The sequence below is a fragment of the Oryctolagus cuniculus genome, chromosome 8 (assembly GCF_964237555.1).
Source record: "Oryctolagus cuniculus chromosome 8, mOryCun1.1, whole genome shotgun sequence".
NCBI lineage: Eukaryota > Metazoa > Chordata > Mammalia > Lagomorpha > Leporidae > Oryctolagus > Oryctolagus cuniculus.
This window is the reverse complement of record NC_091439.1, coordinates 308,000-378,342: the sequence shown is the minus strand read 5'-3', so window position 1 is coordinate 378,342 and position 70,343 is coordinate 308,000. Positions and strand designations below refer to the sequence as shown.

At 52.9% G+C, this 70,343-nt stretch overlaps 1 protein-coding gene across 2 annotated transcripts; it reads left to right on the top strand.

Moving 5' to 3' along the window:
• The first annotated feature begins 22,616 nt into the window (after nucleotides 1-22,616).
• RHOBTB2 (Rho related BTB domain containing 2) lies at nucleotides 22,617-45,595 on the top strand. 2 transcript variants are annotated; one of them, XM_008251744.4, is made up of 10 exons: nucleotides 22,617-22,687; nucleotides 30,848-31,049; nucleotides 31,514-31,617; nucleotides 32,025-32,210; nucleotides 32,975-33,993; nucleotides 34,230-34,348; nucleotides 36,960-37,110; nucleotides 41,944-42,032; nucleotides 42,752-42,857; nucleotides 44,509-45,595. In XM_008251744.4, the coding sequence occupies exons 1-10, from the start codon at nucleotides 22,632-22,634 to the stop codon at nucleotides 44,724-44,726; spliced, it is 2,250 nt and encodes a 749-aa protein (XP_008249966.1). In that variant the 5' UTR covers nucleotides 22,617-22,631; the 3' UTR covers nucleotides 44,727-45,595. The 2 variants fall into 2 exon arrangements, with proteins under 2 accessions (XP_008249966.1, XP_051692716.1); XM_051836756.2 differs by lacking the exon at nucleotides 22,617-22,687 and adding an exon at nucleotides 26,963-27,332.
• Nucleotides 45,596-70,343: the final 24,748 nt, after the last annotated feature.

Genomic DNA, 70,343 nt, shown 5'->3' with positions numbered 1-70,343 from the left:
TGCAAATCTGGATAACACCATCCCTCTACCTGTCACTCAAAGCACCTCCTTTCCCAGTGTGCACCTGTTTTATCCAGAACCAGGAAGTAGGGGGTGGGGGATATTGCCATGAAAATATGGATGTTGGGCTCCATGTAGCATTTATGGCGGTATCATGAAATTCCTGGCTGGTAGTTATCACGCATGTAGAAGCACCACCCCTACCTCATCAAAGAGGCCAACAATGGCGGGGTGGGAGGGTGTCTCTCTCTCTCTCCCTCTCTCTCTCTCTCTCTTTGCCACAGGCCACGGCGACAGGTGCTGCCCAGAGGTTCTTGCTCTCCTCCCCCGTTCACGCTCTGCCCCACTCGTAACAGGTACTTCTCTGTGTGGCAGCCCACACTCACGCGGGAATGTGTTCTCTCTCTGTTAGATACATTCCATTCCTATCTGTCTGCCTGTGTAAATGTGTGCACTTAGCATTCTTTTCTTGCCTTTTTGTGTGTGTGGGACAAGGACCTGGGGCAAGAGCAGACTACACCTGTGCCCCCCACAGAACCTGGTACTGTGCCCCACCCCATCTGTTCCCTGGCTGTCGGGAGCTCCCACAACCCCTTCCCCCTGCCCCTCTCCAAACCATTTCTACCCCCTGCAACCAGAGAGAGCTTTCTAAGCTGCTCAGGTCCTTCCCACGCATGCATCAGAGTCTCTTACTGGGGACGGTGGGCGGAGGGGGTGGCTCAGATGTTAGCGCGCATCCACCTCCCGCAGAGAGTCTAGGGAAAACACTGGTGGACCCCGCCCCGAGCTTCTGGCTCTGTAGCTCGGCTGCAGGGCCCAACAGCTGCTCTCCTACCCCGCTCCCCGCTGGCTGTGCTCTGAGAGCCCCCTGAGTCCACAGTCTCCAGTCCTGTCAGGAGGAAGCCCCCTTTGCCACCTGCACCAGGCGGCACCCAATTACCCATCAGCCTCACGCCTCGCCCTGCCTTTCTCAGTCTGCCACCTGGCCCTTGCGCCGCAGTCGCTGTTTCTTACAGAGGCCTGCCTGCTCTCCGTCTGGCCACTGGGCCTTTGCGCGAGACTGCTCCTCTGTCTGGACTGTCGGCAGCCCTCACTCTCTTTCCCGGACCTGGCTGCTCCTTTTTAGCCTTCACGTCAGTCCTCAGAAGTTGCTTCTTTAGAAAAGCCACGTTGATCCTCCTCCGGGCCCCAACGTAGTGCTCCCGGCGGGGGGGCTCATCTCTCTCGCCGCCCCCCGCCCCCGCCCCAGCCCCTGCTTCCTCGGCTCCTCCCCTTTCCTAAACTCTGAGACCCTGGGGTGGGGAGGGGCCAGCAAGCTCCAGCTCCCCTTCCCGGCTGTCTCTGCAGGATCAGTGCCAGGCCCCGCCCTTGATTGGCAGCTCTGATGAAATGAACGAGGGTGGGTGGGGAAGCAGATGGTTATCTTCGATTATGGAAATCCCCCTCCTGGCTGAGGCCGAATTAAAAAACAAAAAGCCAGAGGAAGAGGCCACTGAGGGGAATGCCGGCCACCGGGGCCCTTCTGGTGATGTGGGGGGACAGGAAGGACACGGAGCTCAGGACTGCCAACACTCCAGCCACGTGCGGTGCCCCACCCTGCCACCTCCCACGCCGATTCAGCATGGGTGAAGACCTGGCACACCCGATCCGTGTCGCGCAGCTGCACCTCACTCTCCATCATGCTCCATGCCCTGACACCTTCCTGGAGACCACTGTGCACACCCACCTCCACCCCGCTAAAACCAGGTCCTGCCCTGAGCATCCTTACAACCTATGAGAGGAGCACCCCAGGTTGGGTGGGGGCACCGCTCTCTGTTGAGGTTGCCCGCACTAACACTCACATCTTTCTTTCTGTCATTCAGTAAATCCTGCTTGGGGCCCGCGCTGTGGCGCAGCGGGCAAAGATGCCACTTGCGACACCAGCGTCCCATATGGATGCTGGTTCCCACTGCTCTGGCTGCTCCACTTCTGATCCAGCTCCTTGCTGATGGCCTGGGAAAGCAGTGGAAGATGGCCCAAGTGCTTGGGCCTCTGCACCCATGTGGGAGACCTGGATGAAGCTCCTGGCTCCTGCTTTTGGCTTGGCCCAGCCCTGACTGTTGTGGCCATTTGGGGAGAGAACCAGCGGATGGCAGACCTCTCTCTCTCTCTCTCCCCACCCCCTGTAACTTTTTCAAATAAATACAAATTTTTTTAAAAAATACATAAATCCTGCTCTTCTGTTTGCCAGGTTGTTTTCTTCACACGTGGGAAGACAGCAGACTGGACTAAGCCTAGCTGTGGGTCTTTCTCCCAGCCCAGCCAGCGCTGTCAGTCTCCACCAGGTAATCTGGGGATCCCCATCCCCATCACACTGGGAGAACAGTGGAGGGGGAGGGGCAGTGGCAGCTCTTCCTGCCTCTGGTGCTCCCTCAGGCTCTGCTGTGCAGCAGCCGCCTCCCCTGCTCGGCCCTGCCCCCACCCCTCCTGGGAGTCAGTCACCCGACCCTAGGGGCTCCCAGCCAGCGCTGGTGGGGGTCACGTGACCACTTAGTCACGCATGACAAGCTCCCCGGAGTGATGCTCTCAGGGGTGACCTTGCTGTCCCCGAATGGAGCCAGCGCCTTCCTTCTGAACTTGATGGCGGGTGCTGGGCTGATTCCTGGCTCTCAGGCAGGAAAAGGCCAGTGGCCGGGCCAGCGACTTGGCCCGGATTGGCGTGCCAGCGTTATGTAACACCTGAGAACTCGGCTCCTCTGTCACCCACACTTCTTCCCTCTCCGCGGAGCGTTTCACAACCGCAGCTGCTTCTCAGAGAAGCTCTATTTTGGGAGCTGTTTTCGTTTGACCTATATTAAGCAGTCACAAGGCAGAGGCAAGGTGCGGGGTGCAGGGTGGCCTGCTGGCTCCACGTGCCTTTTTGCGTGTCACGGGTGAAAACAACAGACAGGCTGGGTGGGGCCCACGGCCTCAAGTGACCCTCAGCTCTCACAGGCAGTCAGACTGTGGAAATTTAACTAGCGCAGGCCCAGGCCTCTGTCCCACAGTTGCATAGTTCTAAGCCCTCCCCACCCCACCCCCCACAGCCCTGATAAAAAATGACGTTCTTGTCACTCAGTTAGGGACAGATGTGAATTCCCTTAAGGCCCAGGAGCTGCAAGCGCCAGGCCAGGGCCTGAGAAATGCATGTAGCAAAGTTTGAACCGGACATCCAGCTCTTCCGCTGGGGATTTTGTCTCCCGAGTTCTTCATTAAGTCCGTGCCCAGCAGGTGGGGAGAAGGGGCTGCTGGGAGTCAGTGGGCCCAGGGACGGTGCTCACAGGGTGACCGAGGCTAAAGGCCTGTGGATTAGACAAGGGAAACCAGCGCTGCCATGTGTGCTCCTCCTCATGTGGGCTGTCTCCGGGGTCACCATTTTGTTCCGTGAGCCTTTCTGTCTCTCTTTTAAAAATGTATTTATTTGGAAGGCAGGAAGAGAGAGAAAGAGAGAGAGAGAGAATCTTCCATCTGCTGGTTCACTCCCCAAATGACCACAATGGGTAGGGCTGGGTCAGGCCAAAGCCAGGAGCCTGGAACCCCATCGGGGTCTCCCATGTGGGTGGCAGGGGCCCAAGCACCTGGGCCATCTTCCTCTGCTTTCCCAGGTGCACTAGCTGGGAACTGGATTGGAAGAGGAGCAGCCGGGATTTGAACCAGCACCCATATACAATGCTGGCATTGCAGGTGTTGGCTTAACCCGCTGTTCCACAACGCCAGCCCCCCCCCCCCAAAGCCTCTTTCTGTTGTCTCCCTGGAGGTAGACACTCCTTTCCAGCATCTGAATGTCTGCACCTGTGCTGCTGACCCCAAAACCTACATCCTAGTGCCTCCTCTCCCCTGAGAGTCATGCCCAGGTCTCCAAGCAGTTGTCCCACTGAGGCATCGAAGCAGAACGTTCCAAAGCTGCCCGCATGCCTCCTCCGTGCCCAGATGTGCCCCTCCCCCAGGGTGCTGCTGCTAGCCCCACCAGCCTTGGGTGGGCAGGACGGGTACTTCTCCAGCCAGCTCGGGCGGGGGGGGGGGGGACCCTGAAGTTGCATTCCCTTAGAACTGCCAGAAGAGACTGCAGGTCCTGGGGCAGGCTGGCGGGAGGCTCACCTTGGCTCCGGGAGTTTGTCATGCATACCAAATGAGTCACATGACTCCTACCAGGGCTGGCTGGAAGCACCAGAGGACATGGGGATGGCTCTTCTGGGACACACGTACTGGTGGCTGAGGGGTCTGGGGAGGGGACACTAGGGTCTGAGCTAAATGCAGGATGGAGAGGAGATAAACCTGAACTTGATCTTGACAGCGGCAAAATCGAATTTGGGGGCGAGGATGGGCGGAGCCTTCTCAGCATGCACACAGCCCCGAGATGGGATGAGGCAAACGCATTACCAAGGGCACATGGACTGCTGGGAGACCACAGCAGGCCTCCCCCCGACCCCCGCCCCAGCCATAGCATCACGTCCTGAAGTGTCAGAGACCCACAGTCAACCATGCCAGCCACAGCCTGAAGTGTTACACGGAAAATTCCAGAAGCAAACAACCCATAAATTTTCAATGGTGTGCTGTGAGCAGTGTGACAAGCCCTCTCTCCCCACAGCATGGGACGAGGGTCATCCCTCTGTCCTGCCCCTCCCTGCTGGCCCTACCTGCCCCGGTCTCACTCACTAGCCACTTTGGTCATCAGGCTCAATGAGGTGGTGTGCAAGTGACCCTTACTTTCCTTAAGAATGTCCCGAAAGTGCACACTTGAATACAGCATGTTGGCGTCATTGTTCTAGTTCCAGATATTGTAATTAACCTCCTCATGCGCCTCATTTACAAGTTACATTTTGTTCTAGGCACATATGCACAGGAAAAACATAGGCTATGGGGGGGGGGGGGTCGGGCTACCACTGTCCTTGCTTCCAGGCATCCTCTGAGGGTCCTGGAACGAATCCTCCACAGATAAAGGGGCCTCCTTTACAGGAGCAAAAGGTGGGTTAGGAGAGGCTCCAGGGGGCTTGAGTTCAAACTGTCACCCCCCAACCAAAGACTCTCGGGGTGGAGGCCGGAAGACCCTTTACTTGGGCTGAGACCGTGAGACCACTTCTGGCAGAGGGCTGAGGTCACCCCGGCCAGGGTCTCCCAGCCCGGGAGCTGCAGCCTGAAAAACCTAAATCCCTCTGCAGGAACACTGGAAGACTGAGGTGAAGTGCATTTGTCCTCCGCAATCGTAGAAGGCATTTTTGTTTTTAAACTCACTTTTCCTGTTACATTTTCTTATGTTCGAGAAGCATGTTAAAAAGTTATTTACAGGGTCAGCGCTGTGGCTCACTTGGCTAATCCTCCACCTGCGGCACTGGCACCCCAGGTTCTAGTCTGGTTGAAGCGCCGGTTTCTAGTCCCAGTTGCTCCTCTTCCAGTCCAGCTCTCTGCTATGGCCGGGGAAAGCAGTGGAGGATGGCCCAAGTGCTTGAGCCCTGCACCTGCATGGGAGACCTGGAAGAAGCTCCTGGTTCCTGGCTTCAGATTGGCACAGCTCCAGCTGTTGCAGCCAATTGGGGAGTGGACCATCAGATGGAAGATATCTCTCTCTCTCTGCCTCTCCTCTCTCTCTGTGTAATTCTGACTTTCAAATAAATAAATAAATCTTAAAAAAAAATCCACCATTTTTTTTCACATTTTACAAGTGAAAGAAAAGGCCTGGCAAAACCTTTTTCTTTTTTCCTTCCTTACAAAATAATTAATTTATTATTTAGAAAACTAATGGCTTTGTTCTTTTCCTCCCCCTCCTCATCCAAAGGTATTACACTCTTTGTAAAAAGTCTGGACAATATTAAAACAACACAGAAAGAAGGGGCCGGTGCTGTGGTGCAGTGGGTTAAGCCACCATCTGCAGTGCCAGCATCCCATATGGGTGCTGGTTCCAGTCCCAGCTGTTCCCTGCTAATGTACCTGGAAAAGCAGCAGGATGCACCCACAGAGGAGGCCTGGATGGAGCTCCTGGCTCCTGGCTTTGGCCGGGCCTAGCCCTGGACCCTGGTGGTCATTTGGGGAGTGAACCAGCAGGTGGATGATCTCTGTCTCTCCTCTCTCTCTGTAACTCTGCCTTTCAAATAAATAAATAAATTTAAAAAAAATACAGAAAGAAGAAGAATTGAAGGCCCATTATTTCACTATCTAGAAACAGTCATTGTTTACATTTTTTAAAGATTTATTTATTTGACAGGCAGAGTTACAGACAGTGAGAGAGAGGAGAGAGAGAGAGAGAAAGGTCTTCCTTCCATTGGTTCACTCCCCAAGTGGCCGCAATGGCCGGGGCTGTGCCGATCCTAAGCCAGGAGCCAGGTGCTTCCTCCTGGTCTCCCATGCAGGTGCAGGGGCCCAAGCACTTGGGCCATCCTCCACTGCACTCCCAGGCCATAGCAGAGAGCTGGATGGGAAGAGGGGCAGCCGGAACTAGAACTGGTGCCCATGTGGGATGCATGCTGCAATTGGAGGATTAACTTAGTGTGCCATGGCACTGGCCCTTGTTTACATTTTTTAAAAAAAGATTTGTTTATTCATTTAAAGGGAAGAATGATTGAGAGGGAGAGAAAGACAGAACTTCCATCAGCTGGTTCACACCTCAAATGGCTACTACAGCTGGATCTGGTCCAGGTTGAAGCCAGGAGCCAGGAACTGCCTCTGGGTCTCCCACATGGGTGGCAAGGGCCCAAGCACTTGGGCCATCTTCTGTTGGCTTCCCAAGTGTATAGGCAGGAAGTTGGATAGGAAGTAGAGCAACCAATGTTTCGATATGGGATGCTGGCATTGTAGGTGGCAGCTTAGTTTGCTGTGCCACAATGCCAGCCCAGACTGTTTGCATTTTGCCACATGAATTTTCTCCTGTATGCATTTTTCCCTAGGGGCTGAGATCACTGGGTAACAATGGTTTCTCTGAGTGCCTCTGCCACCTTCATCCCATCTTACGGACAGACCATCCCTCATTAACCTCCCAACGCTAGGGCAGTTTGTCTTTTTATTTTTTTTTCAAGATTTATTTTTTATTTATTTGAAAGGCAGAGTTGAGAGAGAGAGAGACAGAGAGAGAGAGAGAGAGGGAGAAAGAGAGATCTTCCTTCAGATGGTCACTCCCCAAATAGCTGCCACAGCCAGGGCTGGGCCAGGCTGAAGCCAGGAGCCTGAAGTTTCTTCCCAGTCTCCCATGTGGGTGCAGGGGCCCCAGGTTTGGGGTCATCTTCTGCTGCTTTTCCAATTGCATTAGCAAGGAGCTGGATCGGAAGTGGAGCTGTCGGGTCTCAAACCAGCGCTTCCATGGGATGCTGGCACTGCAGGCAGAAACTTAACCTTATGGCACCGCAATGACTGTTTCCTTTATTTTCCTTGTATTTTCCGTACTACTTCCCTATGAAATCCTATACATAAATATTTTTCTGACTTCTGATTATTTCCCTAGATCTTGTAATTAGAGTTGTCTGGGATTGAAGTATGTGAATTCTTTTAAGCCTCTTACTCGATGTGTAGGGGAGGAGGAAGAAAACACTTTTTTCTTTTCCCATCCTGTTAGGCGCAGTTCCTAAGGTCTGTGAATTAAACTGATAAATACATATCAACAGGAAAGAAAAAGAGACTTGTTTATGTGCACACTAGAGCCAACAAAAGAAGGAGCTGGCTCATGATGGGGTTAAAGTTAACGGCCCAAATGGTCTTTAGATCCACACTGGGGCTCTCGGTGGGCCCGTACTTGTCACCTGACAATTTTCCAGAAAAGTCTTGCTGAGTTGTATTTCTGTGAAGCAGAGGGAGGTGAGTATTATCATTTTTAAAAACTCCTGACTGATTTGATGTGTTAAGAACTCATCCAATTTCCATTTAATTCCTAACTGAAATAAAAACCATTTTAAATGCTTCTTTCCTTTTCAGTGAATTATATCTACATGTCCTTTTTACATTTTTTTATTTATTTGAAAGACAGAGATCTTCCGTCTGCTGGTTCACTCTCCAAATAACTGCAACAGCCAGGGATGGGCCAGGCAGAAGCCAGGAGCCGGGAGCCCCATCCAGACCTCCCCATGGGTGGCAGGGTCCCATCAGCTTGAGCTATTACCCTGTTCCTTCCCAGGGGTGCACATTAGCAGGACGCTGGCATTGGAAGCACAGCCAGGACTCGGACCCCGAACTGTGATAGGGGATTTGTGTGTCCCAGCAGCATTCTAACCACACACCGACCCCTTTCTGTGTGTTCCTCGCCTGTTTTAATTTGCTAAAAATAACTTACCAGTACATTAAAATCCTTCAGGTTTTAAATGCTCAATTGTTGCATTGCAATATTTATGAAGACAAACAATGAAAAACGTGTGTGTTTATCTTACCAGTGTGAAGAGCAAAAGGAATTCATTTGACCACCACATTCCTTGATAATTTAGACAAACTGAAGGATCAGTTCATTTAATGAGGACAATGTGGACTGTTATCCTAGCCCTCTTCAAAGTGAAATTTTGAACTGATGTCCAAAACCAAGTTGTTTTAAAAAACAGACTCTGTGGATAATCAAAATTGGAGCTCTAAATTCCGAGTAACTGAATCTGCAAACAGCTTTGCACCATGTCCCAAATTCTTTAAAATCCCAAATCATAACTTTGTGTTTCAATTACATTAAGTGCACCTCACCCCATTGCTGTGACCCAAAAAAACATTTAATTTGCTCAAATATCCTATATTTAACTCTCTTCTCTAGCCAGAGCCAATCAAAAGTAAACACTCCGTAGGTCTGTGCTGGCCCTGCGTTCAAGGCTAGTACGTTTTATGTCTGTTGAGATAAAAGAGTGCGTTTGCAACTTCTCCGATTTCCAATCACCCACTCCTCTCTCTGGGATTTGTAGACGCCTTTCTCAGAATCCCACTTGAGGAGTATATGTGGGATTATCTGTATTTTCTCTGGCAATCGCACTTCCCGTTATAAAGCCAGTTGTCGGCGTGGGCCACACCTCGTTCCACAGATGCTGATTGGCCGAAGTAGACCGAACCGTGCGTAAAAGGGAGATGCTTGCTTCCTAACCGCGGCTTGCGCCGGCGACAACTATTTTCTAACCCAGGCTGAATGTCAAGGCTGACCCCCAGAGAGAGAGAGAGAGAGAGAGAGAGGGCCCCTGGCAGGCCTGGGAAGCTGTCCTCTGCTTGTCCCGAGCGTGGGACCTTCCTGATGGGGATGCACACACCCCCTACCCCCGCTCCCACCTGCCCGTCTGTGCTTCCAGACAGCCATGAGACCCACGAGGGCAGGCCCCCTGAGCCGTTCCAAGTAGGCTGCCTCCGAGGGCGGAATCTCTGGCCAGCCAGGTCCCTGCCAGGAAGTCACAGGCAGCTGTGCTGGTGCGGGAAGGGGCTGGCTGAGGCTGAGAGGGGCTGAGAGGAGGGACAGTCAGTCCTCGGCACTTCCTCCTCCTCCCTGCCCTGGAAGCAGCTCTCCAGGGGTTGCAGAAGGAGCTACGGGCCCACCCCCCTGGCCCACGGGCTCCCCTGGGAGCGTGCCAGGTTCTTGGAGGAGTCCGGGCCTCAGCTTGGCCCCGAGCCCGGTCAGCTGAGTGCCAGCCGCAGAGACCTGACCGCGACAGCACAGGCAGCCTCACCACCGCCTGGCTAGACGCTCAGGTGCAGCCGGTCCCTCGGCGCCTGCATCTCCGCCCACGCCTCCCAAGCTAGGATCCCAAAGTCCCCCGTGTATAAAGGGCAGTGACCAAGACCTGCCTGGGCATTCCTGCCGGGCCCCCACAGTCTGGCCCTGTCCTCCCTACCCGGAGTGCAGGAACCTTCCTTTGCATCACACAGCCGAGGGAGGAGGCTCCCAGGCAAGATGACAAGGCTGGCTATGGAGCCCCATTCCCCCACCCCGGCCCTGCCTCCACCCCGCCCAAGGCTCAGGCCTTGCCCCCTGTTGTCGGGGGAACCCTGCTTTTCCATCTCCTGCCTGTCACCCACGGCCCCTCTTGGCAATCCTCGGTCTCCGGTCTGTCTTATGTTCTGCCGAAGTCCACTCGGGCTGTTAACACAAAAGACCTCAGGCTGGGTCATTTATACACAACAGTAATTTACCTACCGCTCAGCTCCCCAAAGCCCCGCTTTTTTTTTTTTTTTAAAACTATTTATTTGAAAGTCAGGATGAGAGAGAGAGTGAGAGAGAGCAAGAGAGAGCTTCCATCTGCTGATTTCAGTCTCTAAACAGCTGCAACAGCCAGGCGTGGGCCAGGCCAAAGCCAGGAGCCAAGAACTCCATCTGGGTCTCCCACGTTGGGGGCTCCAAGCGTTTGGGCCATTATCCTTGCTTTCCCAGGAGCATTAGCAGGGAGCTGGATCAAAAGCAGAGTAACTGGGACTCATACTGGTACTCCGGGATGCCAGTGTCGCAAGTGGTGGCTTAACCTGCCGTGTCACATGTCTGCCCCGAAGACCCACTTTATAGAACCCCATTACAGGTTGGGTTTCAATGCATGGGTTCTGGGGGACATATTCAGACCCTAGTACCTACCCAGGTGGACCGATCTAACCACAGTGACCTCAGCTTCAGAGTACCTCCAGTGTGAGATGGCCCTGGTGTCTCCTGAGAAACAGTGGGGACCACAGCTGATGGGCTCTGCCTGCCACCCAGCTGAGCAGAAACATGGACAGCGGCGAGACAGGTTTTTGCACCTGTGTGTGGTCTATTTTTACACCAGTCTGATGAAACAGAGTTCAAACCATTTAGCTAAAAAGGGGGTGAAACTCTGAGGTTGATGGTTCAGCCACAGAAATGCATGAATAAAATGTGGTCGAAAAACTCTCGGTTTTAGTGATGGTGGTCATGACCAGCACTTTCATTTTCTTTTCTTTTTAAGGTTCATTTATTTATTTGAAAGGCAGAGAGAGAGAGAGAAAGACAGAGAATCTTCCATCCACTGGTTCACTCCCCAAATGACTGCAATAGCTGTGGTTAGGCCAGGCTGAGTCGGGAACCTGGAACTGCATCCGGGTCTCCCACGTGGGTGGCAGGGGCCCAAGCACTTGGGCCACCTCCTGCTTCCTTCCCAGGCCATTAGCAGGGAACTGGATGGGAAGTAGAGCAGCCAGGACCTGAACCCAGATGTGGGCGTAGCAGGTGGTGGATTAACCCACTGTGCCACCACCCTGAGCCAGCAGCTTCATTTTCTACGTTAAGGACAACAGTTTTTTTGAATGTGCAGAAAAAATAAAGGAACAGCTTTTTTTTTTTCCAAGTCCCCAAAGTAAGTGATTTCCTTTGCTTTGAATGGTTCCCTTGAATATTCAAGACTGTAAATTTTTCCCCTTGCCTGTGGGCCTGTTTGGAGTTACACGGGCTCTTGGAGGCCCCGCCGGGATGTGTGTGCTGTAGGGTGTGCTCAGGAGTCTGTGACCTGGTGGTGGTGATGGCCGTGGCCCGGCATCTCGCCCGAGGAGAGCTGGGCTTCTGCACACCCGGGCACACCAGTGCTGAGGGCACTGTCGGAGCAGCAGGGAACACACCGGCTTTTCTTTCTGTTTTCTACTTGCTAACCCTCCATGATGAACTTGAATGATCAGAAAAATGAAATATAGAAGAGAATGTTGTACACCTAGCACGAGACCAATTATGGGTTTTAGATGACCCGAGTCTGCTGGTGTTTGAAATTTTACTGAGTTTTCAGTTTTCTTCAAGTTTTCTGCATTTATGGGCATTTGTTAATGAGAGAACTAGAAAGGTCATTAAAAGGAAACACTTTTTTTTTTCTTAAGAACAAATACAAGCAAAAAAAAAAATACTTTAGTTGGGGTGGATGCTGTGGCACAGCGAGTTAAGCCTCCACTTGGGACACCAGGGAGCCTGGTCTGAGTCTCAACTACTTCAGACTTCAGATCGGGGCCAGCGCCGTGGTGCACCATATCAGACAGCTGCCTGCAGGGCCGGCATCCCATATGGGCGCTGGTTCTAGTCCCGGCTGCTCCACTTCTGATCCAGCTCTCTGCTATGGCCTGGGAAAGCAGTAGAAGATGACCCAAGTCCTTGGGCCCCTGCACCCACATGGGAGACCTGGAAGAAGCTCCTGGCTCCTGGCTTGGGATCAGCACAGCTCCGGCCATTGTGGCCATTTAGGGAATGAACTAGAGGATGGAAAATCTCTCTCTCTCACTCTGCCTTTCAAATAAATAAATTTTAAAACTTTTTTTCTTTTTGACAGGCAGAGTGGACAGTGAGAGAGAGAGAGAGAGAGAGAGAGAGAGACAGAGAAAGGTCTTCCTTTACCATTGGTTCACCCTCCAATGGCCGCTGCGGCTGGCGCACTGCGACCGGCACACCGCGCTGATCCGAAGCCAGGAGCCAGGTGCTTCTCCTGGTCTCCCATGCAGGTGCAGGGCCCAAGCACTTGGACCATCCTACACTGCACTCCTGGGCCACAACAGAGAGCTGGCCTGGAAGAGGGGCAACCGGGACAGAATCCGGCGCCCCAACCGGGACTAGAACCCGGTGTGCCAGTGCCGCAGGTGGAGGATTAGCCTAGTGAGCCGCGGCGCCGGCCAATTTTAAAACATTGTACCTCAAAAATACTCTTAAAATCAATTTCAGATGGAGTGAAGATCTGTAAGGGAAAGGCAAGACTTGAGATGTTCGAGAGAAAAACGGAAAACTATATTTAGGGATAGCAAAGAGTTTCTTGATCAAAACATAAAATATACTCACTCTGAAAGAAAACTTGATAAATCTAGCTGCAATATTATTAATAATTTATATTCACCATAAGATGCCATGAAAGTGAGATAACAAGCTACATTTCTGGAGAAAATATTTATGACACAAGTAACTGAAAAAGATTTGTTCCCGCGTATGTAAATAACTCCTATAAATCATTAAAGACGAGAAAATGATAAAGTGTTCAAAACCTGTGACATGAACAGGCATCTCACAGAGGAAGAAACACAAATGCACTGAAACCAGCTGCCCCTCCTTGTTAATGATTGCAGAAATGCAAAATGTTACAACTGAGCTGCCATTATGCACCCAACAGAGAGGGCAAAGTTCATGTCTCAAACGTGGCATAGAGATGAGAATACGGAGCCACTGGAACGCGCCAGCTGCTGGTATTATTATGGCCGCGGTGGGAGTGGCTTCCGCATCAGCTTGTGCCGCCGCGCACACACATACCTGTGACCCACCAATTACAGCTCCAGGTACTTGCCCCGTGAGTAACGCTTCAACATATGTGCTTGCAGATAAGCACAAAGGGGCTGGCACTGTGGCCACATGCAAGCCCAGCATCCCATACAGGCACAGGTTTGAGTCCTGCCTGCTCCACTTCTGATCCAGCTCCCTGCTACTGGCCTAGGAAAGCAGCAGAAGATGTCCCAACTCCTTGGGACCTACACCCCTGTGGGAGACCTGGAAGAAGATCCTGGCTCCTGGCTTCAGTCTGGCCCAGCCCTGGCTGTTTCGGCCATTTGGGGAGTAAACCAGTAGATATACGATCTCTCTCTCTATCTCTATCTCTCTCTCTGTTTTTCCCTCTTTCTCTGTAACACTGCCATTCAAATAAATAGAATAAATTAAAAAATAAGAAAATAGGCACAAGAATATTCAAAGATGAGTTTTCACAATAGCACAGGAATTTTATGCTGTGGCCATGGACAGTATACTGCAGTGAGAATGAGGAACTGTAGCAACATGATAGTAACATCAAACTGCGGGGAGAAAAATCAGTCCAAAAAGATGGTGTGCATACCATAGCACACAATTCCTCAAGACCTAAAAGCAAGCGAACACGAAGAGTGTGCTATCTGGGGAGTGCTCACACCACCCACACGAAATATTATAAATCATCAAAGACATGAAAATCACAAAATACAAACTAGGGGTCCCCTGTGTTGGAGAAGTTGGAGATAGCAATGGTGTGGGGGCCACACATGGGTACCTTCACCCATGCAATTGGCTGTTATGCTTTTAATGCTGAATACAGAGTTCTGGGTTGTCTGGATCCCTTCATAACTTGGATATATGCAAGGACTTTATGTACCGTATATTACATATACATATATTACTGTATATTATTTATGTACCATATATTACATTGTTCAACAACATGGATGACTGCAGAAGGCAGCGGGAGGTATATCTAAAAGCCGCCATTGATCCCAGACAGTCTGGCTCCGGGTGCTAAGCTCTTAACCTCACCTCACTGTGACATTAAAAAAAAAAAAAAAAAAAAAAAAAAAAGCCCTGTTCTGCTCATTGCTCGGGCATAAAAGCTTGTGTGGTCTGTTCCCCTGTTGCTGTAACAGAACAGGGAACCCTGGGAGATTTCTAAAGAAAGAGACGTCTTTTGGCTCCGCTTGTACTGGCTGAGATGCCCAGGAGCATGGCGCCTGTGTCTGAGCCATGCATCTGGGTATGGCTTCAGCTGAACCAACTTTAATTCATGGTGGAAGGCGGAAGGGCAAGCAGGCATGTGCGAAGGGCACAAACACAGGGGAATCTTGCCTTCTAACCGCCTCCTCTCGTGGTAACCCATTCAGTCCCGTGAGAGCAAGCTGCCACTCCCCAGAGCTGGCATGAACCTGTTCACAAGGGCTTCACTCCCATCCCCCAAAACGTGACCCAAACTGCTCGCACCAGGCCCCTCTCAACACTGCTGCAGTGAGGGGCTAAGCCCCCACCTGCGTGTTGGTGGGGATGGCCCGCAGCAGGGGCCCAGTCTCATTTCCTTACACAGCCCCCTTCCCAAGTGTCACTCCCCCTCTTCGTGGAGGAACGACACTAAGCCCTGCCTAGGCTTCATATCCGAGTCACGGCATCATTATGTCGCTCCCCCTCTTCGTGGAGGAACGACACAGGACCCTGCGCTGTTCTTTTGTCTGCTCGGCCCTCCCCGGGTTTGCTGCTGGTTCTTCCCGGGTTGGCTACCGACCCTTCCACCTCCATGGAAGGGCGGTTCCCCCTAGCCACTTTCCCCACTTCCGCGGGGGAGCAGCACACCGCTGGCCGGCTCTCTCGGGGGCTGCACAGGTGTTCCTCTTAGGTGTTCCCCTTAGATGTTCCTGGTGCATATTGTCTCTCTCCTCCTTTATAGTCCTCTTCCACCAATCCCAACTCTGCTACCCACACGCCGAGTACGCTGCTCTCCTCCAATCAGGAGCAGGTCCTACAGTTTATTGGTTGAACTGGAGGCAGCTGTGTAGAAGCTGTTTCTCCCTTCTCAGCGCCATATTGTGGGAGAGCAGATGCATAGAATAAGTCTTAATTCCAGTAACTTAGTCTAGTCCGAGTTGCTCCCAGTTGCTCCCCACACCAAGTGACCCTGGTGGAGAAGACGGGGCGCATGCCCAGCCGGCTCTGCCCAGCCAGAAAGCAGAGGCTTGCCGGACTTCAGGATGTGTCTCCACCGACAGGCCTACCTCCCTGGCCTGGCCAGGGGTTCCTCCCGCAGGGACCACTCTTTGGACGTGGGTAGACAGAGTCCATGTGGGATCTTCCCTCGCCCTGCCCTGCTGGAGCGCTCACACGCATCGGTCTAGCAGGTGGGCGAGGAGCTCTTTGCTTTACACAGAGGGGCTGGCGGGGCAGGGAGCAACGCTGGGAGAAGCTGGGGGTGGTGTGAGGGCAGGGACTGGTAGCTGAGGGGTTGGAGAAGTAATGGCCTTCGGAAGGTATAGCTCTGCCAGCCAGAGAAACACGGAGCAGAGACTCCCAGCCAGGGCAGTTGGGGGTGGGGGATCCTGCTAGGAGTCGGCTCCCTCCTTTCCCTGGGGCGGGAGTGGAGCAGGCCAATGGCAGACTAGAACTGAGCCGGGATCCTGGGGTCCCAGACAATTTTCTGTCTCTCTTCCCTTCTGCACAGTTCTACCCCAAATCAAGCCCTCAAGCAAATTCAAAACAGGGAGGGAGCTGTCAGTCAAGAGGCAGTCAGCATTCCCAGTCCGGGCCCTCAAGCCTTCGAGACCCACTGAAGCGTACCCCAGGGCCCAGAGATCCGGTCCAGGGCCCTCGGTGACGCCTGACGCCGCTGCCTTCTGCTTCCTGCCTGGCCAGCCCGGGTGTCCTGTTGCTTCCTCCTGAGTTGACGCAGGATCAAAGCCTCCTCCACCTTGCTTCCTTGCTTCTCCCACCTGCTGGCCCTGAGGCCACAGTGCTGCTGGCGAGGGAAATGCCAAAGCCGCGTGAGTGACCAGGGCTGAGAAGGACAAGACCAGGGCGGAAGACGGCAAAGTGACAGCCCGAGGGCAGCCAAAGCAACGATGCAGGGCCCCGAGAATGTGCACCTGTTGGAGACAAACAGGTGGCTTATATCTGGGCTCTGGCTGGGGAAGGAACCGCCCGGCCTCCTGGTCACACCCCTAGATACAGTCACCATGGCCCTCGCCTGGCTCCCCGCCGGCTGGGCTTTGGATCCCAGCCTTTCCCTCGCATGTTCCCTCCCACTGCTCCGCCCAGGACTGCACTTCCAGATCCCGCACAGTGACAGGCCAGCTGGGCCCCAGAGGGGACGCTGCAGGTAAGCTTACAACCCCTGGGCCCTTACTCTGTGCCTGGGGAACAGAGAGGGTCTCCCAGCCCTGGCTGCTCCACCTGCTCACTCGCAGCACTGCGTACCATTTGCAGCTCTCAGCGGGACGGAAAGAGGGGGCAGCACAGGAGTGGTGAGCTAAGATCCCAGGTGTCTGCCTGGTCACAGTACAGCAGTCCCTTGACTGAGGAGCGTGGAGGAGGGTCCACAGCTGCCATGCAGGCCCGGAGTTCTCTCCCTGTCCTGGAGAAGCTGCTCAGGACAGCAGGGGAGGCCCCGAGGACACAGCAGGTGACATGGCATCCCTGTCCGTCGAAGGGACTGCAGGCCATGACGGCGCCCAGGAAGAGGTTGCGATGCAGGGGCCACCTTGGCTCTCATGCCCACTGCCGTCCGAGGCGACCCTGTGGACATCTGACTTGTACCAGGGGGACCTCGCTCTCCTGCAAGCCTGGGTGGCTCCTGACGGCCCTGCCCCTTCAGGAAGCTCCCTGCTCCTTCAGGTGGCAGGCTCTGTTTGTCCCAAAAGAAACTGAGCAGCATCCCCAGCCCCAATTCTCTGCATCTGCTGCCCCCAAATTGCCATTCCTCTCTATAGTCCCACCTGGCCAGGAGCTCCTCTTGGGGTCCCTTCCAGGGCAGCAGGTACCAACACCCAGGGCTGCTGTCACCTCCTCATGCAGTGGGAGCTGAGGGAGGGGGCTCCCCCTGGTTTTAGGAAAGGGCAGAGCTGAGACTGAGGCTTGGGGAGACCCAGAGCTGTCCCAGCAAGGCCCAGATACCCCGGACCAGGGCGTAGGCAGAGAGCCGGGCAGGCCTGGGTGAGGGTTAACATGGAGAAGGGCACTGGCTGTGTGAGGTCAGCTCTCTGAAGTGACCAGGAGGGGCCCTCGCTGACTGAGTTTATAGCTCACGTTTGTCCCAGGCTCTCTGCGAAGGAATCTGCTGTCTTGCCCCTGTGCCCCCACCTGGAAAACCCAATTCCGCAAATGCACCTGCTAGGAGCTCTCTGGTCTTCAGAGGCAGGCACACTCCTGCATACGCATTCCTTCACTGAATGCAAGAAAACATTTGCACATTCTTGACTCCCCATGGGGCCAGGCTGGCCAGGGTTCCCCCTGCCGAGAGGGGGTGGGTGTGGCTGAGGCTGTGTCAGCCAGACCATTCCTACTGCTTTGCTTTCTGAACCCTACAGCCATGGAGCTCTTGGAGATGGCCGAAACAGTGTCGTAGGTAACATCATACAGTCACATGGGGGAAGATCATTCTGAAGCCGCCTGTTGCCTGTGGGAAACTGAGGCCCACAGATGAAATCTGGCAGCAGAGCCACAGCCCCAAGCTGGCGGTGCGGCTCTGCTGAGGCTGCTTTCTGCTCCGGGACTCATTTCTCACCCGTGGGATGAGGCAGGTTAGTTTGACATGAATTAAGAGCAGTATGTTGGGGCCGGCACTGTGGTGCAGCGTGTTAACGCCCTGGCCTGAAGCACCGGCATCCCATATGGGCGCCAGTTCAAGACCTGGCTGCTCCACTTCCGATCCAGCTCTCTGCTGTGGTCTGGGAGAACAGAAGATGGCCCAAGTGCTTGGGCCCCTGTACACACATGGGAGACCCGGAAGAAGCTCCTGGCTCCTGGCTTCAAATCGGCACAGCTCAGGCCTTTGCGGCCAACTGGGGAGTGAACCAGCGGATTGAAGACCTCTCTCTCTCTCTCTCTCTCTCTCTCTCTCTCTGTCTCTGCCTCTCCTCTCTCTGTGTAACTCTGACTTTCAAATAAATAAATAAATCTTAAAAAAAAAAATAAAAGAGTGTGAGAGTGTGAGGCAGGAAGGGGCTCAGGGATGTGCAGGTTCCTTTTGGGGGGGGGGTGCTCTGAGCCAGCTGCCTGGTTGGCATCCTGGCTCTGCTCTCCCAAAATTGTGACCCTAGCAAGCCACATCACCTCTTGGAGCTTCAATTTCTTCCTCGGATAAACTGGGATCATCATAGCACCTCCTTCTCCAGGGACCGTTCCAAAATTTAAATGAGGCAGGGCATGTAGCACGAGACCAGGCATTGTCATCATTGTCATATCATCATCATCACTCTACAACTTCTTATACTGAATATAAGTTCCTTGGTGACACCATATTATAATCCTCCCAATCACCAGTAAGAGCTTAAGGTGCATTTGGCGAGAGGAACAGAGAAAGGATAGACACGGGGGCCAGTGATCAAACCAGCCATATTTTCTTCAGAGAAGAGTGAGGGCCAAGTTGAGCAATGTGCCTTGGGCTGCACACGCAGGTGCCTCTCCCCATCACCGCCTCTCAGGCCTGCTGCTGGGAGGCTGTGCGCATTCAGGGCAGCAAGGCTCAAGTCCCACTCTAGTATCTCCCAGCACCTGGTCCCCTGACCCTCGGGCTGTGTTTGAAAAATGGTGGATGGAGCAGCCAAGAGCACACGGGGCCTCCCCACCAGGGTATGGCAAGGCAAGGCTGGAAGTTGCAGACTCATCTGCTGCCTCCAGGCCTGGGGCTTCTACCCCAAGTTCAGGCTTCCAGGGGGATTTCTGCTAGTGTCCCCACCCCCACCACACACCCCCACCCCCCACACACACCCCAGAGAGGAGGAAAGGGCTTGGCTGGGAGAAAGGTCAGGTGCCCAGCAGTGAACTTCTCAGAGCAGGTGGAGAGCCCCAGACAACCAGACCGAGGTGAGGCATGTACGCAGGGGTCCTGGAGGCCACTGAGGGTCCCTGAGCTGCATGTGCCATGGGGAACACAGCAGGAACCTGCTGCCCTGCCTCTCTGCCTGTCCACCGGCCATGCCCCACCTGTTCCATGAGAAGCTTCCAACCATGAGCACGGCTCCTTCCCCACTTGGGGTCCCTGAGCCAGCCCCCTGTGCTCTGGCCTGCCCAGCATCTTCCCATCTCACTGCACACCCTGCCCCAGGAGCGGGGCTTGGGGAGGAGTAAGCTGGGCGAGACTGGGCCCTGTGGAGCATGCTTTTGCCGTGACAAGTCACACTGGGTTCTCTACCGGGTCCTTCCTCCCTTCTGAGCCACTTACAAACCATGGCCCTGGGCAGGGGTGGTACTTCCCTGGACAGCAGGGTGACAATGGAGCTGGCTAGTGGGAGCCTGGGAGAGGGCTGCCGGGTCCAGAGACACAGCTGCCCCTTTGGTTCCTTAGCCCTGTCACTGTCTTGGGAGACTTCCGGCCTGTTCTACACTGCCTGAGGACCCTCCAGGGCTGACAAATGCCTGTTAGAGTCCTGGTGTCCAGGCTGTCCATCAGCCTGTTCCCTGGGAAGCCATCCAAGCTAGAACCATGTGCCTTTATTTTTATAGAAACCTATGCCCAGAAATGGGGAAAGGAAGGGAGAGAATAGGGGAGAGGACCCAAAAGGAGGGCGAGAGAGGTGAGGAGGAATGGAGGAGAAAGAAGAGAGAGGGGTGTGTGTAAAATGGGGACACAGTGAGCCATGGTGACCCCATTGTGCAAAGCTGGGGGAATTCTCTCGGGATCACCCCCAGTTCAGGGCCAGAGACTCCTCAGGTGTCTTCCACAGCAACCACCCCATTGCACTGGGGCCTTCGTGGGCCTGGAACCCCATTCCTGAGTCCCCTCCATTGTCTTCCATTGCTGGGGGTCCAAGAAGAAGGGTGCAGGGGATGGCTCTGCAGGGCCCAGCCTGAGCTCTGCTAGAGCAGTGCAGGGCACAGGAGAACCTGGTCCCTCCCTGGGTAGCCCCTGCCAATCCTGAACCTCCACCAATAGCGGCGACAACCCCAAGCCCACGCCTGGTCACTGACACCCAAGAAGTCCAAAGGGAGTCCAAGTTCAATGGAAGCTGACCTCGACAAGAACATACAGTCTGCCCAATGTTCCCTACACAATCTCTGTGCATCCCAGAGGGCAGCCTGACTGAAACCAGCCTTGTTGCAATGGATTCGGATCTGAGCCACGCATTCCTTTATCTGGAAGAAGCACTAGGTAAAACACCCTCTCAGAACACGACTTCCGAAGGTCAACGAAACTCTCCCAGGTAAGTGTCCCTGTGAGGCCGGGGGCTCCTGCACAGCCACACATACCTGCCCTCTCCCTTCCCAACACGGCAGCCACATGGAAATTCACGGGGAGCAGTTGGGGCTTTTTTTTATCATCTTTATTTGTTAACAGTTCAGACTATTTTTTTTCTCATGCTGTGAAAGATGCCAAAGCCTTGTGGAAAAGTTGTGAAAAAAAAAAAAAAAGTCTATTTTAGGGCAACTGGCCTCCTCCAAGCTCTCCCTCCAGCTCTGCAGGGCCCAAGGGACAGGGTCCACCCTCACGCGGGAGATCTGCTGAGCGCCGAGCTGGCTGCCTGCTGCATGTTTGTGACCTGGGGCCCACCCCCGTCCTGTGCCTTTCCTGTCCACCACACAGAAGTAACAGCATCTCGCTCCTTTGCTGCAGGCCAGCCTCGTGGTGGCTCTGGGGCACTGTCCCGGGAAACCTACCTCCCAGGAGACCCAGGGTGGCTCAGCACCCGATGCTGTGTGTCGGGCATCCCCCTGGCATGCTACACTATACGTCCCAGGCACTGGTGCTCTTTAAAGATGCAAGCCAGTAAGAGCTTGCAATTCTCTGATGAGCAGAGCCACTTCGGAGATGCGGTCAATGTTTTATGGTGATCTCGGCCAGCCTGGCTTCCCGGGAGGCCTGAGAGGGCTGTCTGCATACCCAGAGCTGCTCCCTTCCTCCGGCAGACCCCACCAGACTGGTGGCAGCTTCTTTGGGTCCTGCTTGGAGCAGCTCTGCCAGCCACACAACGTGGCCGTGGCCTGGCTGCAAGGGGCTGGCTGGCCTCGGGCTTCCTGATGAGAATGTTCACTCCTGTTCCCTGTCCTGTCTCCCCCGACCTCTTCATTTGTTCAGGAAAGCCACAGGCAGGCATGGGGTTTCCCATCCCGCTGGACTGGACGGTCAGGGCCTGTTCTCACCCCTACGCCACCATCTGTTCTGTCTGCACTCTGCCTGGACGGTGGGGGCACGGATGGGAGTTGGGGCCCTTTTTGCCCAAGATCAGAGAGCACACGTCCATGAAGGGCAGCAGGCAGAAGTGGAGGAGGAAGAGTCAGGGTCTCCAGGCCGGAAGGGACACTGAGAAGGTCACCAAGTCTCCCGCCGTCTTTAAGCATGGGATCGTCTTATCCCAATGGGAGACCAGAGAGACTGATTTCCCTGCCCAGAGTCACACAGCCAGTTCTGAAGGTGGCACTGAGTGCGATGGCTGCTCCTCTGTTTGGTTTCTTTTCACTCTTGCGGGCCTGCTTCTGCTTTGTCAACATCAGCCTGTCCCTGGAGGGCTGTCACGGAGACAACCATTCCCACCTAAAGACTAAGCACCACAAGCTACCAGAGGGGTCCAGCTAGCCTCTCCAAGCCCTTCGTTGACCACTCCCAATCTCTCCTGAGATTCTAGAATTTTCCTTGCTCAGACTGGCCCCAAGATTTTGTGTGTGTGTGTGTGTGTGTGTGTGTGTGACAATGGAAGGAAGCTGACATGGGGGTGAGTGTAGAATCAGATTCTCTATCCCTTTTATACCCTGTGTCTGAGCCCCATGCGCTCCCCCAAAGACTTCCGTTTCCAGCCAAGGATTCATCAGCTGATATTTTGCTGAGTCGCAATTTGGGTCAGGAACTGCTCCAGTAAAAAGAATGACCAATAAAATGCAGGCCTTCCATGCTGGGCACCCACTTAGGGGGTCAGTGCTGGAATGAGCCAGAAATCTTTGTCCACCCAAAAGTGAGGCCCAGAGGAGAGAGGGAGTTGTCCAACACCACACGAGCCAGGCCTCTGATGGATGACCACCGGCTCTTTTCCAAATTACCAAATCAGTTCAGAATGTGCCAAGGCCAGTGGCCGGGGATGAGCCATGCCACTAGCTGCCACCTCTCATCTAGCCCCTCGATCCCTGGGGGTGGCCTCTGACCTGGCCTCTGCTCCCTGGGCAGCCCCTACTTGGGCTGACGGGCCTTTGGGTGACTCACCATGTGCTCATTCTCTTCCTTCCCCCTGTCCCTGCTGCCCTGCCCAGGCCCAGTCACTGCCATCCATCGGAACCAGGAGCCTGGAGGGAGCGCAGAGCAATGGAAGCCCGAAGGAAAGGCTGGGACAGCCCTTGGACGACCTCTCTGGACAGCACGTGAGTAGCTGCTGTGGCAGCGTCCCCCAGCCCAAACATCCATTCATCCATCAAGCATTTATGAGTGGCTGTTGAAGCACTAGACTGAGGGTAGTAGATAAGCATATAAAATGCCCAGGGGGTGGAAGGGGTGGATGTGTGGGAGAGACAGAGAGAGAGAGAGAGGGAGGGAGAGACCCAATTATAGGGCACAGAGGAAGGCCAGGGGATGGGTGATGGAGTATTCACGGAAGGCTGCCTAGAGGAAGTGGCATCTCCGCTGAGTCCTGAAGGATGACTAATGATTAGCCTGGTGGAGGGTGTGGGACCAGGGTGTTCAGCCTGTGGGAACTGTGGGAACTGTGGCTCCCAGATGTCTCATCTCCTGGTGCCCCCGGGCCCGGGGCAGGGGGCTTGAAATATTCTAGGCTTTTCAGACGTGGCTCCCTCACCGGGCAGGCTCTGCATGTTGAGGTCCTTGTGCTTCGGCTCAGGGCTGCCTCTGAACACTGCCCTCAGAGCAGAGGGAGGACGCCTCCTGCCCCAGACCACAGGCTGCTGGGGGGCAGGCAGAGCTGCAGGGCCCCGGGAAGAGTCTGGGTCCCGGGACAGCGGCGCAGGAAGCAGCGGGTAGTATCCTGCAGGGTTGGAGGGAGGGCTGGAGGAAAAAAGGGATGTGCTGGCTGGGCTGGCCCAGGAAGGGGGCGGGCCCCAGGAAGAGGACAGCAGGTGCGAATGACCAGAGCCTGTTGCGTGTGTACCTTCCTGAGAACCGGCGCCGGGTCTCTCTCCTCTGAGTAAGCCTCCTGCTCACAGGCCAGCGTCTGCCAGGCTTCAGGAAAACAGCAGGGTGGTTAGGGGGGTGGGTGGAGGGGCGGCCTGAAGAGACAGGCTCAAGGGGGTTAATGTCACTGGGGACGGGGGGCAGGGGACTCCAGAACTGAAGCCACAGGAGCCCTCAGAGGGCAGCAGCTGGCACTGCCCAGGCCCTCTGGTGGAAGCTGGCATGCAGACCTCAGTCGCCAGTGAGGTGGCTGGATCCACAACCAGGTCTCCTCTGCAGTGCAAATGGGCAGAGAGCTGGTGCATGAGTGCGTGCGTGTGTGTGTGTGTTTGTGTGTGTGTGTGTGAGAGAGAGAGAGAGAGAGAGAGAGAAGAAGAGGAGGAGGAGGAGCAGGAGGAGGGAAAGAGAAAGAGGCCAGGAGCTTTCTGGAGAAACTTCCCCCACCCCCAGCCCTGCCCTGAGAAGTAACCTGAAGCCAGGAGACAGACCGCCCAGCTGCAGAGAGCTGAGCACAGGCAGGTGGGTGCAGGTGGGTGCAGGCGCCGCTGACAGCTCTTTGCTTGCCCGTGGGAAGATGCAGCCATGGGGATGGCCCCGTTTTCCTGGATCTGGCTGGGCAAAGAGGAAGCAAATGTGGTTGCAGATCTCTGGCTATGGAGCTAGGGGCTTGGGGCTGTCTGGAGTAGCAGGGGTGGAGAAGTGGGAGCCCCAGGATAGTCCTGGCCAGGGCTCACTGGTGGCAGGCCCAGCACCTGCCACAGGCTGAGGGCTGCTCCTGTGCAGAGAACCTTCCAGCACTCTGGTCTGGGGAGAAAGCTGGAGGGGAGAGGGCTGGAGATCCCCGTTCCTGAGTTGGATGTGAGGTCAGCTGGGAGTCCTGGCAGGCTGCCCCACATGGACTCTGGTGGGTGATGGATGGATGACTTGACAGTAGAGAAAAAGGGCCGGCGCCGTGGCTCACTAGGCTAATCCTCCGCCTTGTGGTGCCAGCACACCGGGTTCTAGTCCCGGTCGGGGCACCGATTCTGTCCCGGTTGCCCCTCTTCCAGGCCAGCTCTCTGCTGTGGCCAGAGAGTGCAGTGGAGGATGACCCAAGTGCTTGGGCCCTGCACCCCATGGGAGACCAGGAGAAGTACCTGGCCCCAGCCATCGGATCAGCGCGGTGCGCCGGCCGCAGCGGCCATTGGAGGGTGAACCAATGGCAAAAGGAATACCTTTCTCTCTGTCTCTCTCTCTGTCCACTCTGCCTGCCCAAAAAAAAAAAAAAAAAAAGAGAGAGAGAGAGAAAGTATTGGGGGTGATGGCTTCTGGGGAGGTGGGAAAAAACGCCCATTGGAGGAGCTCCCAGGACACTTAAAAACTTCATGAAAAATGGAATTAAAAGGGAGGTTTATTTTGGTGCAAAAATTTTGAAATTCATAAATAGTTTAGTAATATACATTTTCTATGAAGTTTTTGAAGACTCCTGTGCAATGGTAGGGGGCACCCAGTGTTCTTTAAAAAAAAAAGAGTTATTTGAAAGGCAGAGTTGGGTTGGAGGGAGGGAGAGAGGGAGGGAGAGCGAGCGAGTGAGAGAGATCTTCCATCCCTTGGTTCACTCCCCAAACAGGCACAATGGCCGCAACAGCGAGGGCTGGGCCAGGCTGAAGCTAGAACCCCATGTGGGTCTCTCACATGAGTGGCGGGGACCCCACCACTTGAGCCATCTGCTGCCGCCCCCGGAGCACTAGAGAGCTGGATGGGAAGTGGAGCAGCCTGGGCTGGAACCGGCACTCATATGGGACGCTGGCGTCGCAGGCAGCAGCTTAACCGGCTGCACCACGGTGCTGGCCCCTTCAGAGTGGGGTTCTGATGGGAGCCGCATGAGAAGTGGGGTGATTGGCGATGACTCTGGTTTGAAGATAAGGGGAACAAGGGGACTGTGTGCAGAAGGCATGGCTGGGAACCAAGGCAAGCACCTGGTTCTGCCGGAAATGCTTTCCTGAGCACAAACAGTTGTGCAACTTCATTGGACACCTGCACCAGGTCACGGGGCGGCCCCAGCCCTCCACCGGACATTCCTATGGTCTGCCTGGTTGGGGTTGCCAGGCTGAGCTGGCATCTCCCCAAAGGGGAAAAGGACATTGGCTCTGTGGTTATTGTTATGGTAGCCCCCTGCCCCTCTCCCAGTGGCTTTGGGTGGGGGACGACAGTTCTGTTGGCCTACGCCGTGTTGCACCGGGGCCCGCCTGCTTCCAGGACGTGCGGAAGGGGAGGCCGGCAGGCACCAGGCATCCGGGTGGCAGGAGCCCTGGCCTGCCGTGGGGACCCTGCACAGGTGTCACTTTGTGCTTGCCTTCGGCGCAGTGACTCTGCACAGATGGGGTAGGCGCTTCTATGCCAACACGTGGGGAGAGACACAGCTCGGCGCGGCTTCGTTTCTTTCCTAAATACCTATTCAGTGCGTGTGCGGTCTTACGGAGGAGTCCTTACCAGAACTGTGGTGTCAGTAAGCCCTCGGTGGCAGCTCTGGGTGGATCCAGGAGGTGGAGGAGCACCGACCCGCAGTCAGACACCCAACTAGGCACCGCGCAGGCCGGCCAGCGAGCTTGGCCCCAGCGCCTCCATGGGCAGCTTCCAGTCTGCCGCATTCATAGGCAGGCTTCAGACACCACCCAGCGCAGCTTCCATTCTGGCAGTAAATTCCCTTCCGAATCCTTTTGCACAAATGCATATTAAAAAGGATTTGCATTCTTAGCACAAGTTGGAGGCGTGATGGAGGGGGCATGCCCGTCTGGCGGTTCGCGGGACCCGGAGGTGATTGACAGGGTGGGCTGAGCTGCCAGCTGTGGCTACCGGCTGTCATCCTATCATCAGGCCAACCTCCCGAAGCCCACTCAGTAGCCACGAGACTGTCCCTGTTTCACAGAGGGGTAAACCGAGGCACTGTTTCCGTGGCTAGGGTCCCAGCCGCCTTTCTCAGGGAGACCACAGGACGGGGCTGGACTCCGGGAGGCAGCAGGGTGGGGGGCTGGGGCGACAAGGCGAGGCGGCGCCCCGGCAGTCGGAGGCTCGGGCTGCAGCCGCAGGGTGGCGGTGGGGGTGGCGGGCCCTCACGCGCCAAGAAAAGCCCGCCAACCCCTCGCGGCTGGTGTGGAAACCGCCGTTCTCTCCCGGGTGGGGGCCAGCGGCGGAGCATGGGTTCACGGAGAGAGACGGCGGCAAGGCCTGGCGTTCCCGGCTCGCTCGCGTCCCTTCGAGGGAGCACCGCGACGCCCCTCAGCCTCCCGGCAGCCCGGCGACCGGCCACGCCTCACGGGGCCGCCAGCTTCGCAGCCGAGCGAGGAAGGGGGCGGGGCCTGCGCTCGCCCAATCCCCGGCTTTCCCCGCCCCCGCCACGCCCTCCGCCTCCTCTCGGCCAATCGAGCCCCGCGGTGGGCGGTCCCCGTTTCGGCCGCCGTTCCCGGGTGCGGTTTTTTTTCTCCTCCCTCCTTTTTTCCTCCTGCCTTTTTTTTTTTTTTAATCCCCTTTGCTTTTTTTTTTTTTTTTGTGAATGAAAAGCGGAGGTCGCCAGCGGTCCCGAGGACTGCGGCGCCCGGGCGTCCCGGCGGCGGCGCGGCCCCGCGCAGCTCCCGGAGCCTCCATGACATTGGGCGCCCGCGGCGGGCGGGGATGCTGATCCGGAAGAGGCCGTGGCCGCAGTGCCGCGCGCGCGGCCGCACGCTGCCCGCCGTCCGGCCCGGGCCGCGCCGCCCGAGGTCCTGACGGAACGCGAGCTGCAGCGCGGCGCCGGCGTCGTCCCCGCTCGCCCGCGGCGGGACCCCCGCACCCACTACCATGAGCGCGCCCGGCGGGCGGAGAGGTGCTCCTTGCGCTAGCTGTCGGCCCGTCCCGTGGAGAGCTGTGAGTAGCCGCGCCCGGCCTGTCCTCGCGGCCCTGCCGGCTCCCCGGGCCTCGGCGGGTCGCGCCCCGCCCCTGCCCCTCCCCCCATTGGTTCCTTTGCTCGTGTGCGTGTCGGGTGGGGGGTTGGCAGGTCCCGAGTGGGGCAGGTGTTTCCGTTGTATGTGTGTGGTGTGTTTAAAGCCGTGGGATCCGGGCGTTTTGCTCGCGGCTCTGTGGATGCCTCCTTGAACTCAGCTCCACCATTGCAGCGTGGAGGGGCCTGCATGCTGGCACACCCGGGGTGGGGGCGTCCTCGGCGTCGTGGGCTTGTGTTCCCGCTCCTGGGGTTGCAGAAGGCTCAGTGCGGTGTCTGGCCTTGCGTTTTTGTTAATAGGACCGATCGCCATCCCCCAGGGCCTTGCTTCCCCACTGGATCCGCGCGGGATCCCGGCTCCCACGAAGGCAGCGACCCCAGCGGGGAGCCTGCCTTAGTTCCGAGTCCACCCTGGCTTTGCTCTGCTTTTGCGTCTTCCTTGATTTTTACCGTCATTTCCCGGCTTTTCCTCCCTTTCACGTTTCTGTGAGATGCAGGATGTGGGGTATTGGTTGCTAGGAGACCAGCCTGGCTCCCAGGGAGATTCTGTGGTTTCCTTGACAACCAGACTAGGGCAGCCGCAGATGAACCAGCCTCCCATCCTGCTGTGGGAGGGAAAGGGGGCCTTTTCCGAGCTCCGCAGAGCGTGTGTAGGGGTGTGGGGGTGGCAGTGGGAGCCTGCGAGGTCTGTAGCTAATCCGAGCACACCCCGGGGTTTGGCCTGGGCTGGCAAGGAGCCGGCAGCACAGCAGCTGGGCAGGGATGGGACAGGGGTGACGAGAGCAGGTACCGGCGTCTTTGGGATTGTTGCAGGAGAGGAGTAGCTTTGGGGTCCTGGGGCCCAGGGCGGGGCCGCAGGGAAACCATTGTTTGTGCAGGTTCAGGCGGAAGCGGGAGGAGGCAATTGTGAGGAAAAGTCTAGAGTCATGGGAGGGGAGCCTGCCAGAGGGAAGGAGGGAATTGGGTGGCTCGCCGGGGGGTTGTATCGTCGTGGGTGCATCAGCCGTGACCGGGGAAAGTTGCACTATTCCAGGGCAAAAATTACGCTCCTGTTGGCACACCCTCTGCAGGACGGGATCCTCGCTGTGCACAGCCATGATGAGACCAAGAGTTCTGCGGGCTGAATGGGGCCAGCCTGCATCGCAAAGACAGATATAATTATACATATAGATATGCAATCTAGCGTTATATAATACTGCATTGCATAAGAAGGCAAATGCCTCCTTTCAGCCCAGGCCCTCTTGGCACGAACTCTCTGAGATCTGGGTGACTTTTCATCCAGCAGACACATACCCATTTTCCAGAGGGGACAGACTGTGCCTAGAAAAGTGAAGCATGTTGCCCTTTCCCGGACAGGACGGTGCAGGTCGCCAGTCGGGCACTGGGACAGAGGCGGTGGGCGAGCATGATAGAAATAGGCAAAGGACACACAGGGGTGGGGGAGGCTGGAGGGGCACGGAGCTGGGTGGTGCTCTAGCGGGTCTGGTGTTAGCATTCACGGCTGGGTATTGGCTGCTATCCTGCTTGTTGGTTATCTGTGCCCTCCTTCACCCTGGAGGTGACCCAACGCAAGGTATGCATGAGCGTTTCGAGCGTGCAGTCGCTGAACTTGAACCAGCACTGCTCTGCTGTGTCCCGGCATCGTCCCCGCTTTCTGGAAGCTCCTGGACTGGGAGCTGATGGCCCACTTCAGGGCTCCTCACCCCCTGCCGGAACCTAGACTTGAAAAAGAAGTTCTGCTGCGCAGCTCATTTGTGTCTTTCTCCTGCGGCTGCACGTGCTGCGGAGCTGGGGTTGGGTTGTGTTACTCCCCCGGCACAACAGAAACCACAGCCCAGGTGACTGCTCCTGGCACGGGCACATCCCTCAGGAAGTGCCCAGGTGGGGTTCCCTGCTTGGTCCTCAGCTCAGGCGGGAGAAGAGGGAGGAGCAGCGGCTGCAGGGGGAGTGATGCAGCCAGTTGCCCTGGAGACCAGGGCGGGGGAGGTGCTTCCAGGAGACCCCTTGTTGCCTAAGAGCCCAGATTGTGGGCCCTCTCAGCAAGGGGACCTGGCCGCGCTCTCTGCCTGCCTCGCTGAGATGCGTCCGTGGCCATCGTGGCCACCCTGACTTGGATCCTTGGGCTGGTTCTGCATTCCTGCATGCTGGCATCGAGTTACAGCCTGGTGGGAAGGGAGGGAGCATCTGTCCTGCTGCTGGGGGCCTGGGCGACTCCAGGACTCCTCTGGGCTCAGGCTGCCTGGGCCTGGGCAGGGTGACTCTCGGTTCTGTGGCCCCCACACTCGGAGCACACGAGCAGGCAGGTGCAAGGCCTCGGAGAAACCAGGCTTCCCTCTAACGCCTGCCCCACCCCTCCTTTCCACCTGCGCCCCTCAACCCTTCCAGGAGGGTGGGTGCCAACTGCAAGGCTGCCAGCGAAAGGCCCCACAGGCCCAGGGCCTCCTGGTGGTGGCTTTTTTAAACACAGACGTGACATTTTGACTACAGAGGGCCTTCTGTTCGCTCCCCCAAGCCATCCCTGTCTGCGGGTGGACATGTTCCTTCCTCCCTCTCTGCCCTCAATAGAGGGAAACTGAGGCAAGCACTTGGCCCCCTAGTTTTTGATCCTCTGCTCCCTCCAGGAACCTTACTCGCCTTATGGCCAATTTAGTGAGCCTCTCCCGGGAGAGCCAGCCCTCTGGGGTCTGCCAGCGGAGAATCCTCCTGGCTGGGAATGGGGTGTGCAGGAGCAGGGACTGCTCCTGGTGGGTGACGGGAAGGCCCGCGGGCTGTGTGGTCACAGGTTACCCCCTCCATCGTCTCAAAGCTGGGCCCACAGCGGAGCAAGGCAGGCGGGCAGCAGGACACTCGGTCAGGGATGGGAGGCCCGCGGGCTGGTCAGGTGCATCTGAAACCTCCTGTCCAGAGAGGCTGCCAGGGAAGCTCTAGTGTGTGCATAAAGGGGGCTGCGGGTGGGGGTGAGGGACAGACTGCGCGGGCCGGAGCTGGGAAGCCCACCACGAGGAGAGGAGAGCAGAGCTGCCGCCTGGCCAGGACAAGGCCATTAGATTTTAAAGGGGCCCTGCCTCAGGCTTGCTGGGAAGGGGTGGGACCTGGCCCCAGCTCTGCCTCTCTCAGCTGTTTGTGGTGCTGCCACAGCCCTGACAAGCAAGGAGAGCAGATGATGAGTGGCTTCCCAGGCAGCTTCCTGTCTCCGGGGCAGCACGCACAGGACAGGTCCTGGACCCTCTCACAGGCGTCTTCCTCCCAGAAACCCAGCTGGGGGCTGCCGGGCACAGGAGGGACACACGAGCTCCTTCCTCTCCTGTCTGGCCGGGCTCTGTCTCCTGCAGAGCCGCTCTGCCCCGGAAGTCGCTTGCTCCCTGCTGCTGTAGCTCCAGCGCCTGGCCCTCAGGGGGCTGGCACGCCAGGCTGTCCCAACCGCCTCCCTCTGCCCCAGCAGGTCCCAATTAATGGATTCTGACATGGATTATGAAAGGCCAAACGTAGAGACCATCAAGTGCGTGGTGGTGGGCGACAACGCCGTGGGCAAGACCAGGCTCATCTGTGCCCGGGCCTGCAATGCCACCCTCACCCAGTACCAGCTGCTCGCCACCCACGTGCCCACCGTTTGGGCCATCGACCAGTACCGCGTGTGCCAGGAGGTAAGGCTGCATCTGGGTTCTTCTGGATGTCTCCAGAGCTCACGGAGGGCCCCTAGGGGCGGGGCGGGGCGGGGCGGGGCGGGGCGGGGCGGGGGCAGCTGAAGAGGAAAGAGTCCACTCAGACCGATTGGGTGTTCAGTGGCACAGCCGGCTTTGGCTGGAGTTCGTCACAGCCCCTAGTAAGTAAGGACCCCCGGGGGGCTCAGGGGCGGGAAGAAGCTGGCTGCTAACAGCCAAGATCAGAGGCCATCAGACACATGCGTCACACAAGGGAAGCCGGGAGCTCTGCGGGGTGGACTCTGAAGAGATCCCTTCTGCCCTGGTCCCAGCCTGCCCTCCCAGGCACACAATAGGAGACCCTGGCCCTGCCCCTCCAACCCCCATTGCTTCCTGGGAGCTGCAAGGTTGCGGGGGGAGGGTATCCCAAGAACTGAGGCCCTTGCTTCTCGTGCCCCTCCCCCCAGGTGCTGGAACGCTCCCGAGACGTGGTAGATGACGTCAGCGTCTCCTTGCGCCTCTGGGACACCTTTGGAGACCACCACAAAGACCGCCGCTTTGCGTATGGGAGGTAGGGGAGGCCCTGGCAGCCTGCAGGGAGCCCGGGTGGGGGTTCCCTCTGCTGGGAAGCAGAGTGGAGACAAAGGCACCGCAGGCCCTCACGAGGGCCAGGGGCAGCCTAGGGCAGTGGAAGTAGCTTGGGCATGCAGTCAGCAGGCCAGGCCTGGCCTGACTCCTAGTTCTGCCACCCCGAGCTCTAAGATGATTTTCTTGGCTGTGAGAGGGTAAAAATGGTCGTTTCTAGCTTACGAGGCAGCTGTGAGGCCAAGAGCTCTGAAACAGGTCCCGCCTCTCTGCGCTGTGTGTGAGGTGGAGGGGCAGGTCCCCGGGGACCGAATGTGGGACTGCAGTGCGGGAGTGGGGATACACAGGTGACCTCGCCCCATAACCGCACCATCTGCCCCCCTCCCCTGCCAGATCCGACGTGGTGGTTCTGTGCTTCTCCATCGCCAACCCCAACTCCCTCCACCATGTCAAGACCATGTGGTACCCAGAAATCAAGCACTTCTGCCCTCGGGCACCTGTCATCCTGGTGGGCTGCCAGCTGGACCTGCGCTACGCCGACCTGGAGGCCGTCAACAGGGCCCGGCGACCCCTGGCCAGGTAGGGGCTCGAGTGCCTGGGGCGGGGGCAGATGGAGGCCCCAGGAGCCAGCAGGTCACCGGGACTGCCTGCTCGGCCCTGGGGGAGTCCCACGGAGCTGTCCTTCTGTCCCCCCAGGCTCACGTTGGGGGCCAAGGAGCTTGCTCATTCGTTCTGTCACTCACTGATTCATGTGTGCATTGCACTCTGGGCATGCGGGGAGTACTGTGCTGAGCTCTGGGAGGAAAGACACGGGAAGGAACAGTTTTGCTGGAGATGAGCCCTCCCTGGGTGCCACAGCTGGGCACTCAAGTGGTGATTTGGGAACAAAAACGGCATCTGTGCTGAACAGGTGCAGAAGTATTTTTTCTTGTCCTTATTCCCTGAACAACACGGTGCAACAGTTCTTTACGTGGCATTTACACTCGCATTAGGTATTAGAAGCCATCTAGAGAGGATCAAAGGATATGGGAGGAAGTAGCATAGGTTCTACACAAACACTACCTCCTTTCCTGTAAGACACTTGAACATCATGGCTTTTGGTTTCCAAGGGGGTCCTGGAACCAATCCCGTGTGGATATCGGGCACCCACCTCCCAAGCAATGGAGCATTGCCCCTTTTAAGTGCCGGAGAAGGGGGAGGTGGCTGGGGCCTGACTTAGTTAGGAAATGCCTCCTGGCAGCAGCAGGTCTGTGTCCTGTGCAGGGTCCCTGCAGCCCGGAGGAGAAGGGGCAGGCTCGCTGTCGCGCCGGCCCGAGTTTGATTTCCCTTCCTGAACTTCCCAGGCCCATCAAGCCCAATGAGATCCTCCCCCCGGAGAAGGGGCGGGAGGTGGCCAAGGAGCTGGGCATCCCCTACTACGAGACCAGCGTGGTGGCCCAGTTTGGCATCAAGGACGTCTTTGACAACGCCATCCGGGCCGCGCTCATCTCGCGCCGCCACCTGCAGTTCTGGAAGTCCCACCTCCGCAACGTGCAGCGGCCTCTGCTGCAGGCGCCCTTCCTGCCCCCCAAGCCGCCGCCCCCCATCATCGTGGTGCCCGACCCCCCGTCCAGCAGCGAGGAGTGCCCCGCCCACCTCCTGGAGGACCCGCTCTGCGCGGACGTCATCCTGGTGCTGCAGGAGCGAGTGCGCATCTTTGCCCACAAGATCTACCTCTCCACCTCCTCCTCCAAGTTCTACGACCTGTTCCTCATGGACCTGAGTGAGGGGGAGCTGGGGGGCCCCTCAGGGCCAGGCGGCCCCCGCCCGGAGGACCCCCGGGGCCACCCCGAGCCACACCACCACCACCACCACCACCACCACGGGCGGGACTTCCTGCTGCGGGCAGCCAGCTTTGACGTGTGTGAGAGCGTGGACGAGGCCGGGGGCTCGGGTCCTGGCGGCCTGCGGGCCTCCACCAGCGACGGGATCTTACGGGGCAACGGGACAGAGTACCTGCCGGGCAGGGGTCGCGTGCTGTCCTCCTGGAGCCGGGCTTTCGTGAGCATCCAGGAGGAGATGGCGGAAGACCCTCTGACCTTCAAGTCGCGGCTGATGGTGGTGGTGAAGATGGACAGCTCCATCCAGCCGGGGCCCTTCCGGGCCGTCCTCAAGTACCTGTACACCGGGGAGCTGGGCGAGAACGAGCGGGACCTCCTGCACATCGCCCACATCGCCGAGCTGCTGGAGGTCTTCGATCTGCGCATGATGGTGGCCAACATCCTCAACAACGAGGCCTTCATGAACCAGGAGATCACCAAGGCCTTCCACGTGCGCCGCACCAACCGGGTCAAGGAGTGCTTGGCTAAGGGCACCTTCTCAGGTAGGCTGCGTGCTTCCTGAGGGGGTCTGGGTTGGCCCCTGTCACCCTGGAGATGTGGCCGCCACGCTCCTGGCTGACAGCTGGGTCGTTGAGGCCTCTGCGTCTTGTGGCTTCGGGTTTTGTGGGGGGAGGGAGGGGGCTCTTCTGGGCCCAGTGACGACTCCTCGGGCCGCTCACCCTGCGTCTGTGTCCTGTCACCGCGTCCACACGTGATGCCTCTTCGTGTCCCCGGGCAGACGTGACCTTCATCCTGGACGACGGCACCATCAGCGCCCACAAGCCCCTGTTGATCTCCAGCTGTGACTGGATGGCTGCCATGTTCGGGGGCCCGTTCGTGGAGAGTTCCACCAGGGAGGTGAGGCTGAGGGGAGGGCGGGGAGGGTGAGAGGCGTCTGCGCCCCTTGTGCCTGAGCCACCCACCCTTTCAGAGTAGTCCCTCCAGCACCGTGTGCTGACGACAGGGTGATGGGCCCAGGAGAAGTCCCTGGGGTGGTTCTCGTAGCCAAGGATTTGACGGTAAACCAGGAGAGAATTACAGTGACAGTTCTACTTGGTAGCGCGGGCAACACTGTCAGCGCATGATCCCAATGAATTCCCGCGTGGCCCCTGCACGCAGCGTGGTATTCCCACGTTACGGATCCAAAAGGGAGGCCCCGAGAAGTGAAGAGGCCTGCCCGAGGTTGCATAAGCAGGAAGCAGAGGTTAGGACTTGAACTTGAGACTTCCGATTCCTTGACTGCGAATGTTGTATCTTGCTACCTCCCTGGCACATGTGAAATAACGGGGAAGAAAAAAAACCTCCGTGTATCCCATGCTGAGGCCATCACTGTTTTAGAAAGTTTTATTATTGAGGTGTGAGGCCAGCGATGGGGAGGTGAATGCCATTGGGAGGATAGTTTGTTACTCACAGATCCCAAGAGGAGGGGGTGTGCACCCCGGGGGGTACCCAGGCTTGGGGTTGGCGGTGTGAGTGGTGTCAGCGGGCCCTGGGGTGGAGGGGCTGACCCAGTTGTCTGGTCCCTGGCCTTGGGGTGGCCTTGGGAGCCTAGGACAGGTGGACAGTGGCCTGGAGTGTGAGTGTCTGATGGAGGAGGCAGGGGTTGGGGTTGTGGGCTCTGCACGAGTTGACGTGCACACAAAGGCATCCTTGCAAAGCATGCTGTTTCCTAGCTTCAGGAACTGGCCGGCCCTGGGAGGGGGCCATCCCTCCAGGGTCAGCAAGCCTCCAAGATGCCAAAGCGTCCAAATACAGAGAAGAGGGGTGGGCATTTGTGCAGTGCGTACGATGCCGCTTGGGATGCCTGTGTCGCACACTGAGTACCCGCACTTGAGTCCCGCTCTGCTCCCCACTCTAGCTTCCTGCTAGTGCACACCCTGGGAGGCAGCAGGCGATGGCTCGAGTCCGTGGCCCCCTGCCACCCACCCGGGAGACCTGAGTTGAGTTCCTGGCTCCCAGCTTTTAGCTGACCCGGCGCTGGCACTTGTGGGCAGTTAGAGGAGTGCACCAGCAGAGGGGAGCTCTTTCTGTCTCTGTCTTTCTCTCTGCCTATCAAATATGAAAAGGATAAATACATTTTTAAGTGCAAGAAATAAAAAGACATGCTGGACATCGTTGCCTTCCCATCTACTCCATGCCCCTCTAGCTCATCGGTTCCGTCCACTGCGTCCTTGGGGGCCCAGGATGGAAATGTAAGAGTTAGGAGGAGCCTCTTGAGTGTGTTCTGTCTCTTCCATCCTCTCGGCCAAGCCCAGTAGCCCAGGCCTTGTTCCCGTCATCCTCTCTAGGCTCCCAGAACATTCCTTGCCCGTCATACAGCCTGTGGTTAGCCAGGCACCGCCCTGTGCACATGCACCAGGTTCTGGGTTTTCTGCACTGGCCTGCGGCTGCTTTTGAGTGCAGAGACTGCCACGTACCCGGCTTGGCTAAGCCGGATGCAAGCTGAGCTAGGCCTGCCGAGCCTCTTGTCCTGTGATGCAGAGTTAGGGGTGCCCCCAAGATTCCTGGGCGGGAAGTCCTCCCGAAGGCTGGGCGGAAGGGTGGAGGTTTGAGTTGGCCTCCAGAGTGGCAGCGGTGGTGGGATTTGGGTATGCACAGCGTGGGGACTGGCGAGCCCGCCCCCTCCCAGGGCCTGCTGGCTCGCTGCGCTGCTCGGCGCCGCCTGTGCCAGCTTTGAACTCCAGCCGGTTCCCAGAGCGTGGCCCGGAGAGACCAGACGTGTGCTTGATGAGAAAGCAGTTTTTGTTGCAGTGCTGCCCTGGAGAGGTCCCGGAGGCCCAGAGCAGCAGCGCGGAGCAGCCGGAGGGAGGCCAGCTGGTGCCCGCTCGGCTTGCTCCCCTCCTGCTTCTGTGCGGCGCGGGAGGGCTGCGGGTGCGAGCCGCGGAGACAGCTCCTCCAAGCATCCTCTGTGCCAGAATGGCTTCCAAAGGATGCTGCCGAGAATCCAGTCCCTTTATTTATTTTTTAAATAAATCATATTTTTATGTAACTTTAGATTTATTTACTTACTTGGAAGGCAGAGTTAGAGAGAGAGAGACAAAGATCAATTTTCCATCCACTGGTTCACTCCCAAATGGCTGCAGCAGCTGGGTGTGGGCCAGGCCAAAGCCAGGAACTTGAAACCCGATCCGGGTCTCCTGCGTGGGTGGCAGGGCCCCAAGCACTTGGGCTATCCTCTGACTTTCTCAAGCCCCTCAGCAGGGAACTGGGTAGGAAGTGGAGCCACTGGGACTGGAACCAGTGTTCCTGTGGGATGCCGGCCTCGTCAGTGCGTGAGGCCAGCCCCCACCAGGCCCGTTCCAAAGTTGTTCGAGCCGTCTGCAGTGGTGACATCTGCCGAGTGGTGCACTTGTGGCTCGGGGGGCCAGGCCTTTGGGGAGGTGCAGCCCAGGGCTGCGCAGGCCAGGCCCTTCCGGTTGCTCCCTGAGCTGCACCCCACGGTGGCCTGCTCTCCGGCCCGCCCCTCCAGGTGGTGTTTCCCTACACCAGCAAGAGCTGCATGCGGGCGGTGCTGGAATACCTGTACACGGGCATGTTCACGTCCACCCCCGACCTGGACGACATGAAGCTCATCATCCTGGCCAACCGCCTCTGCCTGCCGCACTTGGTCGCCCTCACAGGTAAACTACCCGGCTGTGCAGGGCTGCCCCCGGGCAGGCGCCAGGAGGGGGGAGCCCCGGCCACGGCTTCTGTGTTCTCTCACCTGGCTCCTGCGAGGACTCGGGCTGTGGCGCCAGGGGAGGAGCCTACCTAACTGACATCAGTGGCTTCTGCCGGTGGGTACGGAGCTTCGCGTTAGGACACAGATGTGAGGAAGTGTGTGTGTGACAGAGGTGTCTCAGGTCACCGAGGGCGGCGCTGGGGCACGGCCAGCCCGCGGCTGTATGAGGCCCTGCCGAGGCCGCCACAGGTCGGACTTGAAATTCGCTAAATCCGCGGCAGCCTGATGTTTCAGTTGATGTTGTATGGCCCACGAACGATGGCCATGGCAGAAAAAAAGGTTCCCCAGCCCTGCCTTCTGGCCTCTCTCCTGGGGTATCGCCTCCCGACAGAGTGGGCTCTGGTGGGTGCTGGGACATCGTGTTCTTAGCCTGGCTTCACCCGGGCAGGCTTTGGTTACAAAATGGACTCAGCCCCACGTCCTCTTCCTTCTCCCCCTCCCCTTCCTCCTCCTAAACCTCGCCCCCCACCCCATTCTCTGCCATCTCCTCCTCTGCTTTTTCTCTTCTGCCTCTCCCTTTCACGTCACTTTCTCTTCTTTCAGAACCAGAAAGCAAAGGTTGAGCCACGCCTAAAGCTTAAAAGGTTGTCTCCCCATGCAGTTGGTTTGCTGGAAGCAGTCCCCCACGATAGGAAGGAGAGCTCAGCGTGTAGACTGGATCTGTCCTGGAGGCCCGGTGGGAGCCAGACTGAGGACATGGGGAGACCAAGGGGCAGGCAGTCTGGGTCCTGGGCCTGATGCAGGGAGTGTGGGGCCGGAGCCCCAGGCAGGCTGGTGACTTCCCTTGAAGTTGGTGTTGGCATTGGCACGAGTGCTGGTGTTGATGGTGACGTTAGTAGTCCTGGCTGGGTCACAGGGGCGGAGGGCAGAGCCTCAGAGGCTGCGCCGAGGTTCGGGCAAGGACCCAGCATCAGAGGTGGTGGGCCCGGGGCAGATGGTCAAGACTGGGGCTCGGGTATGTGGGGAGACAGCAATCCAGTGACGAGACGTGTGTGGTGGGGTGGGGTGGGGCGGGGGGGCATGGTCACAAGAAGGAGGCAGACATCAGTGATCAGAACCAGTGAGCCCACGGAGGGGCTCAGGGGCCCCAGCTGGTGGGCAGCAGGAGCTTGAGGGCAGGAAGCAGGAGGGGCTATAACTCTGCCTCGGCCATTGCTGTCCACCAAGCCTGGTGTGGCCTGTCCAGTGCACGTAAACTTCAAATTCGTAGATGGAGTAGTTCTGCTTAAAAAAGAAAGGAAACAACCATTTCCAAAGAAACGACCCAAAGGAAACAAAGGCATAAAGTCATCGCTCTAAGTTCATTCACCCTGGCAGAGGGTTGCAGACAACCATGGGTTGAGTGCACACAGGTAGCTACCATGAAATATTAAACTGTTCTGTTCCATGCAGGGGTACCTAGAAAATAGCATTGCCCTCAAGGTGGTCCCTGCACACCAGAGAGCTTACACAGAAGTCTGACCATCTCCCTGTGAAGGCCCGGTGAGGTCAGCTTCCTACCAAGTACAACACAAGTACAGAAAACGACATGCAAACCATGTCAGAACTAGACCCTGGCCGGCCACACAGTCCCCACTTGTCCCTCCCAGGCTGCGATTCTGGCCCCCACTCCTGCCCCCGGGAGAACCTCCAGGGCCCAGTATTCTTTCTGGAGTATTTTTTATGGACTTCTTTCCTGCCTGTCCTTAGTCACTTCATCATCCACACGTGCGCCCTCACACACTAGAGCACGGTTTTATGTATGTCTTTTATGTCTCTCTCAATCCATGGCTACCTTGTCCGCTTAAAAACTTTTTCTCACCATGCAATTTATTTGCTGGAAAAAAACAAATACTGGCCTGCTCCTGCCGAGTCTCCCATGATTTGGCTCTGTGTGGTCTGCGTTCCTCCAGTGTAGTTCGCCCTGGGCCCCTGTCCGCCATGTTCCCTGTGCCCTGTGTTTGGGACCAGAGGCGAGGTGAGGTGTGAGTTTTCTTCCATAAGGCACCTGCGTGGGTTGTTTCTCTTCTTTACCAAGCTGCGCGGCTCGCTGCTTGTCCTTCGTTCCGTGCCGTGAGCAGCTGTCGAGGATCATTGCCTGGGTCCATCGGTTTACGCAGTGTTGATGATAATACGATTCCCAGTCCAGTTTCCCTTTCTCATTTACCTGTCGGGCAGGTTCTGGAGAGAGAACTTGCCCTGAACTGCCGTTGGGTCGCGGAGTGGTTCGGTTCATGTAGGAAAAAAAGGTGAACGCAAGGCTTCCCTTTGATCTAGCATCTCCGAGTAAACTGGCCTCCTCCTAGCTTTGGAGGGCGAACAGGTTGTGTTTTAATAGTGGCTGTTTAGGAACCTTCGATGTGGGCAGGCCTCAGGGGGCCGCGCCAGCTGCAGCCAGCCTGCTTCTCCCCAGCAGGGTCTGAGCGGCCGCCTTGCCGCTGCGTGGGCTGACGAGATGTCCTGGGGTCCCGTTGGCCGTCTCAGGCCCCAGACTCGGAAGTCCTGCCGTCTTGCGGTTGGGAATGGAAGCTGCAGCTCCATCCAGTGGGAATTCTCATGGCCACCGGGATGCCTCTTGTGTTCTAGGTCATTTTCATGGACAGGGATGGGAAATACAAGGGTGCTTCAAAAAGTTTATGGAAAACGGGATTAGAAAAAAAATGCATGCACAATTTTTTTGAATCAAAATAAACATCTTTTATTTTTCTACAGACTTTTTAACTTAATATTTATTTTTTGAAACTATATTTTTTATCTACATTATAGACAAAGGCCTAATGCTTACTAAATAAAGAGTTCAACAAATAAACAGTAAAAAGGCTGGCACTGTGACATAGCAGGTAAAGCCACTGCCTGTGGTGCTGGCACCCCTTATGGGCGCCGGTTTGAGTCCTGGCTGCTCCACTTCCAGTCAAGCTCCCTGCTAATGTGCCTGGGAAAGCAGAGGGAGATGGCTCAAAAGCGTGGGCCTCTACACCCACATGGGAGACCCAGAACTGGTTCCTGGCTTTGGACTGGCCCAGCTCTGGCTATTGTGGTCATTTGGGAAGTGAACCAGTAGATGGAAGATCTCTCCCTCTCTCCCTCTGTTTCTCTGTAACTCTGCCTTTCAAGTAAATAAATAAATCTTAAAAAAAAAAAAAAGTAAAAAGACCATGGTTCATCAGGTAAATAGGCAAGGGCTACGAACAGTAATCAAATGAAAAACTGTTAAACTTCACCGATAAAGTAAATTTTAAAATAGTCACAAAATCATGAAAACTATCCAAATTTTTGGAACTTCCCTCATATTTATCTTTTTTTAAAAATTTTATTTTATTTACTTGAAAGTCAGAGTTACACAAAGAGAGAAGGAGAGGCTGAGAGAGAGAGAGAGGTCTTCCATCCGCTGGTTCACTCCCCAGTTGGCCGCAACGGCCGGAGCTGCGCCAATCCGAAGCCAGGAGCTTCTGGGTCTCCCACGTGGGTACAAGGGTCCAAGGGCTTGGGCCATCTTCTACTGCTTTCCCAGGCCATAGCAGAGAGCTGGATCAGAAGAGGAGTAACCAGGATCCGAAACGGCGTCCATATGGGATGCCGGCACTGCAGGTGGTGGCTTTACCTGCTATGTCACAGCGCCCACCCCATATTTATCTTTTAAAAGAGAAAATACCTCATGAGTTTATATTTGGTACTTCTAATTAAAATTCAGGACCAAGAGTGTTTCTTCAGTGTCAGTGTTATGAAATAAAATGCAAGGTGAGTACACAAATTGTGACAAAATTTAGATTAATCCAGGGGCCAACATTGTGGCATGGTGGGTAAAGCCACCACCTGCAACACTGACATCCAGTGTGGGTGCTGGTTCATGTCCTAGCTACTTTACTTCTGGTTTTTGTTTGTTTGTTTAAGATTTATTTATTTGAAAGGGAGAGAGAGAGAGAGAGAGAGAGATCTTCCATCTGCTGGTTCACTCTCCAAATGACTGCAATGGCCAGAACTGGGCCTATCTGAAGCCAGGAGCCAGGACCTTCCTCCGGTCTCCCACATAGGATCAGGGGCCCAAGCACTTGGGCCAGCGCTCTGTCACTTTCCCAGGCCACTAGCAAGGAGCTGGAGTGGAAGTGGAGCAGCCAGGACTTGAGCTGGTCCCCATATGGGATGCCGGTGCTACAGGCGGCGGGCCCCTGCTCTACTTCCAGTCCAGCTCCCTGCTAGTGAGCTGAGAAAGGAGTAGAAGATGGCCTAAATGGGAGATCTGGAGGAAGTCCTGGCTGTGGCCTGGCCCAGCGCTGGCCATTGTGGCCATCTGGGGAATGAACCAGCAGATGGAAGATCTCTATCTCTTTGTCTCTCCCTTACTCTCTGTTAACTCGTTTAAGTGGTAGGTTGAGCCCACATCCTCAGCCTTTCTTCCACTTCCCACACACGGAAGACCAGCGCTGCCTTCCGTCTGCGGCGGCTGCTTCTGCTGGAGCGTTCACCCGTGCGTCTCGGCCAGCGGGCAGAACACGGGTGTGTGTGCATCGAAGTACACTTACCCGCTCCTGCTGTTTTCCACGAACTTTGGGAGGCACCCTTGTCTGTAGTTTCAGAAATCCTCCTCGAGGCTCCCCTTCCCACGCCCACCCCCCTGCGGCGCACTGAGAACATCTTGCTCTGAGCTCTGCCTGGCCTGTCGGACTCGCTCCTGGTCCTGCAGTGCCCCCTGCTGGGGGCGGGAGGGGTTGCAGGGCCAGTCCTGATTGTCAACCGCTGGCTGTGTGTGTCACAGAGCAGTACACCGTGACCGGGCTGATGGAAGCCACCCAGATGATGGTGGACATCGATGGAGACGTCCTGGTGTTCCTGGAGCTGGCTCAGGTACCGCGGTGGGAAGGGGTCGGCGACATCGTCCAATCTAGGCTCTGCCTGCTGATGCGGGTGACAGGGGAGGGCTGGAGGGAGGTGGGGGCTGGGGAGGAAGGGTCCTGCTTGACAGACTTGGCTCCCTGGGTGGGTGGTGCCCATCGCATCCCCGACTCCCCCAGGGCAGAGCTGCTGGTGGATACTTTAGCCCACCATAGGGCAGGGGCTCGGGGAACCCTGGTTTCTCCCATAGACAAGTGCACGGGTACTGCTTGCCTGACTTCATCTGGGGCAGGGGCGGGGAGGGAGCATGAGAACTCTCCATCTGAAATTAACCACCCACCCTCTTAACCCCAAACAAACAAGGCACGTCTCCCACCCCGGCCCTCACAGCACCAGAGACTCAGCCATCAGGGTAGTTGAGGAATTCCGAGTGAGGCTGACCCAAGGCTGGTGGCATCAGCTGTTAGCCTGCGTCAGTGCCTTGTTGCCAGCTGTTCTGGCCCCTGATGGGGAGAAGAAGGAAGAGGGATGGGGCAAAGGAGGGCAGACGCCACAGGAAGCACCCCATGCGCCCTGGATGTGTGTAGCGTGGACAGCACGGGACAGACCGCAGCTCTGTGTGGGTTCCCATGGGGCCTCTGCCTGCCCGGTGCCAGGGCGTCAGCTCTGAAGGCCGTGCTGAGCCCTGGCCGCACGGCCTCAGTGTGCTTGCTCTCCTGTTCCACCCCCAGTTCCATTGCGCCTACCAGCTGGCCGACTGGTGCCTGCACCACATCTGCACCAACTACAACAACGTGTGCCGCAAGTTCCCCCGCGACATGAAGGCCATGTCCCCAGGTGAGCGTCCGGAGCCGGTTGCAGTGGCACCCCCTGCTGGCCCCTCCTGCTGCCAGCTCAACTTGACCCCCCAAGACCCCAAGGCTGCCGGGGGTCCTTGCGTCTCACTTGACCTTGGGGGTGGGGACAGCCCGCTCAGGTGCCTCCAGCCAAGCCAAAGGGGCCCCAGGCCAGGCACTGACCCGAGAAGTGGGGAGTCTGGGAACTCGGACCACTTGCCCTGCCGCTCTGAGAGAGGCAAAGCAGGCATTGTGCTAGAATTGGAACTTTTCTCCTTTCTGAACGGGACACCATAGTAAGAAATTTATCAGACCCAGTATACACCTAGAAAAGTATCTGAAAAGAAATTTTAATGATGTGTTTATGAGGCCAGCATTGTGGCATAGTGGATAAAGCAGTTTCCTGCAATGCCAGCATCCCATACGGGCACTGGTGCATGTCCTGGCTGTTCTACTTCTAATCCAGCTCCTTGCTAATGCACCTGGGAAAAGCAGTGGAAGATGACCCAAATGTTTAGATGGAAGATCTCTCTCTCTCCCCCTGTCTTTAAAAAAAAAAATTTATTTATTTGGAAAGGAAAAGTTAGAGGGAGGGACAGAAAGAGTGAGAGAGAGAGAGAGATTTTTCCATCTATTGGTTCACTCCCCAAATGGCCTCAAGGGCCAAGGCTGGGCCAGGCCACAGCCAGGAGCCAGGATCTTCATGCGGGTCTCCCACGTGGGTAACGGGGGCCCCGGCACTTGGGCCATCTTCTGCTGCCTTCCTTGGCGCGTTAGCAAGGGACTGGATTGGAGGCAGGGCAGCTGGGACCCAAACCAGCGCCCATATGTTAAATGCCGGCATTACAAGCAGCGGCTTAGCCTGTTAAGCCATAACGCTGGCCCCCCAGTTTTTTTCTGCTGCTGCTCATGATGCAGTAAGATGATGTGACAAGCCGGGAGTGGACACAGTGCACACCTGGACCTCCCAGGCCTGGACACGCTCTACAGTCCCCCACAGCCCTGCCTCTTAATGAACGTCTCAGGCCCTAGAGCCCAACAGCGCCTGCTCGGGACTCCCCAGGGGCCCGCCCCTCACTGTCCCCCGAGCTCTTCACTGGGCTCCCTCCACGCTGCTGTGACCCCCTCCCTGGCCAGCCTGTCGCGCATCTCTTTGCTTTTGGTAGAACCCTTCTAGAACTTCTTTTCCTATGGCCCAAGGTCAGTGACATCGCTGCCCTGGTTCTAGCCCTTCCCTGGCTCCCCACCTCCTCCCAGCACAAGGCCAGCTCTCTCTGCAGTCTCACCACAGCCCTCTGTCCCGCCTCCCTTCAGAATACTGGCCCTGGCCAGAAACTCCTCTCATCTCCCAGACTGTGGCCGGGGCGTTCCGGGCGTGGCTCACCCCTTCTTCCCCAAGCTCAGTCTCACCTATTCTATCTGTAACACACACGGAGCCGCCCATTTAGAGGGAACAACACAGGGGAGTCGGGCTCCCCGGGGGCTGACTGTGGGCTCCCCGCCCTGGGCATGCTACCTCCGTGCGTCACGGGCCTCAGGGAGCAGGTGCATGGCGTCCCTGGAGCAGGTGCAGGTCCTGGTGGCAGCCAGGCGGGGCGCCCCTTGGCCTGCCTCCTAACCAAGCGCCGCCCGGCGCGTGTGTTCTGCTCCAGAAAACCAGGAGTACTTCGAGAAGCACCGGTGGCCTCCAGTGTGGTACCTGAAGGAGGAGGACCACTACCAGCGGGCCCGGAAGGAGCGGGAGAAGGAGGACTACCTCCACCTGAAACGGCAGCCCAAGCGGCGCTGGCTGTTCTGGAACAGCCCCGCCTCGCCGCCCGCCTCTGCCGCCACCTCTGCGTCGCCCTCCTCCTCCTCGGCCGTGGTCTGAGCGGCCGCCGCCCTCTCCTGACCCTGCTGCTGCCACCCCGTGTGCCCTCGGCCTTCTGCTCTCGTGCATCACCTCCTCCACCCAACAGGGTCCAGGGGACCCGAATGACCAGGACCCCGAGGGCAGAGCCGTCCTCCGCCGCCAGAGAGGAGCCGGACCCTGCTGCTGATGGACCGCACAGGGGACCAGCCACAGAGGTCCCCCAGCTCCCAAGGAGGGCAGGAGACGACTGCTGGCAGGCAGGGACAGAGCTGTGCGCTCTGGCATTTTCTGTCTGGCTCTGAGAGCTCTCAAGTCCAAGGGAGAAGCCTTCCTCTGGCCACGAGGGCTTGGATGTGCGTCTCTGGCCCATGTGCTGGCCACACACGGTGAGCAGCGAGGGGCCTGCCCCTGTTGGCCGTGTCTTTTCACCCACAGACTTGAAGGTTGCGAGTGTTTTCGTGGGCACTTCCATGTGGAGCCAACTCATATCCTCACTGGAGAAGTCAGGGTAGAAACGGAGCCTTCGGAGAGCCCGCCTCCAGGCTTCTGTGTCCTGGGGCGGGCGCAGCTGCAGGAGGCGGCCTGGGAAGGCTTGTGTCCTGCCCGCCTCCCTCCCCCCCGGCTGCAGACCACGCTGGCCGGAAGGTGGCGCAGGTGGGTCACAGCTCCCTGCCTGCAGGCATCGCCTCCTGGTGCCCTGAGAAACTTCTCCCTGGAGACAGGCAGCCAAAGCAACAGCTGGGATGGGGAGAGGAGAAGCAAGGGGTGGGGCTGCCCAGCAATCCCATGCTCCTCTGGGCCCCTTCCTCTGCCTCTGGGTAGCATTGCTTTTTATGGGGTGGGATGAAATTAGCAAAAAAAAAAAAAAAAAAAAAAAAATACAAAAACGAAGACCAAACAACAAAATCGCCACCAACAGAAGCGCTCTATCCTCTGTCCCCCAAAAAGAATGGAAAGCAAAAGACCCTGCATAGCATACGTTTTTATAGACAGCCTTGGGCTGAGGGTGCCCCCTGCTGGCAGCTCTGCCCCACAGCTTCCTGGCCTGCCGCCGAGGAGTCTGGGTGATAGGGAAGGACTCTGGGCTCTGGGCTCATTGGCCTCTTGCTGGGGAATGCAGGCCAGCCTCCTGCCTGGGAGGGAGGCCCAGGAGGCTCCGTGTGCTGGGGTGGGGTCAGAGGTCAGGCAGGTAAAGGGCACAGCACCAGTGAGCAGGAGTTCTCTGTAGGAGGCAGGACACAGCCCTGCCTAGTGCTGGTTTGGGGTAAAGGGAAGGAGCAAAGGGGAGAACTGGGTTGGAGGAGGAAAAGCAAAGATAACCTGGAGAGGTGGGAACGGGGGGGGTGGGGAGGGTTGGGGGTAGGGGTGAAAGCAGCAGCTTGCAGCCCCCCTGTGGCGAGAGCTGGGCCTGAGCAGACCCCTTCCCCCCGCCCCATCCAGTTCCCAATCCTGACTCACATCCCACAACCCACCAGCCCTCTGTGGAAGTAAGAGATGGTGTCCACCACCAATGAGGGTGGGACCAGGAGGCAGTGGGGTCCTGGGCTCAGAGCTCAAGAGTGAGGCTTTAGGTCGCAGGGCCATGGCCCGGGCTCCACCACCCAAATGCTGGTAGCTCTGGGACAGGGATAGAACGAATCCAGAAACAAAGCGGACCCCAAGATGAGCGCAAAGCCTCATGGAGAGAATGGGGCATCCCACGCTGTCCAAACCCTAGACCCTCCGAGTCCTCCGGGGTGGGAGCCGGGAAAACCAGTCTCGTGCTGCCCTCTGCTGGCTTACCAGCCTCCCTGCAGCTGAGCTCAGGCATAGGTGTGGCTTCAAGTGCGGCTGAAGAACCGGTGGCCAGCGCTGCAAGGCAGGAGCGTGGGGGTGGAGCCCAGTGCAGGACCCTGCACCCTCCCTCTGGGAAGGGAGGGACAGGGCAGGGGGACCCCCGTGCCTCGCAGGAACGAGACGTGAGAGGGAGAGCCCAGTCCTAAGAGCCAGGGGGAAGGAGAAGTGGGGGCTCTGGTGAAGACAGAGGAAGGCAGTGGGGGTGGGGTGGGGCCGAAGTGAAGGTCAGCCACAGTTGGAGGAGGCCCTAGGAGAGCGGCTACAGAACTGCCGGGCAGCCAGGGCCAGCTCACCCCTCAGGGACCCACCGCCCCTTCTCCACAGCTCATCAGAGCCACCCAGGGAAACCCCACCCCGGGAAGGCTGCGGAGGAGCCAGGCCAGTCCTGGTGTCCTCGACCCCAGAGTGAGGGGGCAGGTTGGGTGGGGGGAAGGGGTGTGGAATCCCAGTCCCCCAGGGAGGGGCACTTGAGATGCAGGGCGAGCCCGGAGATGTACAGGGGAGCAAGGAAGTCACATGAGACCCCCCTCCCCCAGTCACTCAGAGCTGGTTCAGAGGATGGGGGCGGGAAAAACCCACGCCTGTTTTTATATAAGGTTTCATATTTAATTTGGTCATGAATTCATAAATACATGAGTATTTTGTACCTAACGGCCTTGCTTCTATTGCTTGGTGTCACCGACATGCTGGTCACACAGGCAACTGGCATGGGGCATGAAAGGACACCCCACCCCCCAGTGGATAACCCTGTTGGGTGCCAGTCCTGGGCCACCTGCTATCTGGCCTGAGCATAGAGGAAAGACAACAAGCCGACCGATTTCATGCCATCGTGCAGTTCACTGTAAATAAATAACTGTGACGAACCCTGGCCCAGTGCTTCGGACAGGCTCCTAAGGACGTCCTCGTAAGGGGCACGGAGTGTCCTGTGCGGAGGGGACAGCAAAGGCAGAGAGCAGGACCCCTCTGGGCAGTCCAGGGAGCGGCTCACAGGCCCTGGAAAGGGAGGGGATGGAGTATGAAGCCAGGGCCTCCTTTCCCCCTCCCACACCTCCACGCACACCACAGCCTGAATGTGCCTGCCTCGTCCGGCAGTTCTGGCCTCGGCTGAGCTGTACCTGCTCAGGGAACATGTAGCACGCAATGCCCTGAGACAAGAAGATTAAAAAGCTACATCCTCCACAAAGGACCTAACAGGGGAACAGGTGCCGAAACAGAACTGGTGTGGTCACTGAGGCTTTAAGTGACCCAGGGACAAAACCTGGCCTACCATGCAGCACGGAGGAATCTGTCCACCTGCACCCACCTGCGTGGAGCTTTTACCCTGGGACGCACAGAGGGCTGCCAGCCTCGGTGGAGAAGCCAGGCCCCAGTGCAGCTCCAGGGCTCAGAATCCCAGGGCCCTGGGGCGGGGGGGGCAGTGAGAGGGGCCACCTGGTCCTGAGTTAGCAAACACTTTGCACCGTTCCTGGGCACTGTCCACACTACCTTCCCGGGAGCATGGCAGACGGGCAGGTCCTTGTCCTCGGCCCCTTGCCAAGCCCAAGGAGGGCTCAGAGTTCACTAACATTTGTTGGAAATGGCCTGTGACATGGAGCCTCTTTGCCATGGCTGATCTAGCCATCTTGCACCCTCCCCACCCTGGCTATGGGCCAGGGGACAGAAGTCCAAGTGTGACTGCTCAGGTCATGGACCAACCACACGCAGGGATCCACAGAGCCACGATTCTCTGCTCACCTGTAAGCACCTGCCTATAAATAAATAAACATTGACCCACGCTTAAAGTGATCAACCTTAAAAAACTGTCTCCCTGCGGCCGGCATTGTGGTCTGCAGGTTAAGCTGCTCCCGTGGTGCCCTTCTGGTTTGAGTCATGGTTGCTCCGTTTCTGATCCAGCTCCCTGCTGAGGCATCTGGGAAAGCAGCGGACGTCCTTGGGCCCCTGCACCCACATGGAAGACCTGGCTTCAACCTGGCCCCTGGATGATGCTGGATGGTGGAGCTACTTCGAGTACCAGTCACGTGAAACCTTAGGCTGTTTTGTACATGCTGGTGTCTGATGGTGCTTTTTCCAGAAAAAAAAAAGGGGGGGGGATCAGCTAGGGAAGCTGGCTTCCCAGAGAGATTCCTTCATACTCGGGGTACAGCGGGGTCCCCGAGCAGCCCTGAATTGTCTTCCTTGTACATCTCTGCCCCCGTGTTTCCAAGGCAGAGGTGCCCTGCCCCCTCCTGTTGGGTGCTCGCAGTCCTGGGTTCGAGCTCTGGACACAAGGATTTCATTGTCCATGAGGTCCATCCACTGCCTGAATGAATTCCACAAATTAAAGCATAATGCTTGGGACCGGCGCCATGGCGCACTAGGTTAATCCTCTGCCTGCGGTGCCGGCATCCCATATGGGCGCTGGTTCTAGTCCCAGCTGCTCCTCTTCCAGTCCAGCTCTCTGCTGTGGCCTGGGAAAGCGGTAGAGGATGGCCCAGGTGCTCGGGCCCCTGCACCTGCATGAGAGACCAAGAAGAAGCACCTGGTTCCTGGCTTCGGATCGGCGCAGCTCCGGCCGTGGCGGCCAATTGGGGAGTGAACCAGCGGAAGGAAGACCTTTCTCTCTGTGTCTCACTGTTTGTAATTCTACCTGTCAAATAAATAAATAAATAATATTTTAAAGCATTTTTTTATTTGACAGGTAGAGTTATAGAGAGAAAGGTCTTCCTTCCGCTGGTTCACTCCCCAAATGGCTGCCACGGCCGGCGCTGCACCGATCGGAAGCCAGGAGCCAGGTGGTTCCTCCCAGTCTCCCATGTGGGTGCAGGGCCCAAGCACTTGGGCCATTCTCTGCTACCTTCCCGGGCCACAGCAGAGAGCTGGACTGGAAGAGGAGCAACCGGGACTAGTGCCCAGCGCCCCAACCGGGACTAGAACCTGGGGTGCTGGTGCCACAGGCAGGGGATTAGTCAATTGAGCCACGGCACCAGCCCAAAAAAAATCTTAAAAACACACACACACACAATGCTGGGAAAATAATTGAGAAACAGCCTCGGAGCAAGGTGGGAGAAAAACGAGAGACTGGCAGGTGAGCCGAATGTGCTTCAGAGCGGGGAAGGATCCTAAGCCGGGTCCCTGATCAGGGTAGAACCTGGTTTGTTCCCTATGGTAGTGAACCTGCTCCGGTGTCCCCGCCTGCTTCCCAGGAACAGAGAGCCAGACCATGCCGCCTGGACTCACCTAAGTTCCATCAAGTTCAGGACGCTTTTGTAAGCGAGGATACCAGCCATTTAGTCTAATCCTAAAGAACTAAGGAGTGTGGGAATTTAACCATGTCGAGGCAGCCTGCTTGTGTATAAATATACAAGTATATATTTTAATATTTATTTACTTGAAAGAGTTACACAGAGAGAAGTAGAGGCAGAGAGAGAGAGAGAGAGAGAGGTCTTCCATCCGCTGGTTCCCACCCCAGATGGCTGCAATGGCCTGAACTGCGCCGACTTGAAGCCAGGAGCCAGGAGCTTCTTCCGGGTCTCCCACGTGGGTGCAGGGGTCCAAGCACTTGGGCCGTCTTCTGCTGCTTTCCCAGGCCATAGGAGAGAGCTGGATCGGAAGTGGAACAGCCGGGTCTCGAACCAGCACCCATATGGGATGCTGGCACTGCAGGTCAGGGCTTTAACCTGCTGAGCCACAGTGCCGGCCCCCTGCTTGTATATTATTAACTGAAGAAGAATGGGTGCCCTTTAAAGGCTTTTTCAAATTAGGAAATAGAAATAAGTCAGAGGGAGCCAAATCAGGACCGGAAGGCATCCGGAAATCTAAGCTCCGATGGACAATCACAAAGTTAGGCTTGTTTGATGAGAGGAACGAGACACAGCAGTGTCACGGTGGTAACGGACTCTTTGGGAAAACGTTCTCAGGTGTTTTTGTGTCAAAGCTTTGGCTGGCTTTCTCAACGCATGTTACCCATCTTCGGCCCTCCGGAAAGCCAACAAGCATAAGTCCCTGAACATCTCAAACTGGGGTCGCGACCTTCATCTTTGCCAGGTTCCCTCTGGCTGTGGCTGGACCTCGTCCACCTCTCGGTAGCCATCGCTTTGTGCTTTGCCTTCAGGATTCCGCTGGGGAGGCTGTTTCCTCTCCTGTTACAGTGCTTCCAAGTCTTCGGGATCTTGACCCCGCTTGTTTAGAATTTCCATTGGAGACTCTGCTCTGGCCTGCAGCGGGGTGTGCACCCAGCCAGCAGAAAGTTTGCTCCTACTTTATTTTTCCGGTAGAATCACGTAAGCCGAACCAGCTGGTATGTCCATGGGTTTGGCTATGGTTTCTGCTATTCGGAGTCAGCCCTCTTCAACGGGGCGTGAACAAGATGAATTCTGTTCTGAAGAGTTGCTGGGGATGGGTCTGCGCCGGAAGCTTCATCTTCAGTACCGTCTCATTCCTTCTGGAGACACGAGTTACCCACGTGTAGACCGCTGCTCTCTTTGGGGCGCTGTCCCACAAACTTTTCATTAACTATGGTGATGTCACCATTCCTCCACCCACGCGCCACTGTGAACTTGGTATTTGTTCACGTCGCTGTGACAGAGGCTCTTTTCAAACGAATGTCCTATCCTCGGTGTCTCAAACGGAATCCTGCTTGGATGTGCTTAAGAAATTAGTATGAGTGTATTTTGGTGCAAAAACATTCCTGAAACCCATGAATAGCCTTTTTCTGAACATGCATTTTCCATGAACGCTTTGAAGACCCAGAAGGAAGACCTTCTAGGACATCACGCTCCAGCTCCCACCGACACCGAGCCACACAAAATGAATCGGCTTCATCGTCTCATGCGTCACGTTGGGAGGAGAAGTCTTTTAGATGAAAAGCTCAGGAGCAGGAGAGGTGCAGGACACAACCTGAGAGCCGCTGGGAGGAGAGGAACCCTTGAACGACATCTCAAAGTCCTGACCCTGCTGGGATGGAGGCAGGCGAGTCAGGATGTCAAGGCTGAGAGGAGCGAAGCGCCTGCTGGGGGTCCAGAGCCCAGGGTAGGAGGAGTCTGGTCCTCAAGACAAAACACTGCGATTTCTTCTATCTTTAAAAATGCTAGCTTCAATCCTCCGCCTTGTGGCGCCGGCACACCGGGTTCTAGTCCCAGTCGGGGCACCGGATTCTGTCCCGGTTGCCCCTCTTCCAGGCCAGCTCTCTGCTATGGCCCGGGAGTGCAGTGGAGGATGGCCCAAGTGCTTGGGCCCTGCACCCCATGGGAGACCAGGAGAAGCACCTGGCTCCTGCCATCGGATCAGCACGGTGCGCCGGCCGTGGCGGCCATTGGAGGGTGAACCAACGGCAAAAGGAAGACCTTTCTCTCTGTCTCTCTCTCTCACTGTCCACTCTGCCTGTCAAAAAAAAAAAATGCTAGCTTCAAAATGCAAAGTGTGTTTAATACTCACAGCACCTCTCAATTCAGCATAGTTAAGGTTATGACCAGGACGGTGCCACGTGGGTCCTTGGACACTCACAGAAGAGAGTCCTCATCCCCATCTCAGTGAGCCCCAGGCTTGGGAAACACAATGGGAACAGAAGTGTTAGAACCAGGAGGCGAAAGCCTTCGGTTAAAGCTCACGGCACCTGCTGTGTGTGGGCCGATGGTGGGAGGAAGAACAGGTCCCACCTGTGGAGAGTCAAAGACTGACCCAGGGGCCGCATGCTGCCCAGGAGAGCACGGGCGGCTGTTCTCCAGGCACTGTGGGGAGCCTGTGTAGGCTCTGTACCTGGAGCCCCTGCCTGGAGGCTCAACCTCCTCCTCCAGGCCTCTGTGCCTTCAGACGACCTCACTGTCCTTGAAGGGTGTCCCTCCCGCTCCTCTGGGTCATATTTGTCAACAGGCAAAGACACCAGAAAACCCAACTTCTAGAAAAAATCCTTGTTTACTAGTGTGCCATGATATTACCAATGGTAAATGTGATTATTCAACCATGGTGCCCAAAGGAACTATGGTGACTGCCGAAAAAACAGCAAAACTTCCTCCTTACTAGAAAATTAAAACTAGGTGGACAATGAGTTCTCTGTAAAAAGTGAAACTACAGAAGTACTGCATGAGCTACCAAAAAAAAAAAAAAAAAAAAAAAAAAAAAAACCACCACCAAACTAGAGGAAAGCACCTGTGCCGAGTCCCACTTAAGGAGGAAGTGGAGCACAATAGTGGCTGCATCTCAGGTCTGCGATCCCTCCTGCAGACGTGTCAACGTGAACAGCTGTTCCTGCGCCAGGTCACCTTGACAAGTGCCTAGGAAGCCAGGTGAGGGACCACGACGTGTGGTTTGAGTATAAAGAAACAAAAGAGGGGCTGGTGCTGTGGCGCAGTGAGTTAAAGCCCTGGCCTGAAGCGCCAGCATCCCATATGGACGCCGGTTCTGGTCCCGGCTGCTCCTCTTCCAATCCAGCTCTGCTATGGCCTGGGAAAGCAGTAGAAGATGGCCCAAGTCCTTGGACCTCTTCACCCACATGGGAGACCTGGAGGAAGCTCCTGGCTCCTGGCTTCAGATCGGCACAGCTCTGGCCATTGCAGCCATCTGGGGAGTGAACCAACAGATGGAAGACCTCTCTCTCCCTCTCTCTCTGCTTCTCCTCTCTCTGTGTAACTCTTGACTTTCAAATAAATCTTTTAAAAAGAAAGAAAGAAAAGAAACACTGAAGAAAGTAGGAAGAAATGATTTACCTGCTTTGCCTCTCGCCTTGTTTCATTCAAATAGCGTAAGGTGGAGAGACACCTGCTTTACCACTTGGAGGAAATTAAGTCCAGATTTGAATCCCAGTTCTAGGCCCACGGCCCCGCCTGCAGGGGTCCATGCAGACTGAGTCTTTGGACTCTTGTTAGCCATGTGGTCAGGGACCCCCTCCACCAAGCTTCAGCGGACAGTGGAGTGAGAATTCAGCTGCCGAGTAGTAGGGGACGAAAGGCACGTAGGACCTTGACTTGGAGCTCAGAGCTCTTCTCACTGCTGTAAGACCCGGCACCTCCTGGAGTGCAAAGGCTCTGCCCTCAGGCCACAGAGGGAGCCACTAGTCTTGCCCCAGCATCACGCAGAGACCTGCACCTGGTGGGACAGACTTATTTCAGTATGTCACCATCAGGCTCGCATGGGCCCAGCATGCCCCACAATTGTGCAGGGTCTAATGATGGGGAGACTGTGGAGTGATCTACCTAGGGCCTTCCTGGGCAGCTGAGGGGCTGCTTCTATCACTCCTCCTTCAACCTTAGGCAAACAGCAAGGAACTGTATCTTGGGACTCAGTGCCAGGATAATAAAACTCAACTCTGGGCAGGTCCCAACAGTCCCTATCCCCTGGCTGTGTCTACAGATGGAGCCCCAGTACCAGCTGAAGTCCTGTGGTCTTCAGTCTTATCTCCCATACAGACAGATCATGGCAGCATGGGCTTTGGTCCCCTATCCTGTGCTGTGCAAGTCTTAGTGGGTTGTGAACTCCAGGAGTGCATTGGCATTGCAGTGCTGGCAGCATCTGGATTAGAGGTCCAGGCATCCTCCAGCCCCAGGAAGAGGCTTGTAGGGATGGTTACCTTTTTTAGACACTTTCCTGGTTCATTCTGAACAACATACCAGCTGTGGAGTGGGGGCAAATCTGAACTTGGGGCGTTGTATAGGAATGAAACAGTGACAAGACACCAACAGCAGAACTGTAGCAAACCTTGACTTAGGGTGTCATCTATAGCTGAACTAGCAAAGTGTCCACTGGCTCAGAGGAAGTTAGCAGACTGCTTAGGATTTCTGGGAGGACAGTTACAAATGAAGCCAGATTACTGTATCTAATCCTACACTCATCTTAGCCAAAAGGCCGAGAAGTGATACTATGTCTAATCCTTCAATGCACAGATGTTGCTGTAGTTAACAAGCATCAGAAACCTTCAGGGAGCCATGACCTCACCTAATGAACAAAATAAGAGGAAAGAAACTTGTCATCACAGAATTGAAATACTCAAATATTTAGATGAAGACTTCAAATTAGCTGTTTTAAGGAAACTCAACAAACTTCAAGAGAACAAAGAAAACTGACTTAATACTCTAACAGAGAGACTCCAAAGAGACAGGCAAGTAATTTAAGAAATGAAACGAACTCTTCAACGAAAAAGTACACTAAATGAAATAAAAAATGTGTCACAATGGCAGCAGTAAGGCCTTACCTATCAATAATTGCCTTAAATATAGATTAAATTCTCCAGTTAAAAGACACAGAATGGATAAAACAAAACAAAAACAAAAACACAAGACCTACTTATACACTACCTACAAGAAACTTACTTTACCTCTAATCACACACATAGACAAAGTGAAAGGACTGAATAAAATATTCCATGAAAATGGGAACCAAAAGAAAACAGGAATAGCTGTACTTATTTTTGACAAAATTTATTTTAAAACAAAGGCAGTAAAAAGAGACAGGGAATATCATTATATGATGATGAAGAGTTTAGTCCAGCAAGGGGAAATAAGAACTGTAAATAATATGTACCCAATACTGGAGCATCCGAACATATGAAGAAAATATGAATAGACTTAGAGGATGAGATAGACTCCAACAATAGTTGGAGACTTTAACAACATACATTCAGAAAGGGACAGATGATCCAGACATAAAATCCACAAAGAAAATGACAGCTATAGTGCACCCTACAGAATTTTTTATCTTACATCCACAGAACAAACATTCTTCTCAATAGCACATGGAATATTCTAAACCCTTCCTCCAGGTCTCCCATGCAGGTGCAGGGGCCCAAGACTTGGGCCATCCTCTGCTGCTTTCCCAAGCACATTAACACGGAGCTGGATTGGAAGTGGAGCAGCCAGGACAGGAACCAGTGCCCATAGACGGGATGCTGATGCAGGCAGCAGCTTAATCCGCTAGGCCACAATGCTGGCCCCTCACTCAGCTGTAAAAAAGTGAAATCCTATCTTTTGCAAAAAAATGGATGTAACTGGAAGCCATTATACTTAGTGAGATAAGTTAGTCCCAAAGAGATAGGTATCATGTTTTCCCTGATCCAAGGTAACTAATAGACTAGGTATCATGTTTTCCCTGATCCAAGGTAACTAATAGACTACCTAAAATGTAATGCATTTGAGTGAAATGGACATTTTGAATTTGATGATTGTTTACAGCCCTTGTCTCTTCTATGGAGGAACGGTTGTTTTTTCCTTCATACTATTTGTTGAACTCTTTTAATTATTATAGGGTTAACTATAATCATTAAATAAACTGAAAGTAGATCTTCATAAAAATTAAGAGTGGAAATGGGAGAGGGAGATGGAAGAATGTAAGGAGTATGGGCAGGAGAGAGGGTAAGTTGGGAAGTATCACTATGTTCATAGATCTGTATATATGAAATATATGAAACTTGTATAACATAAATTAAATTTTTTTTTAATTTTTTGACAGGCAGAGTGGACAGTGAGAGAGAGAGAGACAGAGAGAAAGGTCTTCCTTTTTGCCATTGGTTCACCCTCCAATGGCCGCTGCGGCTGGCGCACTGTGGCCGGCACACCACGCTGATCCAATGGCAGGAGCCAGGTACTTATCCTGGTCTCCCATGGGGTGCAGGGCCCAAGCACTTGGACCATCCTCCACTGCACTCCCTGGCCACAGCAGAAAGCTGGCCTGGAAGAGGGGCAACCGGGACAGAATCTGGTGCCCTGACCGGGACTAGAACCGGTGTGCTGGCGCCGCAAGGCGGAGGATTAGCCTAGTGAGCCGCGGCACCGGCTCACATAAATTAAATTTAAAAGAGCAAATAATATCTATTCCACACACTAAAGAATGCCTTGATATATTGAAGTCTCATAATAATTGGGCTATATGATCTTCCAGTAAATATTGCAGACATTAGAACACTTTACCATCATTTACTTAACATCTGACATACATGATATGTCCTAATATACATACTCCATTACTTAAATATCTTGGATAAAATGTATATTAAATAACAAAAAATAAAACCTTCTGAGGTAATTGTTCTTTAACTCATTCCTATCTGGTAGAGTTCAGGCCCTGTCCTGGCTCTTAAGAGACCACTTGATGCCCCCTTACCTGCAGTCTTTTCAATGCACCTGCATCCAACTTGCAGCCTCATTAACTTCTGACTCAGGTTCTGCACTCAGGTTCTACACCTCAGACGTCTTGGCTCTTTGCTGTTGATGGGAATCTGAAGCTTCTGTCATGGTACTCACAATATCTATTTTCGAGATATAACTTTTATTTGGATATTTCTATTACCAGCATTGTGATTTCCCGACTGCATGGCCCAAGTTTTCAAATGGCTCTCTATTCTGTGTTTAAATAAGAACTAATATAATTAGGATAAGAAATGTCATTAATACATCTTAAAATTACAACATTTTAAAATGACTTATTTTCCTTTTCTCTCCAAATGGCAAAGTTTTCCTACAAATGTGAAACATTTCCTACAAGATGCTAAAATAAACATCACTTCTATGGGTTCTTCAAAAAAAGAGATTCTGTGCTGACATTTATTTGGTCAATTCTATTCTCTTTCCTATTCCTACTGATTGACATTCATTAAGATAAAGTACAAACTCCCAAGAGTACTGTAAGAAGAAGATGTTTACTTTGTTTTACCTGGTGATGTTTAAACTTATTGATCATGGAGTACTTTTTTAAAATAACCAAATTAATATTCAATTTTGGAATATTATATATTATTAGAATTGCATTTCTGTAGCATGTCATGGTTTTTGAAGACCTTTTCCATTTTTTTACTGCATCATTATAATGAACTGGATACATATTATTATTTGTATGAAGTAAAATATGCTGTAATACATTAAAAGCAACTTATAGAGAAAAAAAAAGATTTATTTATTTATTTGAAAGTCAGAGTTACACAGAGAGAGGAGAGGCAGAGAGACAGAGAGAGGTCTTCCATCCGCTGGTTCACTCCCCAATTGGCCACAATGGCCAGAGCTGCGCAGATCTGAAGCCAGGAGCCAGGAGCTTCTTCCAGGTCTCCCATGTGGGTGAAGAGGTCCAAGGACTTGGGCCATCTTCTACTGCTTTCCCAGGACAAAGCAGAGAGCTGGAACAGAAGTGGAGCAGCTGGGTCTCAAACCGGCGCCCAAATGGGATGCTGGCGCTTCAGGTCAGGGCATTAACCTGCTGAGCCACAGTGCCGGCCCCTCAACAAGTTCTTAAAACAAATCATATTGAGTATCTTTTTTGTACCACAATGCAATAAAACTAGAAATTAATAAGAAAACTTTGGAAAGTACATATTATGTGGAAATTAAACAATTTATCCCTGAACAACCAATGGATCAAAGAAGAGATTAAGAAAGAAATATTAAAATTTCTTGAAACAAATGAAAACTGAAACACAATGCACAAAAATCTATGAGATATAGCAGAGGTAGTACTGAGAGAGAAGTTCATAGCAATCAATGGCTACAAAAAACATCAGAAAGATCTCAAATAAACAACTTCTCTTATAACTCAAGGAACTAGAAAAACAAAAATAAATCAAATATCAAATTAATAAAAAGAATGAATAATAAAATTCAAAGCAAAAATAAATGAAATAGAAACTAAGAGGGGCCGGCGCTGTGGCACAGTGGGTTAAAGCTCTGGCCTGAAGCGCCGGCATCCCATATGGGTGTGGGTTCTAGTCCTGGCTGCTCCTCTTCCGATCCAGCTCTCTGCTATGGTCTGGGAAAGCAGTGGAAGATGGTCCAAGTCCTTGGGCCCCTGCATCCACATGGGAGACCCAGAAGAAGCTCCTGGCTCCTGGCTTTGGATTGGTGCAGATCCTGCCATTGAGGCCATCTGGGTAGTGAACCAGCAAATGGAAGACCTCTCTCTCTCTGTCTCTACCTCTCTCTTTAACTCTTTCAAATGAATAAAATAAATCTTAAAGAAAAAAAAAAGAAATAGAAACTAAGAAATTATTGAAGCAAGCGCTGTGACGTAGTGGGTAGAACCACTGCCTACAGTGCAGGCATCCCATATGGTTGCCAGTTCGAGTCTCAGCTGCTCCACTTTCTATCTAGCTCTCTGCTATGGCCTGAGTAATCAGTAGAAGATGGCCCAAGTCCTTGGGCCCCTGCACCAGCATGGGAGACCCGGAGGAAGCTCCTGGCTCCTGGCTTCAGTTCGGCGCAGCTCTGGCCATTAAGGCCAATTGGGCCAGCAGACGGAAGACCTCTCTCTCTGCCTCTCCTCCTCTCTCTGTGTAACTCTGACTTTCAAATAATAAATGAAAAAAAATCTTTAAAAAAAAGAAACTAAGAAATTACAAAAATATCAATGCAATGAAGAGCTGGTTTTGTGACAAAATAAAATTGACAAATCTTTAACCAGATTAAAAAAAAGAGAAAACACTGAAATAAGTAGATTTGGAGGTAAAAAGGGAGACATTATTTAGGGAGACATTATATAACTGATACCGGCCGGCGCCGCGGCTCACTAGGCTAATCCTCCGCCTTGCGGCACCGGCACATCGGGTTCTAGTCCCAGTCGGGGCGCCGGATTCTGTCCCGGTTGCCCCTCTTCCAGACCAGCTCTCTGCTGTGGCCAGGGAGTGCAGTGGAGGATGGCCCAAGTGCTTGGGCCCTGCACCCCATGGGAGACCAGGATAAGTATCTGGCTCCTGCCATCGGATCAGCGCGGTACGCCGGCCGCAGCGGCCATTGGAGGGTGAACCAAAGACCTTTCTCTCTGTCTTCTCACTATCCACTCTGCCTGTCGGAAAAAAATATATATATAACTGATACCACAGAAATACAAAGGATTGCATATATTATGGGTAATTATACAGCAACAAATTTGATAATCTAGCATAAATGCACAAATTCCTGGACACAAATACCTTACCAAGACTGAATTAAATGGCAACAGAATACCTAAAGAGATCAATAAGAAGTAGTGAGACTGAATCAGATTTTATTATTTATTTATTTATTTGAGTTACACATAGAGAGGAGAGAGAGAGAGAGAGAGAGAGGTCCTCCATCCACTGGTTGACTCCCCAATTGGCTGCAACAGCCGGAGCTGCGCTCATCCGAAGCCAGGAGCCAGGAGCCTTTTCCAGGTCTCCCATGTGGGTACAGGGGCACAAGGACCTGGACCATCTTAAACTGCCTTCCCAGGCCACAGCAGAGAGCTGGATCAGAAATGGAGCAGCCGGGTTTTGAACTGACACCCATATGGGATGCCAGCGCTTCAGGCCAGGGCTTTAACCTGCTGCGCCACAGTGCTGGCCCCCTAAAAGAAAATTCTTTCAAACTCATTCTGTGAGGCCAGACTTACCTTGATACCAAAACCAGAAAATCACACAATAATAAAAAGAAAGCTATAGGCCAGCATGCTTACTAGAGATAGATGCAAAAATCCTCAACAAAATACTAGCAAACAGCACATTAAAAATATTATTTGACAAGATCATCTCAGGGATGCAAGGGTGGTTCAATACAGACAAAACAAAGGTTACATATCACATCAACAGAATGAAGAACAAAAATCATCTAATCATCTCAATAGATGCAGAAAAATAAACTCCAACTTCCTTCCTGATAAAAATTTTGAAAAAGCAAGCATAGAAAGAATACATGCACTCATTGTGGGTGGGAAGGAAGTTATGGGCAGGGGGAAGCTATTGTAATCCATAAGCTGTACTTTGGAAATTTATGTTCATTAAATAAAATAAAATATAAATATCAAAAAATTTAAAAAAAGAAAGAAAGAATATATGCACTCAAAAAATTAGGGTCACATCATAATGGGGAAAAATTAGACTTTCTAAGATCTGGAACAAGACAAGATGCTCACTTTTTTTTTTTTTAAAGATTTATTTATTTATTTGAAAATCAGAGTTACACAGAAAGAGAGGAGAGGAAGAGAGAGAGAGAGGTCTTCCATCCGATGATTCACTCTCCAGTTGGCCCCAACGGCCGGAGCTGGGCCGATCTGTCGGGGAACGGGACAGCCTGGCCAGCTGTGCCCCTCCCGACATGTACAAGCACAAGAAGTTTAGTGCTGGGCTTTTTCCACCCTGCCCGTTGCTAATTGCAAGATCCTGTTTTGACTTTAAGCATCCTGTTATTGCATGTTTCCCACACTTAGTTGGTAACATGTTTTCCGTGAATGATATATATAAATAGGTGGACGGTGGGCGGGGGGAGTGAATGAACGCTGGTAAAAGACGGAGAATGAATGAACGCTGGTAAAAGGCGGAGTAATGAATGAACGCCGGTAACAGGCGGAGTTATGAATGAACGCCGGTAACAGGCGGGAGCTGTGAATGAATGCGAGTAGTAAGCGGGAGTGGTGAATGAAGGAGTTGTGAATGAATGCCGGTAACAGGGCGGGCGTTCGCGACATGTAACGCGAGTCTGCTGAAAAATAAAGTGGAAGCTGAAAAGCCGATAAACGCGTCTGGTGTCTCCGAGGTCTCGCCGGCGTTAACCTATCCGGAAGGTGTACGCCTGCAGCGATCTGAAGCCAGGAGCCAGGAGCTTCTTCCAGGTCTCCCACATGGGTGTAGGGGCCCAAGGACTTGGGCCATCCTCCACTGCTTTCCCAGGCCATAGCAGAGAGCTGGATTGGGAAGTGGAGCAGCCAGGACTCGAACCAGCGCCCATCTGAAATGCCGGCGCTTCAGGCCAGGGCATTAACCTGCTGTGCCATAGCACCAGCCCCAGGCTGGCACTTGCACCATTTTCATTCATCACAGTCCGAGGCAGAGCAATTAGGCAAGAGAAAGAAATAAAGGCACGCAAATCATAAAGGAGGAAGTCAGACGGTCACTGTTTGCAGATGACATGATTTTTTAAAAAGATTGATTTTATTTATTTGGAAGACAGAGTTAAAGAGAGAGGTAGAGACTGAGACAGAGAGAGAGGCCTTCCATCTGTCCATCTTCACCACCCTCTCCCCCCAAAATGGCCACAACAGCTAGAGCTGACCTCACCCAAAGCCAGGAGCCAGGAGCTTCTTCTGGGTCTCCCACATGGGTGCAGGCGCCCAAGGACTTTCCCAGCTGCTTTCCCAGGAACATAGCAGGGAGCTGGATTGGAAGTGGAGCAGCTGGGACTCCAATCTGTGCCCATATGAGATGTTCACACTGCAGTCTGTGGCTTTAACCTACTGCGGCACAGTGCTGGCCCCAGATGACATGATTTTATATGGAAAATCCTGAAGACTCCAGCAAAAACTGTTAGAACTTATAATTCAATTCATAAAAGTTGCAGGATGCAAAGTCAATGTACAGAAATCAGCAGTGTTGATAGACACCAATAGTGAATGATCTGAAAAAGAAATCAAGAAAGCAACCCCATTTCCAATAACTACAAAAATAAAATGCTTGAGATTAAATTTAATGAAAGAAGTGAAAGATCTCTGTAATGAAAACTGTGGAATATAGATAAAAGAAATTGAAGAGGAAGAAATAAATGAGACATCCCATGTTCATGGATTCAAAGACTCAATAACATTAAAATGTGCATACTACCCAAAGCAATTTACAGATCCAGTGCAATCCCTATCAAAAAGCAATGACATTGTTCACATAACTAGAAAAAAAACTACTAAAGTTTGTAAGGAACCACAAAAGACTACAAATAACTAAAGAAATCTTGAACAAAAAGAACAAAACAGGAGGCATTACACTGCCTGAATTTAAAATATATTACAGGGCCAGTGCTGTGGCGTAGTGGGTAAAGCCGCCAACTGCAGTGCTGGCATCCCATATAGACGCCGGTTCGAGTCCCGGCTGCTCCTCTTCTGATCCAGCTCTCTGCTATAGCCTGGGAAAGCAGTAGAAGATGACCCAAGTCCTTGGGCCCCTGCACCCATGTGGGAAACCCAGAAGAAGCTCCTGGCTCCTGGCTTCAGATCAGCTCAACTCTGGCCATTGAGGCCAACTAGGGAGTTATCCAGCCGATGGAAGACCAACCTCTATCTCTCTCTCTTTCTCTCTCTGTGTGTAACTCTGACTTTCAAATAAATAAATGAAATATATTACAACTCCCCAGTAATTCAAAAGCATAAAACAGATACATAAATCAACAGAACAGAATAGAGACCCCCAAAGTAAACCCACACACCGGAGACCCACTAACCTTTGGTAAAGGTGCTAAGAATGTGCACTGGAAATAGGACAATCTTTTAGATAAATGGTACTAGGAAAATTGGATCTCCATATTCAGAATAATGAAACCAGATCACTGTCTCTCACAATGCATACAGAGCAACTCAAAAATAGACTAAAGATCTGAAACTTTGCAACTACTAGAGGAAAACAAGGGGAAAAATTGCTTCAGGCTACTGTAGAGCAAGGATTTTTTTTTTTTTGATCACACCCCAAAAGAATGGGAAATGAAAGCGAAAGAGGACAACTGGGATTTCATCAAACTAGAGAGCCTCTGTGCAGCAATGGAAATGACCAACAGAGTGAAGGATAACCTAAAGAATGGAGGAGGACAGCATCTGCAAGTTAAACGCCCGACAAGGGGTCAACAACCAGAGTATGTAAGGAACACCAACAACTCAACAATAAAAGCCCCAAATAATCCAATTTTTAAAATATCAGTAGATTTAAGCAGACATTTCTCAAAGACACACAAATAACACATGAAAAATGCTTAGCATCATTAATTATCAGGGAAACAAAATCAACATCACAATGAGATATTACCTTGCTCCATTTAGATTTGGTTATGACTTATATATATATATATATAGTTATATAAGTATTTGTAAATAAATATATACATATATAAATTTATATACTTAAATTTATATATAAATATTATATACAACAAATGCTGGTGAGGATGTGGAGAGAAGGGAACTCTTGTGTACTGTTGGTGGAAATGTAAATTAGTCCACCCATTGTGAAAAATAGAATGGAGGCTTCTTACAAAGCTAAAAATAGAACTTCTATATGATCCAGCAATGCCACTAGTGGGTTCATATGCAAGGGAAATGATGTCACTGTTGACGAGACATCTATGCTCTCACATTGATTGCAGCACTATTCACAACAGCCAAGAAGCGGGAAGGACCTAAGTGTCCATCCACCAGTCAATGTACCACAAAGAAAAGGTGGTATGTACACTCAATGGAATATTATTCAGCCATAAAAATGGATGAGACCTCATCATTTGCAACAACATGGGTGGAACTGGAGGTTCTCACGTCAGATGATATGGGTGAAGAACAGAAAGGTAAGCACTGCATTTTCTCTCATGTGTGAAATCCAAAAAAGGTTGATCTTTTGGAAGGGAGAAGTATAACTGAGTACCAGAGGCTGGGGTGAGCAGGGAGGAAGCAGGGATTAATGGGCACTACGTATGACTAAATAGGAGTGAGAAATTCTGGTGTTCGATCATACAGTAGGGTGACTATTGATAATGAGAATGTACATTTCCCTAGAAAAATCCAAAAAAGGATTTTGAATGTTTTGATGATGTAGAAATGTTAACTGTTTGAAAAGATAGATATATTTACCCTGATTAGCTGTTACACAATGTACACATGTATCAAATGTGGGGGAGTAGGTGTTTGGCCTAGTGGTTAAGACACCCATGTCCCATTCTGGAGTGGCAGCGGTGATGGCTCAAGTCGTTGGGTTCCTGCCTCTCATATGGGAGGTCTAGATTTCATTACTGGCTCCTGGCTCTGGCCTGGCCTAGCCCAGCCACTTCCAGCATTTGGGGAATGAACCAGTAGAGGACAGCATTTTCTTACCTGCTCTGTCTCCTTCCTTCCTTCCTTTTTCCCTCCTTCCCTCCCTCCCTCTCTCTCTTTCTCTCTGAGCATCTCAAATAAATAAAAATTAAAGTCACAAAACATTACATGGTATCCTATAAATACCTATAATTCTTTGTGTCTGTTAAAAATTAAAAAATTAAAAATCACACTTAAAAGCAAGATGTCCTCAATCTACAGCGATTCACACAGGAACAACTAGAAATAGGACCAGCAAGGAAACAGCGGACTTGGACAGCACTGGACATCAGCTACACCTAGGAGAACAGCTAGAGAACACTCCACCCAACTACAAGAAAATAGGCATTCCTTTCAAGAACACATGGAATAAAAACGGTCAATAAATTTAAGAGGATAGAAATAACACAAAGTCTACTCTCCCACCACAGTGGAGTCAAATTAGAAAGCAATAGCAGGAAGAAATTGGGGAACGTCACAGCCATGTAAAAGTTAAATAAACTCCTAAAATAATCAGCCAGTGAAAGAAGAAATCAAATCAGAAAATACTTTGAGATGAGTAAAACTGAAGAAACAACATACCAAAACATATGTTATACCACTAGCATAGCTGAAATTTACAGAGAAATGTATAGTTGTAAATACCTAGAAGAAGGAAGATTTGAAGTTGATAACCTGATATTCCATGTTAAGATGCTGGAAAAAGTTGTGAAAACTAAAGATAAAGCAAGCAGAGGAATGAAATAATCCAGCTTACAGCAGAAATTGGTGAAATAGAGGATGGAAAAACAAGAGAAAAGAAACCAAAAGCTAGCTTTTGAAAAGAGCAACAATTTTATAAACTTCTAACCAACCAGAAAAAAATATCATATTTTTTTAGACTCAGAAATTAGAGAGGGGACAATACTACTGACCGCACTAAAAGAAAAAAATTATAAAGAACACGATGCACCTCTGTACACCAACAAACAAGCAAACTTAGATGAAATAAACAAATTCCTAGAAAAACACCAGTTACTGAAATAAACTCAAGGTGTAATAGACAACCTGAAAAGACCCAGAACAAGTAATGAGATGGACTTAGTAATAAATAATAATAATAATAAAACTAACCTCAAGGAAAAGCCAAGGCCCAGAAGACACAGAATTTACCACTGAATTCTATGAAACATTTCAAGAATTATTAGCAAGTACTCACAAACTCTTCTAAAAATACTACAGGAGACACCATTCCCCAGCTCATTTCCTGGGGGGAGTGATCACCCTAATACCAAAACCAGAAAAGGGCATCGCAGGAAGGAAAACAACACCAAACAATTTGGATTCTGATGCGAAAATGGAACCTAGAAACATCTCAGAAGTGGTACACATGACCGATGGACTTATACTCCAGAAACGCAAGGTTGATTAGCATCTTCAACATAAATCAATATAACAAATCCTATCAACAGAATAAAAATCAAATTCACATGATCATTCTCAAAAGATGCACCAATTGTCTTTGACCAAATCCAACACTTTTTTGTGATGATTACAGAACAAACTCAGAGTGGAAATGAACTTCCTCAGCCTGATAGAGTATCTGAAAAAAAAACAACCCACACCATCATTCCTAGTGGTGAAAGACCGACTTTTCCTCCAAAACACATGTGTTCTTTCCACTTTATTCAACATGTTACTGGAGGTCCTAGCCTAGGCAATCAGGCAGAGAAAGGGAAAACAGGCATCCGGACTAAAAGACAAAAAACTGAAAACCTACTTCTACTTTTTATTACTATTTGACAGGTAGAGTTATAGACCGTGAGAGAGAGGGACAGAGAGAAAGGTCTTCCTTCCGTTGGTTCACTCCCCAAATGGCCGTTATGGCCAGCGCTGAGCCAGGAGCCAGGTGCCTCCTCCTGGTCTCCCATTTGGGTGCAGGGCCCAATTACCTGGGCCATCCTCCACTGCCTTCCCGGGCCACAGCAGAGAGCTGGACTGGAAGAGGAGCAACCGGGGCTAGAACCCAGAGCCCATATGGGATGCTGGCGCTGCAGGTGGAAGATTAACCAAGCGAGCCACGGTGCTGCCCCCATCTCTATTCTTAAATGACATTAACTTATACAGAGAAAAATCCTAAGAAATCCACAAAAAAGCATTAAAAATAAACAAGGTCAGCAAAGTTGCGGAATACAAGGTCAATATACAAAAATCAATAGTATTTTTATAGTCACAAAGAACAATCCAAAAATGAAATGAGGAAAAAATTCCATTCACAATAGCATTAAAAATTATTAAATATTTAGGCATAAATTTAACAAAAAGTCTAAAAACTATGAAACATTATCAAAAGAAATTAAAGATGATCAATGTAAATGGAAACACATTTGTTCATGGATTGACTTAACATTGTTAAGATGACAGAACCCTCCAAACTGGGCTGCAAATTCAACAATTCTCCATTAGAAATTCAGGCGACTTCTTTGTAGAAAATGACATGTTCATTCTAAAACTCATATGGAACCGCAAGGGACCCAGTATAACCAAATAAGCCCGGGAAAGGAAGACAAAGAAGGGAGATTCACATTTCCTGATTTCCAAACTCTTTACAAAGCAACAGCATTCAAAGCTGTGAATAAAGGACAGACAGATCAATAGAGTAGAACTGAGAGTCCAGAAATAAACCCAGACGTTTATGGGTAATGATTTTCAACAAGGTTGCCAAGCCCATTCTCTGGGAAAGAACAGTCCTTTCAACAAATGGTGCTTGGGCAAGTGCAACTGAATCATCACACGCAAAAGAATGAGGTTGGAGCCTTGCCTGATTCTGTATACAAGGATTAACTCCTTTAACTCAAAATGGATCAAATATTGAAATGTAAGCGATAGAACCACAGAAGGCAGAAAACCGGGGACACATTTTTAATGACTCTGCACTAGGTAAAGAATTGACAAGCATCTGTTAAATCAAAGAAGCAATACCTCCAGGAAAGAGAAGACGGGAAGGACATGGAGACAAAGGTGACGTCAAAGATTGGCAATCAGTCTCAGAAGGTTCCTGGTGGACACCACCCTTCTGAGGAGCTGTGCGGCCATCACTGTGGGGCAGCTGGTTGATCATGAACTCTGGCGCTGCTGGCTGAGTCAGCTAGCATCTATAGGAATAAAGCAGAGTCTGCCATGAGTGACTTCCCTATCTCAACCATCACAAGATTGAGTTAACATTTCTTCTTCCCCATCCTCCAAAACAAAACAGAACTTAGTTCTTCCAGTTTCAAAACTCTCAACCATCCATTTGTATTCATATTTGTATATTTACTTGTGGGGGCTAACCGAGAAATATATACTTGAAAAACTCACTTTTACTTTTCTCATGAAAAATTAAAACACTTTGGGGTCGGCGCTGTGGCGCAGTGGGTTAATGCCCTGGCCTGAAGCGCTGGCATCCCATATGGGCGCCGGTTCGAGACCCAGCTGCTCCACTTCCAATCCAGCTCTCTGCTGTAGCCTGGGAAAGCAGTAGAAGATGGCCCAAGTCCTTGGGCCCCTGCACCACGTGGGAGACACGAAAGAAACTCCTGGCTCCTGGCTTTGGATCGGCGCAGCTCCGGCCGTTGTGGCCAACTGGGGAGTGAACAGCGGATGGAAGATCTCTCTCTCTTCCTCTCTTCCTCTCTCCCTCTCTCTCTGCCTCTCCTCTCTCTGTGTAACTCTGACTTTCAAATAAATAAATAAATCTTTAAAAAAATTAAAACACTTTTATTCCACATAGCAAGAGTATTGAAAAGTTTTCACCAGCATTTAAAAAAATCACATCCCCTTAACCAGAAATTATATTTGTTAATGCATTCTTATTTAGTTCTTTTTAAATTTTTTTTATTTGACAGATAGAGTTAGACAGTGAGAGAGAGACAGAGAGAAAGGTGCTGCACCAAACCGAAGCCAGAGCCAGGTGCTTCTTCCTGGTCTCCCATGCGGGTGTAGGGCCCAAGCACTCAGGCCATCCTCCACTGCACTCCCGGGGCACAGCAGAGAGCTGGACTGGAAGAGGAGCAACTGGGACAGAATCCAGCATTCATATTGGGATGCCGGCGCCGCAGGAGGAGGATTAACCGTGAGCCATGGCGCAGGCCCCTTATTTAGTTCTTAATTGATCATATATGTGTGAATATTCTGTCTCCCCCCGCCTCTTTTACGCACACACACACACACACACACATATACTTTTTAAAAATTGCGGTCAAGTACACATAAGACAAAACTTCCCTTCTTGCTCATTTTAAGAGTGCTAAGTACACTCACATCATTGTGCAGTTTCCAGAACTATGCATCCTGCAAATCTTAAAGTCCATAACCCATGCAGCAACTCCCATTCACCCATCTCCTAGCAATAGCCATTCTGCTTTGCGTTTCTATGGATGTAACTAGTCTCATATCTCATATAAGTGGAATCCTATAGTATTTATCTTTTGTGACCAGCATATTTCATTTGGCATAACATCCTCATGGTTCATCCACATTGTATTGTGTGTTAGAACTTTCTTTAAAGACTATATACTATTCAATTGCATTGATATATACAATTTGCCTATGCATTCATCTGTCAATGGACACTTGAGTTGCTTCCACCTTTTGACTATTGTGCATAATACTGCCATCAGTGGCTGTGTAGAAAATCTGTTTTCAATTCTTCTGGACATATTCTCAGAAGTGAAATTCCTAGATCATGCAGCGATATATTAATTTTCTGTGGAATTTCTATACATGTACATAGCATCTGCAATATTTCCTGTGTTTGCCAGTAGGGCACAAAAGTTCTAGTTTCTCCACATCCCCCCTAAACTTATTTTTTTTATGATAGGCCATTCTGATGAATGTGAAGTGATATCTCCTTGTGGTTTTTGATTGCATTTTCCTAATGACTAGTGATGTCGGGAATCTTTTTTGTGCTTGTTAATCACTTGTATATCTTCTTTGGGGAAATGTTTTCAAATTTTTTTACTCATTTTTAATTAAATCTTGTTGTTTTAAGAGTTATTTATATAGTTTGGATATTGATCCCTTATTGCTTTCTTTCTCCCATTTGGTAGGCTGCTTTTTCAATATTTTGTGTCTTTTGATGCAAAGAAGTTTTTCATTAGATGTAGCCTAATTTATCCATTTTTACTTCTGTTGTCTGTGTTTTTATTGTTATGACCAAGAAATCACAGCAAATCCAATGTTGTCATGCTTTCTTCCTATGTTTTCTTGAGAGTTTTAAAAAAATTTTAGACCTTACATTTAGGTATTGAGTTATCTTTTATATGGTGTATAAGGGGCCAACTTCATGATCTCGCATGTGGATATTCTGTTTTCACAATGCCATTTGATGAAAGAGTGCACGTTCCCTCATCAAATTGTCTTGGCACTCTTGTCAAAAGTTATACATGTGGAGGGTTTGGAATTCTGTCTATTGTATTTCACTCCATTCCATCAGCCTATATATCTCTTCTTTATGTGAATACTACAGTGTTGGAGTATGATAGCTTGTAAAAAGCTTCGAGGACAGGAAGTTTGAGCTTCCAATCTCCTGCCTTCTTCTTCTTCCTCCTCCTCCTCCATCTCATTTAATTTATTTATTATTTTTACAGGTTTGTCATTCAATTGTTCCAAGTTACCATTAAGTCTCATTTTGGTACCACTTACAGAGCTAATTTATATCACCCACAACTTAATTTCCCATGGTGAAGGATATACTTTATGTTGTAAAGACCATTGCACCCAAAGTTAAGAACCATTGCAGTAAATAATGGGAAAATGCAGTCACTTAAGAAAATCATATGGACCACAGCTACCAGCTTCTCCTAAGAGCAAGCTCAGGCTGTGGTCATTAACAAAGGCCTGCTGGGTTGAGTTCAAGATTGTTTTGGCTACTCAGTGGCCATTGCAGTCCCATGGGAACTATAAAATGTAATTTTCTATTTCTTCAAGAACACCTTTGAGATTTTCATAGGGATTTCATTAAATCTATAGATTGCTTCTGACATCATCACAATAGTAAGTCTTGAACACTAGACATTTTTTATGGAATCTTCAGAGTTTTATACATACAAAATCACGTTGTTG

Excerpts from the sequence above, each read along its gene's own strand:
- RHOBTB2 (XM_008251744.4), top strand. The coding sequence starts at position 22,632 with ATGGAAGCCCGAAGGAAAGGCTGGGACAGCCCTTGGACGACCTCTCTG. Across the intron at positions 37,111-41,943 it reads GCACTTGGTCGCCCTCACAG|AGCAGTACACCGTGACCGGG; the intron begins GTAAACTACCCG and ends TGTGTGTCACAG. Across the intron at positions 42,858-44,508 it reads CATGAAGGCCATGTCCCCAG|AAAACCAGGAGTACTTCGAG; the intron begins GTGAGCGTCCGG and ends GTTCTGCTCCAG.